Source organism: Carcharodon carcharias, chromosome 3 (assembly GCF_017639515.1).
Source record: "Carcharodon carcharias isolate sCarCar2 chromosome 3, sCarCar2.pri, whole genome shotgun sequence".
In the NCBI taxonomy this organism is placed as follows: domain Eukaryota; kingdom Metazoa; phylum Chordata; class Chondrichthyes; order Lamniformes; family Lamnidae; genus Carcharodon; species Carcharodon carcharias.
This window is the reverse complement of record NC_054469.1, coordinates 90257952-90330040: the sequence shown is the minus strand read 5'-3', so window position 1 is coordinate 90330040 and position 72089 is coordinate 90257952.

Genomic DNA, 72089 nt, shown 5'->3' with positions numbered 1-72089 from the left:
CTTTCTGTGGTAACGAATTCCGCAGGCTCAGCACTCTTTGTGTGAAGAAATTTCTCCTCATCTCAGTACTAAATGGTCTACCCCATATCCTTAGACTGTTACCCCTGGTTCTGGACTCCCTCACCATTAGGAACATCCTTCCTGCGTCTACCCTGTCTAGTCCTGTTACAGTTTGATAGGTTTCTATGAGATCCCCTCTCATTCTTCTGAAATCCAGTGAATATAATCCTAATCGACTCATCTCTCCTCAGATGTCAGTCCCACCTTCTCAGGAATCAGTCAGGTAAACCTTTGCTGCACTCCCTCTATAGCAAGTACATCCGTCCTCAGATAAGGGGACCAGAACTGCACACAATATTCCAGGTGTGGTCTCACCAAGGCCTTATACAATTGCAGCAAGACATCCCTGTTCCTGTACTCAAATCCTCTCGCTATGAAGACCAACATACCATTTGCCTTCTTTACCACCTGCTGCACCTGCATGCTTACCTTCAGCGACAGATGTACAAGGACACCCATGTCTTGTTGCACATTCCCCTCTTTCAATTTATAGCCATTCAGATAATAATCTGCCTTCCTGTTTTTGCTACCAAAATGGATAACCTCACATTTATCCACATTATACTGCATCTGCCATGCATTTGCCCACTCACTCAGCTTGTCCAAATCACACTGAAGCATCTCTGCATCTTCCTCACAGCTCCCCCTCCCACCCAGCTTTGTGTCATCTGCAAATTTGGAGATATTACATTTATTTCCCTCATCTAAATCATTAATATATATTGTGAATAGCTGGGGTCCCAGCACCGATCCCTGCGGTACCTCACTAGTCACTGCCTGCCGTTCGGAAAAAGACCCGTTTATTCCTACTCTTTGTTTCCTGTCTGCCAACCAATTTTCTATCCATCTCAATATACTACCCCCAATCCCATGCACTTTAATTTTACATGCCAATCTTTTACGTGGGACTTTGTCGAAAGCCTTCTGAAAGTCCAAATAAATCACATCCACTGGCTCCCCTCGTCAATTCTACTAGTTACATCCTCAAAAATTCCAGTGGATTTTCAAGCATGATTTCCCTTTCATAAATCCATGCTGACTCTGTCCGATTCTGCCACTGTTTTCCAAGTGCTCAGCTATTAAATCTTTTATAATAGACTCTACAATTTTCCCCCTTACCAACGTCAGGCTGACTGGTCTATAATTCCTTGTTTTCTCTCTACCTCCCTTTTTAAATAGTGGGGTACATTAGCTACCCTCCAATCTGTAGGAATTGTTCCAGAGTCTATAGAATCTTGGAAGATGACCACCAATGCATCCACTATTTCTAGGGCCACTTCCTTAAGTACTCTGGGATGTAGATTATCAGGCCCTGCGGATTTATTGGCCTTCAATCCCATCGATTTCCCCAACACCATTTCCCTACTAATACTGATTTCTTTTAGTTCCTCCCTCTCACTAAACCCCGTGTTCCCCAACATTTCTGATATGTAATTAGTGTCCTCCTTAGTGAAGACAGAAGCAAAGTATGTATTTAGTCGGTCAGCCATTTCTTTGTTCCCCATTATAAATTCCCCTGTTTCTGACCGTAAGGGACCTACATTTTTTTTCACCAATCTTTTTCTCTTCACATACCTATAGAAACTTTTACAGTCAGTTTTTATGTTCCCTGCAAGCTTACTCTTGTACTCTATTTTCCCCTTCTTAATCAATCCCTTGGTCCTCCTTTGCTGAATTCTAAACTGCTCCCAATCCTCAGGTCTGTTGTTTTTTTATCCAATTTGTATGCCTCTTCCTTGGAGCTAATACTATCTCTAATTTCCCTTGTAAGCCATGGTTTGGCCACCTTTCCTGTTTTACTTTTGCACCAGACAGGAATAAACAATTGTTGCAGTTCATTCATGCTCTCTTTGAATGTTTGCCATTGCCTATCCACCGTCACCCCTTTAAGTAACGTTTCCCAATCCATCATAGCCAACTCGCGCCTCATACCATCATAGTTTCCTTTATTAAGATTCAGGACCCAGTCTCAGAATCAACTATGTCACTTTCCATCTTGATGAAGAATTCTATCATATTATGGTCGCTTATCCCAAGGGGCCTCACACAACTAGATTGCCAATTATTCCTTTCTCATTTCACAATACCCAGTCGAGGATGGCCTGTTCTCTTGTTGGTTTCTCAATGTATTGGTCCAGAAAAACATCCCGTATACACTCCAGGAATTCCTCTTCTACGTTATTGTTTCTAATTTGATTTGCCCAATAAAGTCACCCATAATTACAGATGTTCCTTTATTACATGTGTCACTAATTTCCTGTTTAATGCCATTCCCAACATCACCACTACAGTTTGGGGGTCGAGATACAACCCCCACTAACGTTTTTTTCCCCTTAGTGTTTCTCAGCTCCACCCATAGAGATTCCACATTGTCAGAGCTAATATCTTTCCTCACCATTGTGTTAATTTCCTCTTTAACCAGCAATGCAACTCCACTACCTTTTCCTTTTTGTCTGTCCTTCCTAAATACTGAATATCCCTGGATGTCCATCCCTGCTCACCCTGCAGCCATGTCTCCATAATCCCGACTATATCATACCTGTTTACATCTATTTGCGTGGTCAATTCATCCACTTTATTGAGAATGCTCCTCGCATTAAGGCACAAAGCCTTAAGACTTGTCTTTTTAACATTACCTGTCCCATTCCCACTATTTTTTTACTGAGGGCCTCTTTGATTCTTGCCCTTGATTTCTCTGACTATCACTTTCCTATTCCGCTTTCTGTCTTTTATTCTTGTCTTTGATTCCCCTTCCTCTGACTCTTTGCATAGGTTCCCATCCCCCTGCCATTTTAGTTTAAACCCTCCCCAACCACTCTAGCAAATATTCCCCCTAGGATATCAGTCCCCGTCCTGCCCAGGTGTAACCCGTCCAGTTTGTACTGGTCCCACCTCCCCCAGAACTGGTCCCAATGTCCCAGGAATCTGAAGCCCTCCCCTTCATACCATCTCTTCAGCCATGTTTTTATCCGACATATCCTGCTATTTCTACTCTGACTGGCATGTGGCACTGGTAGTAATCCTGAGATCACTAGCTTTGAGGCCCTACTTTTCAACTTACTTCCTAAGTCCCTATATTCTGCTTTTAGGACCTCATCCCTTTTTTTATCTATGTCGTTTGTACCAGTATGTACCACAGCCACTGGCTGTTCACCCTCCCCCTTCAGAATTTCCTCTAGCCGCTCTGAGACATCCTTGACCCTAGCACCAGGGAGGCAACATACCATCCTGGAGTCTCGTTTGCGGCCACAGAAATGCCTATCTATTCTCCTGATAATTGAATCCTCTATAACTATTGCATTCCCACACTTTTTACTCCTCTCCTGTGCAGCAGAGCCAACAACGGTGAAAGGAATTTGGCTGTTACTGCTTTCTCCTGAGAGGCCATTCCTCCCAACAGTATCCAAAGCGGTATACCTGTTTTGCAGGGGAATGGCCACAGGAGATTCCTGCACTGCCTGCCTAGTCCTCTTGCTTTGCCTGGTGGTCACCCATTCCCTTCCTGCCTGTGGAATCTTAGCCTGCGGTGTGACCACTTCTCTATACGTGCTATCCATGATACTCTCCACCTCGCGGATGCTCCACAGTGTCCCCAGCCGCTGCTCCAGCTCCAAAACCCAGGCTTCCAGGAGCTATAGCTGGAGACACTTCCCACACAGGTGCTGGCCCTGGGCACTGGAAATGTGCCCAGCTTCCCACACAGAGCAGGAGGAGCACACCATGGCTTAGAGCTCTCCTGTCATGACTTATCCCCTTAAATTAAATTAAACCTTTTGGAAGATACTTAATATCAATTACTCTCGGGCCCTTCTTTCCTGCTCCTCGTTGTTACAGATTATAGCCCCTACAAACGATGAACCACAAAAGAAGACCTTAAAAACTATAAGCAATAAATGTAGTAAATGCTTATCCGGCTATACTCACGGTACTCAAAGGATCACCTCGTTCCCTCCTCACCGAACTCCCTCAGCCACCCCTGCTCACCCAGCTTCTCTTCAGCTCCTGAACCCTCTCACGCTCCTCTTCAACTCCTGACTCCTCTCACGCTCCTCTTCAACTCCCAACTCCTCTAGGTGCTGCTGACTGCCTGTCCCAGAGTCCTTCCCTCCCTCTCTCCTCTCAGTGCTGCTGACTGCCCTGTCCCAGAGTCGTCCTCTCGTGCTCTCCTCCAGGTGCTGCTGACTGCCTGTCCCAGAGTCCTCCCCTCGCTCTCTCCTCTCGGTGCTGCTGACTGCCTGTCCCAGAGTCCTCCTCTCGATCTCTCCTCTATGGCTAGTCCAGCTCAATTTCTGGCCAATGCTAATGCCAGGATAGTGATAGTGGGGGATTCAGTGATGGTAATGCCATTGAATGTCAAGGGGTGATGGTTAGATTAGATTGGGGATGGCCATTGCCTGTCACTTGTGTGCCTCAAACTTATAAGTCAAAGTCTGAATGTTGTCCTGGTCTTGCTGCATATGGCCAGGGACTGCTTCCGTATTTCAAGAGTCACAAATGGCGCTGAACATCGTGCAATCATCATTGAACATTCCAAATCCTGACCTTATAATGGAAGGAAGGTTATTGATGAAGCAGCTGAAGGTGGTTGGGCCTAGGACACTGCCCTGAGGAATCCTGCAGTGATGTCCTCGGACATAGATGATTAGCCTCTAATAACTACAGCCATCTTTCTTTGTGCAATGTATAACTCTGGCCAGTGGAGAGTTTACCCCCGATCTCCATTGACTTCAATTTTGCTTGGGTTCCTTGATGGCCCACTCAGTCAAATGCTGCCTTGAAATGAAGGGAAGCCACTTTCATATTGCCTCTGGAATTCAGTTCTTTTCTACATGTTTCTATAATGGCTATAATGAAGTCCGGAGCCGAGTTCTCCTGCTGGAACCCAAGCTGAGTGTGTGAGCAGGTTATTGCTGAGTAAGCACCGTTTGATAGCATTCTCAATGACACCTTCCATCAATTTGCTGATGATTGAGAATAGAGTGGTGGGGTGGTAATTGGCCAAGCCTGTTTTTTCCACATTATTAGGTAGATGCTAGTGTTGCAGCTGTACTGGAACATCTTGGCTGAGGGAGCAGCTAGTTGTCAGGGCCCACATCCTTTTCTGTATCCAGTGCACTCAGCTTTATCTTAAAATCACGTGGAACTTCAACCACTGGCATCACATATCAAAGATTTGTGCTTCCCATGATTTTCTGAACATAATGATTGGAAAATCATAGGCCAGAATTTCACATTCAGGTGCAGGCGCATGCCTGACATGCACAAACGTAATATGATGCACGACGATGTCAGGCACGCATCCCAATGTCATCGCGCACTTGCACAATATTTCATTCGGTGGGCATGCTCCGGAGTAGGCTGCATACCCGCCGATTATTGAAAGGCCTATTAAGGCCATTAACGAGCTCATTAACTTGAAAGTTACATGGTAAACAATTGGCGGGCAGGCAAAAAGGCCAAGCGGCCTTCACATTTTTTAGGAAACCTCATCCACGAGTGGGATGAGGTTTCCTAAAGCTAAAACAATTTAAATAAAAACATTATTTATATGAAGTTAAAACATAACCTATGTCTTGTGACACAATCACATGAGGGGAGATGTTCAATTAAATTTTTAGTTTTTGTTAATTTTTTTAAAAAGCGCTTCAATCTCCCTGAGTCAGCTCCATGCCTCAAGGAGATTGAAACGCTCCTTCACGCGCATGCGCAAACTGCGTGCCAGGTCTGCTCTCTCTCCTCCCCCCACCCACACAGGCAGCACTCAGCACTGCCGCTCATGATCCACGCAGTGCGGACGTTAATTGGCCCGCCCACGTGAAATAGCAGTGCGGAGCCAATCACGGATGGAGGTTGGCTTCCCGACCGACCCCGCCCACTCTCACCGAGACTGCCCAACGAGGGAAAAATTCTGGCCATAGGCTTTGTACAATTTCCAAGACACAACTCCCCATCAAATAGAATGCATGCTGTAGAGTGTTGGGTGAGCTCAAGTTTATGGAGGCGATCTCAGATGTGACCTAGATAGAGACTGAATTATCAGATAAAGCCAGCGAAGAAACTTGATAATTATATAACTAATTAAGGTACTTATTCCAGGACTGAAATGGCATGAAGCAGTTGCAAGTCCACAGACAGGAGAAAAATAACTTGCATAATAGAAGGCAGACAAACTTTGAGAACTAAAAAAAAATGATGATTCTTGGAGGTTGGTAATAAAGAGTATATGTAAGCTAACACTGGTGATTCATTTCCTGGGTTTAAGAAGTTTCCTGTGATAAGCCAATAACTTGGTGTGATTTAGTTAGAGGCTGCAACGTCATGCACACTATGTGGCAGCGGGAAATGGCATCGGAGCTGCAGGCACAAGTATATTGCCACATTTATCTGTGTGGAAGCAGTAAAGGAGGAATATTACAAGCACAGTACTGACATTGTAAACAACAGTATAGCAGGGATTCAATTGCTACAAGTTTTGTTTCACAGAATAGATTCAACAGATATATTTTAATATATAGCAGCCTTTCTGCACGTTAATATCAAATTACAAGGGGGTTAAGTAAAGCAATTCCACAATTGAAGGAAAAAACGTTAGATTAAAGTTTACCTTATTTAATGTAATGGACAAAGGCAGAAACAAAGCTTCTAGCTTTCCAGGTTATCATGTTGTAAAAGCATTTCTAAAATAGGGATACTACAAGGCTGATGGTAAAGAAGAAAAGGCTGCTAATGCTTATATAAAAACTTTGCTAACAGTTTCTATTTTCAAGATGTAGGTTCTACACCATTCTTTTACAGAGTCTTCAGCATTCTCTAGACGTTTGGCAAGGTTTTCACAGAAGACGCAACCAACTTTACCCATAAAGCCTGTAGTACAATCCAGTTACAGAGAGAAAGTAGTCTGGTGACATAATCACTTCACACATGTGGCATGTACAAATGACTATGAAATAACAGGGATAGGACATGTTTATAATTTCCCCTGATGTAGAAACAGAATGCAGATTATTGAGTCAGATTTTGTATTTTGTTTAGCCTTACAAATATGTGTTTCAATTCTGATTTTGATGTACAGCATAAATCAAAGGTTTGGTGTCACGCCAACATGGAGGGCATCCACTGCCAGTGGCTGTGAAAGTGACCACAGCACTCAGTTTCTATGCCAATGGCTTCTTTCAGGTCTCCACGGGTGAGCTCTGTGGGATATCGCAAACCTTCGCCTGCAAATGCATCTGTGTGCTCACAGATGGCACAGAACTTTGTGCATTTTGCTGAGCACCAAGAGCAAGGATACAAGGGCAACTGGATTTCCCCAGATCTCAGGTTTCCCACAGGTACATGATGCCATGACTGCACTCATGTAGCACTCAGATGTCCATTGCAACAAGAGGTCAGCTATGTCAACTGCAAGGGCTTCCATGCATAGAGTCATACAGCATAGAAATAGGCCCTTTGGCCCATTCTGTCTGTACCAGTCATCAAGTCCCTATCTATTCTAATCTCATTTTCCACCACTTGGCCTATAGCCTTGTATGCTATGGTTTTTCAAGTGCTCATCTAAATACTTCTTAAATGTTGTGAGGATTCCCACCTCTAATACCCTTTCAGGCAGTGAGTTCCAGATACCCCCCACCCTAGATTTCACCAGTTGCCAAGGTGGGATTTGAACCTGTGTCCCCAGAGAATGAGCCTGGGCCTCTGGGTTACTAGTCCAGTCACATTACCACTATGCCACCACCACATTCATTGAATATGTAGCTGGTATGCGACCACAACAAACGCACCTTGCAGGTCTGCACATAGTTTCCAGGGAGTGTCCACGACTCCTACATTCTAAGTCGGTCACAGGTCCCCAACACCTTCCAGGATCCACAGAGGCTGCAAGGTTGAGTCATAGGGGACAAGGGCTACCCACACAGGATGTGGCTGATGACACCCGTGCATCAGCCTCAGACTACAACAGATCAAAGGTATAACAAGGCTCATGCTGCAACTCGCAACTTGGTGGAGCAAACCATCGGGATGCTGAAAATGAGGTTCCGGTGCCTGGACCAGTCTGGTGGAGCCCTGCATTACAGTCCACAGGGGCTGGCACGCATTGTTGTTGCCTACTGCACTCTTTACAACCTGGCACTGCAATGGGGAGAGGAGCTGGCTGAGAAGGAGATGCAGCAGCAGGCGATCTCCTCCGATGAGGAGGACATCGACTGTTATGAGAGTGAGGAGGCCCTCAAAGGCAACGATGATGGTGATGAGGCTCTCGCAATGGCCAGATGAAGCAGGCTTGCTTGGGAGGCCTTTATAGCTGCTAGATTTGTGGAGGTGTTGTAGTGTACGGATCCTCATAGCACGCGTGTTGTGAGTTGTAGCCGAGTTGATACTATTGATAGAATTGATCAACAGAAACTCTTAACTTATTTACAGAGGTATTCAGCAGCAATGAAACATGTGCTTACACTTCAAACTTTGTCTCTACACTACTAACCACTAACTACTGAGGTAGCCCCTGCTACTCTGCTACTGGATACTAATATCATGTGATCTTCCTTTATAATATTCTTCTTAAAGGTACATTACACATCAGATAAATCGATAATTACCACCCCTCCCCCTTTACTCAGAAGCACATTTTATATTTGTGTTTACAATTTTCTCCATAAATATTTGCACTGATAAATAATTTACAAATTCAGTCTTTCTGGGAGTTTCCTTATGCATGTAGAGCATCTCAGCTCTACAACTTCAGATGTTTTGTCAGGAACCTTCTACCCTGAGTTGTCTGAACATCAGGTGCTTTGTTGGGCATCTGCAGATCTGTATCCTCAACTCTTACAGGAACATCAGACATGTCTGTATTGGGTTGAGTTATCTCAATAGGAAACGCTGACCCAAGTGTAAACACTGGTGGAATCATTTCTTGGTGCATTGTTCCTCTCTTGCTTAGATGATTCACATGTGTCCGTAGGACTCAGCCTTCCACTTCCATGTGGTAATATAGAGGTCCAGTCACTATTCTTATTTCTCCCGGTAACCACTTTGGTCCTTTTCAAAAGCTCTTCACGTATACCATCTCTCCCACGGTAAATTTGCTCTCATGACTATGCCAGCTGTGTCTAGTTTTCTGACTTCCCTGACTCCTTTCCTCCTTCCCCCCTAAGTTCAGCATGATTAAGCTCAATCACATCCTGAAATGGCATTTTATCAATAATTCCACACATGTGACACCTGTTGTTGTGTGAGGGATGGTCCTAAAAAGGAAAAGGAAGCATGCTAGCATGGTTGCTAAGGAATCTCCAGTTAACTTCTTCATGCCTGCCTTGAATGTTTGAACCATCCTTTCGGCCAGTCCATTTGAGGAAGGGTGGTACAGTGAAGTTTTTACATGAGTGATACCATCGAGGCTGATAAACTGTTGAAACTCAGCACTCGTAAATGTTGTACCATTATCAGAAACAGCCACTTCTGGTAGACCATTAATGGCAAAACTTTGACATAGCTTCTCAATTGTTGCAGAAGATGTTGGTGACTTCACCTCATATATGTCAATCCATTTTAAATGGGCATCAACAATAAGCAGAAACATTGTTCCCATGAAAGGTCCCACATAGTCAATGCGTATCTGCCCCTATGGTTTTCCTGGCCATTCCCAAGAGTGTACCAGAGCTGTTGAAGATAACTTTTGCAGTTTCTGACATTTACACAATCTTTCACTAAACTCTCTATTTCACCATCCATCCCAGGCTGCCATCGGTAGTTGCAAACAATGGACTTCATTCAGGGAATTCCTGGATGGGCACTGTGTAGTTCAATTAAAAGCAGCTCTCTTCCCTTTGGAGGTACTTTCACTCATGTTCCCCACAATAAGATACACATCAGATATTGAAGACCTGGACAATATCCAGGCTTGGGTTGACAAGTGGCAAGTAACACTCACACCACACAAGTGCCAAAGCAAGAGAATCTAACCATTGCCCCTTGATATTCAATGACATTACCATAGCTGAATCCCCTGCTATCAACTTCCTGGTGGTTACCATTGACCAGAAATTGAACTGAACTACCCATATAAATACAGTGGCTACAAGAGCAGGTCAGAGGCTCGGAATGGCGACACCTCCTGTGGGTTGGCATGCACTACCATGACGATGAGCGGCTACTGCAGCTTGGCAACTTACGCCAACACTAAAAATAACAACTTACAACATCACTTGGTGGCCTCATGCATAGCATTTGTGGTAGAACCTGCATCTCGAGCATTGGCCTTCACAGCCATTAGCAGAGGTAGGCCAAATAAAATAAAGTGTTTGTTATGTATCCATCATCTCTCGTCGATGCCAGGTGCCAATTTTGATAGATAAGGGAGTCAAGGGTCATAAGGTGTAGACAGGGGCCGGGATTTTACAGCACCGTCGTGGGTGGGACCCGCCGCAGGCGAGGCAGCGCCCCAGCCAGAAGTCCATTGACTTGCGGCGGGACCAGAAGATCGTGGTGGCGGGTGGGTGCGGAAATTCCCACCCAGGAAAGGTGAGCTGAGATCACAACCAGATCAGCCATGATCTTATTGAATAGCAGAACTGGCTCAAATGGCTGAATGGCCTACTCCTGCTCCTGTGTCCTGTGTTCCTTTGTACATAACTTTAATAAATGGACATATTTGCCTTGTAAAGATAGAACAATTGGATTATATTTTTGCAATGATTTCGAAGACATATTTATCATCCTTCTGTAGCTTAAATCATCACAATTGAACATATGCTTCTTCCAGGCAGAGCAGGAGACTTGGCAATGGTCAGCCAGATTACAATTCATCATTACATTTTCAGTTTCACAGATATACTCTTTCCATATGCTGGTCCAGGCTGGAAGTTAGTGGCAGGATGTGGCAGTAATTGCAGAGGCTGGCAAGGATTTACAAAAGAAGTGACATTCCACTAGTGGCATCAGCGATTGTGCCTATCATGCTTATTCAGCCACTGTGCTCATTGGAGTTTAGAAGAATGAGAGAATGATCTTATTGAAACATAAAATTCAGAGGTGACATTACAGGGTAGATAGTTTGAAAATAAGAGGTCTCCCATTTAAGACAGAGATGAGGAGGAATTTCTTCTCTCAGAGGACCATTAGAGTTCAGAATTCTCAGCCCAACAAGCAGTGGAGGCTGGGTCATTGAATCTACTCAAGGGTGAGTTAGACAGAGTTTTGACCTAAAAGGCAGTCAAGGATTATAGGGGGACGTCAGAAAAGTGAAGTTAAAGCCAAATCAGATCAGCCATGATCTTATTGAATGCTGGAGCAGGCTCGAGGGGCCAAATGGCCTACTTCTGCTCCTATTTCTTATGATCTTATGATTTCACATTGACCAACAGAAAAGAACGTTACTCGAAGCACGATGAATGTTCTGCACCAAATTATTGTACAAGTAAATAAATTGCTTCCGGGAAATACTCATGATTCCCTACCTTAAGGAAATCATGTGTTCCTATTTAATCTTGGGTGACAGTAGATCACAAGACCATCTCTCATTCTTCTAAACTCCAATGAGTATTGGCTCAACCTGCTCAACATTTCCTCATAAGACAACTGTTTATCCCAGGAGTCAGTTTAGTGAATCTTCTCTGAACTGCTTCGAATGTAATTAAATCCCTCCTTAAGTAAAGAAACCAAAACTGTACAAAGTGCTCCAGGTGTGCCCTCACCAATGTCCTGTGCAACTGTAGCAAAGCTTGCCTACTTTTATACATCAATTCCCCCTTGCAATAAAGGCCAACATCCCATTTGCCTTCCTAATTACTTGCTATTCCTGCGTATAACGTTTTGTGATTTACCTACTAGGATACCAGACCATTGCTGAAAAAAAGAGATATGCCCAAGCTTTTTATCTTGCACTCATCAGGACTCTCACAAGAATACCAATATAAGGGGGAAAACAACTATTTATACTATATGTGAAGCGCGTGCTGATTGGTTGACAAGTGGCATTGCTATGGAGAATGAACCTCCTACAATCCCAAGTCAGAGTCAGAAAGAAAGTAGAGCAAAGTGAGTCAGGGTCTTTGATTAAGACAAATCAATCAATGTCACAGTCCCAACCATTAAGTGGAATAAATAATCAAAAGTCAAAGTTCAGATTTGACACAGTCAGAGATGGTGAGGTAGCAAAGTCAAGCTAAAGGAAATGAAAGAATATACCGAGTCAGAAAGAAAAAGAAGCTTGATAGGTGAATTGAAAGTTTGTAGGAAGGAAGAAGAAACAAATTGTTCTTTTTATTATTTCTTGTTAAATTATGATATCTTTGTTAAACATATACTGGCGTTAAGGAAAAACATTCTTTTTTTAACATGAAAATTACTCTAATTTTGGTCAATAATATAATTAAAGCAAAAACAAGTTCACATTAACACCCTTGACATTCAACGGCATCATCATCACTGAATCTCCCGATCAGCATCCTGGGGCTTACCGCTGATGAGAAACTGAACTGGACTAAGCATATTAATACTATAGCTATAAGAGCAGATTAGAGGCTGGGCATTCTGTGGCAAATGACTTGCCTCCTGACTTCCCAAAGCCTGTTGACCATGTACAAGGCACAAGTCAGGAATGTGATGGAACAATCTCCACTTGCCTGGATGAGTGCAGCTCCAACAACACTCAAGAAGCTTGACACCGTCCAGGACAAAGCAGCCTGCTTGATTGGCAACCCATCTGCCACTTCCAACATTCACTCCCTCCACCACCGACGGGTAGTGGCAGCAGTGTCTACCATCTAAAAGATGCACTGTAGGAACTCACCAAGACTCCTTCGACAGCATCTTCCAAACCAATGATCTCCACCATCTAGAGGAACAAGGGTAGCAGATGCATGGGAACACCACCACCTGAAGGCTCCCTTCCAAGCTACACACCATCCTGACTTGGAACTATAAAGCCATTCCTTCACTGTCACTGGGTCAAAATCCTCCAACTCTCTCTCTCTCTAACAGCACTGTGGGTGTACCTATACCACATGAACTGCAGGAACTCAAGAGGATGGCTCAACACCACCTTCTCAAGAGCAATTAGGGATGGGCAATAAATGCTGGTCCAGCCAGAGATGCCCACATCCTGTGAGCACATAAAAAAAACAACCCAACCTTTTAAATTTTCAGGCATTGTTGATGCTGCTTTCGCCATATTACTGTCTGTGAACTTATCCATTAAGTTGTAAAATGATACATGTATATAAGTTGTTGTTTTCAAGTGACCAGGGAGTGTACTATATTGAAAGATCTGAGCATGTTGTAATATTTCCCTCTTTGCTATCTTCTTTGTTGGGGAGTTGTAAATAAAGTTAGTTCAAAAACGGCTGCCTGCTGTGAATCCACATGGTGAGTATTTTTCTCAGTGCAATACACAACAGAAGTGAAACAACAGTAAAACATGACACAAGAGGAAGCAGCAGAAGCTGATGATAGGGAGTGAGGAGAAACTGAACAATATATGCAGGAAGCCATAGAGACTCGACATTTTGTGATTGAGCAAGTATCTTAATCATTATTGCTTATTATCTATTAACTGGTTTACTGAATTTGCAAAAATGCCCTGCCACAATCTGTTAAACAACAGCTGCATGTAGACTACTGGTAAGCTCAACTCACTGCTAAAGCAGTTATAGTTCTGACCAGAAAAAAGGGTTCTATGTTAGCTAATCATTCAACATGCAAAATTCAACCTTGACCTCCTGAAGTTTGATTTATTTCTTATGCAAGGTGGGAGGAGTTTCCCAAACTTCTTAACCATAATTTTAAATTTTGTTCGCTTCCTCAGGAGTTAATCACCAGGGATTTTTTCAGAAGGTCTCCCAATTGCCTTGTCATAACTTGCGAAGACCTGGGGTTTCTGCTTATGTTCCGATACAATTACCATGGCCACCTGGGGCGATCCCCAACGAAATTAATTGCGATTAACAGGCATTACAGGCAACTTGTGAGCGCATGAATCTGCCTGCACCATCAATACAAAAATGCGAATGAACAGGATGGCATTGTTGCTTCTTCATTTCACGTGTTCACACTAAGCATTACTAACCGTGAATGTAGAGATACATAAATTGAGAATACCTTTTTAAAAAATTATCAATCTGTTCAACATCCAAAAAATGATTTTTTTTAATGCTGCAATCATTATAAATAAGTAGCCTTGATTATTATTCCTGTTTAGGCAGAAAAATAATTTAAAATAAAACAATGACTGAAAAGATATCTTGTGTTCTTTACTCAAAGTAAGAGTGAAGGCGAATTTTAAAAAAAATACTTTGATTGGTCTAGTGGTGCTCGGATTTCCATGTGTGCGCAATCAAAGGTACCCTGAATCTGTAGGGAACCTGCCAGAGCCAGACATCTGAGTGCCCACTCATGTTGGCTACAGTTGCAGAAGAAATTGACATAAGTCAATGCCCATGGAGACAATCTAACCATTCAGCCAACTGAGAGAACCCTCAGATGTCTCCGATGGTGCACTGGAAGGAGCCAGAGGCAAAGAAATTGATGACAGAGGTGATTATCACAGCTACTAATATTGCATGGTCAGGTCCAGCAGAGAACAGCTCTGTTGAAAGAGGCTGGAGAGGTCTGTAACCGCATGACACATCAATTTAAGCCTACAGTAGTAAGCACTGAGACGTTATTGATAACGGGCAAACTTAACTTCAAACATCCCTATGGCTTACCTACCACCCAATCTTGCCCATGATTCATTGGTGAGTTACCCAAGCCCCTGGAAACCAGAGGTGTTAAGCTTAAATCCCTGCTGAAATTATTGGAAAACTGCCTCATGATCATGTGCTAATAATTGAAATGATTGTGTTAATGAGCAGCCCACTTCTGGCGAGTAGGTTACTCACACACAGCCAAACACAACTCTGTCACACACGGAAGTAGGTGAAATGGAAGCTAGTTGCGGTTGCACTTGAAATTTACTTTAAGTTTCACTCCCCACTGCACCAGGGGGAGGGACGGCCGACATCACTGCCCTCACTCAATTTGAGAAGGCTGCAGCCAAGTTGGCTGAGGAGGACAGGGACATGAACATATGGACAAACTGGAGGAACAGCGCCTCATCTCCCGACTAGGCACTTTACAGCCTTCCGGACTGAATATTGAATTCAACAACTTTAGAGCTGTACCTTGAGTGCCCTGCCATCCATTCTTAATTAGCACATTCGTTTAGATAATATCACCACCTTCAACACTTCTTTGTTCCTTTGTCTGTGACATCTTTTGATTATCTGCTCCTATCACTGCTTGCTTGTCCCTACAACCACACCACCCCACCCCCCCATTTCTCTCCCCCCACCCCCCCTCCACCTTAAACCAGCTTATATTTCACCCCTCTTCTAATATTCACTCAGTTCTGTTGAAGGGTCATGAGGACTCTAAACGTCAACTCTTTTCTTCTCCGCCAATGCTGCCAGACCTGCTGAGTTTTTCCAGGTAATTATATTTTTTTAATATCATGGCTGATCTGAATGTAACCTCAACCCCACACTCCTGCCTACCTCTGATAACCTTTCACCCACTTGTAAATCAAGAACCTATCAAGTTCTGCTTTAAAAATATTCAAAGACTCCGCATCCACTGCTTTTGAGGAAGAGTTCCAAAGACTCACTGTCTGAGAGATAAAAATTCTCCTCATCTCTGTCCTAAATAAGTGACTCCTTATTTTTAAGCATTAGCCCTGATTCTCCCACAAGAGGAAGCATTCTCTCCATATCCACCCTGTCAAGACCCCTCAGGATCTGAAAGATTTCAATTAAGTCACCTATTTTCTAAATTCCAATGGATACAAGCCTAACCTGTCCAGCTTTTATGTTTTTGGCTATCAGGTTCGCTTTGTTCAGTGAACAATGGCTGCGCCCTTGATATCAACACATTAGTTGGTGCTTGAAACACTATAGGCAGAGAGAGCGATTAACTGAACAAACACAGGTTGTTTATTCAAACTAAGAACAGAGCACTAATGTCATGTGTGCTTCTTCAATCGCCTCCAGTTCTAGATTTATAGTTACCCAAGTAGCCTGTGCTGTGTAGCGATTGGTCAATACAATCACATGGTCAATTAACCACATTCTCTTAAAGGTACATAGAATTCCACTTTATCACATTCCTCCCCCTTTACTTGAAAGTACAATTGACAAGTCCCTCAGGAGGCTTCCTCAGACCTTTCAAGCATTGTGGCTCATTGGCCTCGGCTGGTTTTTCTGAGACCCCCCTTCTCAGGGGTCAACTGCCTGCCAGGCTCTTCGGTGGAAGTGGGCAAGTTTGTGCCTTCAACCCTCTCGGTTCTAACAGGCCCACCGGTACTTTCAAATCGTGTGACATTTTTTCCACGTGCAGTGCAGACTCAAACAGACTCATGAAGGATGGCATTCCTTCTTGTGGGACTGTCTCTCTTCTCCAGAGATAATCTGCGTGTCATCAAATTATTCGCTTACCAACACATTATAGGAGAGAGGTCCTGTCATGGCACTCACTTCGCCGAATAGCCAATTGGACTCATCTCCAAAGTTCTTCATGAGAACTGTGTCTCCCACTGTGAAAGTTCTTTCATGATTATGGCCATCATGTCCAGCCTTCTGGGCCTCTTGGCTTCTCCCCTTGCTCCCCCCTAAATTTGGCCTGATGAGAATTAGACGGGTGCGGAGAAGTCTCTTCATTAGTAGTTCAGCGGGGGCAATACCGATGGTCATGTGTGGCATCGTCCGTTATGCAAACAGAAACCGTGACAATCTGGTGCTGATAGAATCCCCGTCCAGCTTTTTCATCCTGGACTTAAAAGTTTGGAATGCCCGCCCAGCTAAACCATTAGAGGCAGGGTGGTAAGGCAAGGTTTTGATATGAGTTATTCTGCTGAGGTTGTAAACCTGTGGAACTTACTGCTGGTAAATGCAGTCCCATTGTCTCACACGAGTACCACTTGAAACCGCTGCACTGCAAAACTCTGTCACAAACAGTCTGTGGTGGAAGCAGATGTGGGTGACCAGACTTTGTAGACATCCATCCTCTTGGAGTGGGCATCCATTCAAGACCTGCTCCCGGACGTGAGATTAAAGTGGATCTAGGCTTGTTCACTCACGGATTTGTTTGGCCTGGACAGGGGAGGAATCCAAAAAATTTAGTACTAAGACAAGTACCTGGGGGATTGGAACCTTCACGTTGTTATCTGGCAGGGGGAGGCGGCTCAGCGTGTCAGCATGTGCGACCTGGCTTCCTGGTCAGCGAATAAAAGTGTATTCATAAGCAGCCAATATCAGTGCCCACCTCTGGGTGCGAGCAGATGCGATGGGGGTTATTGCCTTACCCTCTTCAAATAATCCCAGCATAGATTTATGGTCAGATATAATGTGAGAATGGTGACCATGGAACTATTGATGGAATTTCCAAACACCAAACACAACAGACAAGTCCTCCTTCTCAATTTGAGAATATTGTTGCTCTGCAGCACTGAGTGTGCCAGACGTATAACCAATGGGTCATTTGGAGCCATCCGCCATCTGCCATCTGATGTGAAAGTACCACCCCTACGCCATAAGGGGATGTGTCGCAAGTTAAAATCAAATCTTTCTTTGTGTCAAAGTGGACCATTAGGGCCGATGACCTTAACAATTGCTTTATCTTCTCCCACCAACGCAGTACAGATCATAGCTCCATCACTTCATCAAACTGTGACATTCACAGTCAGTCACTTGCTATCTTATATAGCTCTTGCTTATTGACTGAAACTCTATTTTCTATTTTCTAGGCACCAGCAGATTGAGGCCCCCAACCCAGTCCAGCACCAGTGCGAGCCCACAGACTTCATCCGAAGAGGAAGCTCCTGAAGAACCGTCACCGCACTCACACGCACCCTCCACCAGCTCAGGGATACACATGTCGGTGGGGTACAGATGTAGATTAGGCTCAGGCTCACTTTCTGGGGAACACCTCACTGACACGTCCCTGCAGCACTCGCTGGCAGGGGAGCTCAGGTCCCCGGCACTCAGAGGGCTGCTGGAGACCAGCCACCCGCTCAGTCTGAGTCAGATGATGAACCTTTGGAAGCGGCCGTCAAATCTATGCTGAAGATACAACGACAGGCGGTGGAACATCAGGCAGAGATTCAACAGTCATTCAGCAGTCTAGAACAAATGATGGAGGAGTCCACCCGTGTTCTGTCCGATGCCATGGCTCCAACGTGTGAGCACCTTGAGGTCACCATGGGAAGGTTGACGACCACCATGGAGAATTTGGTCCAGTCGTCTTGCCGGATTTGCACTCAGCCCTGCAATCCATGGTCACACATCCTGGTGGACACCATCAAAATGTAGGCGAGATGGGGAGGAAACACCTTGATATCATTCCAAGTGCACCATCTCCTGCAGGATTCAGGTAGGAGCCCTCAGGCAACCACAGGGAGGATGACCATCAGTCGGACGCCCGGACGCCTCCTCTCAGGACACTGCAAGGGTGTGCAGCTGCTCACAGCGCCTCTACCTGTGACCCCATCCACTCCAGCTTCTCAGGCTGCCGAGGGCACTTCTGCCCCTGAGCAAGTGACCCTTATCAGGACGGAGCCCACTAGGCCTTAGGCCACCAGAGGACATCCGCCAAGGTCATCACAGACATCAGGGTGTTGCAGTCAGCAGGCTGCCTCCACCTCTGTTGCAGATGTCGGGGCTGTATCCAAGCGTAACGCTAGAGTTCGGAAAGTTAAGAGAAACTGATGTCACTTTTGGGTCACGGGTGTGCTTGACATGTAAATAATTTGAACTTTTGTTAATACATTTGAAGGTTAGGTAAATGTTCCTGTCTTCTGAAGGCATTGTGATTGGGTATTTTAGAATCCACTTATCCCACGCAGTAGTAGTGTTCCACTGTGAAATTCATATTCCTGTGATGTGAACCTCAGTTGCAAGTGTGTGATGTGAGTGTTTCTAACCCTTGTTGCTCTAAGAACAACATTGAGTGAGGGCAGCTCATCAGCATTGATATTCTAACGGCATTTATGTCGCCTCAGCAGTAGTGAAAGAAGATAAGACATGTGCGGGAGGAAGAGATCCCGCGGCATGTCTACATTTCAGTTGCAACAGTGTTTGCATCATTAGATGGCGGCGAAGGCTTCAAGTCTTCTCTTGCATCGATCTTGTTCCTAAGTGGGTTCTTAGTTCCCAGTTTATGCTCACTCATAAGGCCCCAAGGACCAAAGCAAAGATCATGGCCTAGTGATTCATGAAGCCAAAATGTATAAGTGTGAATGTGGGTCTCATTCTTGCTGCAAGTCTATGAATCTCACAGCCAGGCTATCTCAACCCAGAGCAAAAATAAAAACAAAAAAACTGCGGATGCTGGAAATCCAAAACAAAAACAGAATTACCTGGAAAAACTCAGCAGGTCTGGTAGCATCGGTGGAGAAGAAAAGAAAAGAAAAGAAAAGGGTCATGAGGACTCGAAACGTCAACTCTTTTCTTCTCCGCCGATGCTGCCAGACCAGCTGAGTTTTTCCAGGTAATTCTGTTTTTTTTTTCCACCCAGAGCAAACCTGACACAATGATGGGCCTTCCTCTAAAGGGCATCCATGACCTCCTTTATGCATCAATGTTTTGCACACTGAGAGATACTGCAAAGGTCGCCTGTTGCTCCTGAGTTAAAAGAAATTGGCATTGAGGGCTAGGAGAGATGTGGCCATATTCCCTCGTTTAGATTTACTCTTCCTGGAACCTGTCAGCAATTAACATATCATGGGCATGTCTCCCATGTCTTCCTTCCTCCATGGCATGATCACGCTCACACTGACCCTCAGCAGCCTTGAGAGGTTCCTGGGCCTCCAGATCTTCAACCTTCGATGAGCACTTATTCTCCTCCAGGTCATCCTCTGGCAGGGGTCACCTCTTTGCATTGCCAGATTGTGAAGGGCACAGCACACTGCGATGAAGTGGGAAACCTTGTTGGGAGTGTATTGTAATGAGCCACCTGAATGGTCCAAGCATCTGAAATGCATCTTCAGGAGCCCTATGGTCTGCTCTATAAGGGAGTATGTGGAGCTGTGAGCGGTGTTGTACCTCACCTCGGAACGACCCTGAGGGCAACGCACCGGTGTCATTAACCATCACCTCAGTGGGTACCCCTTATCTCCAAGCAGCCACCCTGCAGACGTAATGGCCCCTCGAAAATCTCAGGCACCTGGAAGTGACTCAGGATCTAGGAGTCATGGCAAGCCCCAGGGTACCGTTCACAATTGTGCAGTATGTGTTTCCGGTGATCACACACCAGTTGTAGGTTGATGGAATGATAGGCCTTGTGGTTTATAAACATTAGAAGCTGCTGCCATAGAGCCCATTTAGCCACATGGCTGCAGTCTATTACAGCCTGCACACTTAGGAAGCCTGAGATGGAGACGAAGTCATTGATTTTTGCAGCCTGGCTATCTACATCCAGAGCAAACCTGACATAATGATGGGCCTTCCTATAGGGCATCTGTGACCTCCTTAATGCATTGACATGTTGTGGACTGAGAGATGCCACACAGATCCCCTCAGATTGATCCTTAGAGAGAGCCAGAGGTAAAGAATTTGAATGCTGCGGTCACCTTCAAAGCCACTGGGAGGAGATACCCTCCAACTCCATTTGGCGTCAGGTCTTCACGAAGAATGTGGCATATATGATGTACCAGAGCTCGGGACAAGCACAGACGTGCACAGCATTGCCTCTCATGCAATTTTTTTATTCATTCAAAGGATGTGGGCTTCGCTGGCTAGGCCAGTATTTACTGCCAATCCCTAATTGCCCTTGAGAAGGCGATGGTTCCTCTGCAATAAACCCTAGGTCTGGCGAGTCACCCCAATTATCTGGGTCTCTCCTCCTCACCCTTCTGTTCATGCTTTGGTTCTGCTTTACTATGTTCCTCCTGCTGGAGCTGCGTGTGGAGTCGCCTCTCCCTCCTTCATTGCATTGGGACCCTGACAAAGACAGCATTGAACCCTGGATCCATATCTGCTTTTGACTTCTCTCTGAAAGGAAACAATGAAGAAATTAAAGGTTCAAGGGGCAAGAAAGTGAAGCTCAGAAGATGACACATTTGGAAACTGTAAGAGTCCAAAGCTTTTCCTGCCCTACGTGCATGGTGGCTGATGCTGCCTTGGCCTTGAGACACTAGCACACACATCGAGGTGACCAAGATGGTGTCGCAGATATGTCACATCTTGAGCCCTGCGTGGAATGCTAAATTTTAAGTGAGATGAGTAACCCAACCTAGCTCTGTGCTCCAATCCCTGATGTGGCATATTAATGACCAATCAGTTGCTCATGGTCAATGGGTGGATGTCCTTTGGCCCATTAGGAATGTCAATTTTGGTGAACATGTGACAGGACTTCATTGATGGAATGCCATATATGATGCAGCTGTGCCTCCTTCACTATTGCCTGCATTCCCAAATTCTACATTCCTATGTGTTATTCTTGAGTTGCAGTGACCGTGATTTGAAGCCACTGAGTTCTGATTAGCCCTTTAACAGTGCAAATGAAGCCATTAGCTTTCAGTGGCTTTCATCGCAAGGAGGTCTTCCTCCTTTCTTTCTAAACGCACTCCCGCAACAACAAGGGGTTAGAGGGTGACCTCAGAAAGGCCATCTTCGTGTTCACCCTTCCCCCTCACTGCTATTCCACAGCCTTTCCTCTCTGTCGACCCCCACCTCGTATTCATCAACCCTACCCTCCCCTCACAGCCCACCTCCGGGTGAAGTGCTAGTTTCTGAAAGTGGAGGCTGCATGAGTGCCACAGCACAGTGACGTTCTTCAGGGCAACATAGACAAGGAGCAGGAGCAGACCAACACTACAGCTCCAGCAGTGTGGCGTTCATCACAACAAGGCTGGCGCGGCGCTATGACAGGTAAGCTATGTACGTTCCACTCACCTCAAAGTTACCAGTGAACTGAGGTGCAACTTATGTGCGTCACCCCTTTTCAAATGGATTTGAGGTCAACATAAATTCCTGCTGATGTGATGCAAGATTAGGAGGCCTGGCAAGATTCAGGCGAGCAGCCGTTTTAATGGGCATTCATGACTTCTTAACGAACGCAAATGGTATTTGTGCCACTTGTCGGCGAGATAACCGACCCGCCATAAACACACCACCAGGAGAACTATAAACTGTTTTTACGAGGGCAGATTTGCAACTTTTTGCCTCCTGCTCGATTCTTTGCTCCCAGCTGCCATGAAACCCATCGCGGGCGGGTTGAAAAAATTCCGCCTGCTATCTTTGGTGGCCAGGGTTAGATCCGGACACACAAAGCACAGTGAAACAGTGTAGAGCATGTCAAGCAGTAGAAAAGCAGCCTCCATCGGTGCCTTTGCAACCATGGGAAATGGCCTGCTAGCGTGTGGCAGAGGCTGCACAAAAATTCCTCAGAATTGATAGATAATCATTCAAAGTGGGTTGAGTGGGTCCCAATGAATTGAATAACAACTAGCAAAACTTTGATATTTTGTGTGGTTTGTTTGCTGATTATGGGTTCCCAGAGGTCTGACATGGGAGCTTAATTTTGTTCAGAAGAGTCTACCCAATTCACAGAATCATGGAATTTTTACAGCACATAAGGAGGCCATTCAGCCCATTGTGCCTGCACCAGCTCTCCAAATGAACAATTCAATTACTGCCATTCTCCCGCCGTCTCACAATAACTCCACACATTCTTCCATTTCAAATAATAATCTAATTCCCTTTTGAACACGTCAATTGAACCAGCCTCCACCAGGCTCTCAGGCAGTGTATTCCGGACCTTAAACACTCATTGCATTGTTGCAGACATGTGAGAAGGGGTGAAAATAATTTCCCTACTATACCACTCCAAGTCTAACCGTAACACAGGTTTTTTTTGTTAATTTAGTGAATATGTGCTTTATAATTTAAAAGCATACATAACAGATCCCTGCAGTATTGGCAAAGAAGTAGCCAGGCTGTTTCTCTGAGTTTAAACAAGAAACACGATAGGTTTACTGACCCTACTTGCTGAATTAAAACAAAGTAGGTAAATCGCAACCACCACTCATACATTACACACATCCCCTGGACCCACACACACACTAGTACAGATTGGCAGAATAAGAGGATAACTTTAAGGTTTTTTTACAGCTCTTGAAGATGATAAAACAAACAAATACATATATCCTTTGGCTGGTCTCGATGTGGTGATTCCACACTACAGCCTTTTTATTCAATTGTGTTCCTGCATATAGTTATATGGGGCAGATTTATATGTTTTACTCCCAAAAAATCTTGGTTTGCAGTAGGTTCCTCTCCTCAGGATGGTTACTTTGTAAGCCTGGGCACAATACTTTTGAGAGAGAGAGAGAGAGATAGCTTCCTTGCAGCTTTTCAGTAAGCTTTCTGTCCTCTCCTTGTGTTCTCTCTGATTTGATAAACAGTTCTTAAAAGTCATGCTGGCTGTATACTTCAGAGGAATTTGATTACCATGCCTGTTGTGGTCATAGTTTTGTAGAACAGATAATTGTATTCTATGTCTCATCTCAAAAACTTTTGAAGAGTTTCAATATAGTGTGAAAACCATCAGGAGATGGGCTTTTTCACACTCCTCAGAGGCGTTTGGGTGTCTGTTCCCTTTTCATCCCATTTGGTTTGAATGCAAGTTGTACACTGTGGCTGGCAGTCCTCCATTGCCTTAACAGGAGTACGGTTTATTTTTTAAAAATCCAATGAGCATAACGAGAATTGGAAATTGTTTTTTTTAAGCACATCTTCAAATCACTTCTGCATTATGCAGAATTAAATGAAATTCATTCTCAATTTATTACAAGACTGGGAAAAGTGCAGAAAATAATAACAAGAAAAATAAACAAACCCCATACACATACATTCATCCACAGCCTCACACCTTCCTTTTTACTCTGTTATGCCTGTTCTGTTGAGGTTCGACTTCTTATTCCTATGTGGCTTTTGGACTCTTGACAGAGCATCCACAATCACGTTATTTTGCCCTGAAATGTGGGTAATTTTTAAGTGATATTTTTGGAGGAACAATCTTCAACAAAATAGCCTCACATTTTTGATTTTGAATTTTTCCACAAAAGATTGTGGTCCGTTTAGATTGTGGCCTCTGTGTAACCATTTCATACCTATATCTCAAAGTGTTTGAGAGCCAATAATAATCCGAAGGTTTCTTTTTCCACAGTAGAATATCATTTCTAGTGTTTGTTGAATTTCTTGCAGAAATACGCAATCGGTTTCTCTAAGCCTATTCTTCCTCCTTAAGTAGGACAGCCCCTACCCTAAGGTCACCAGCATCAATGGCTACTTTAATTGCTTTGTTGAAGTCTGAAGCTGCTAGCACCAGTTCTTTGCTACAGTGGCTTTTAGTTTCTCAAAAGCTTGTCCACTCTCCCTTTGTTTTTTTTCTGTGAAAGTTCTGTTAGTGAGGCAGTGATAGAATGAAGTTAGGAACAAACTTGCGGTAGAAACCACACGTCTCTAAGAATCTCATTATTTTTCTTTTAGTTGTGGTGATGGGGAAATTCACCACGACCTTTACCTTCACCACTCTGGGCAGTATTTGTCCTCGACATATCCTAGGTCACTTGAGCATTAGCAAACTCACTGTTTGTGAGATTGACCACTAGGCCAGCTGACTGACTTTTAGAAAAGAGTTTCCCATTGCTCTAGGTGACTTTCCTAGGTGTCACTGTACACTAGTCGGTCATCTAGGTACACTACACATTTGAGTCAGCCAATTACTACCTGGTTCATCAGCCTTTGGAAGGCGGCATTTATTTTTCTGAATGGCATGACTCGACACTGGTATAACCCATTCAGAGCTACGAAGGCAGAGATTTCCTTTGCTTGGGCGGTTAAAGGAACCTGCCAATATCACTTTAATAAGTCTATCTTAACGATGTAGGCTGCATTACTTTATCTATGCAGTCTTCCAGATAGGGAATCGGCTAGGAGTCAGCTTTGGTCACTGCTTTAATCTTTTGGTAATCAATGCAGAACCTTGTGGAGCCAACCGGCTTAAGCACAAGCACAACTGCGGAACTCCGGCTGCTGTTTCTGTACTCAGTTAGTTTGTGCTACAACATATATTTGATCTACTGAACTTGTGTCAATTTCTCTGGACCTAGGTGGTAAGGATTCTGCTTAAAGGGAGGGGTCTGCCTCGCATCCACATCATGTTGAACTAAATTGATGCAGCCTGGCTTGTCTCTACATATACTGTTAAATGCAGTGAGCAGCCTTGCCAGCTGGCATCTTTGTCCGCATTTAAATGGGTGAATATGGTGTCTATTTCTCTAAAATTTCCATGTTTGCTAACTGGACAGTAGGGGGTTTGATTTGGACCTTGCCCAGGCTCTAATTCATCCACACTGTCCCTTTGCTGTCCAGTTCATTTGCCAACTGACAGACCATTACCAGCTCATCCCCTTCCCAGCTGTGGTACTGCTTTAACATGTTGACGTAACGCAGCTGCTGTTTTTTTCCCCTATGGTCTAGGGTGTCAGTTAGATAGGTTACCTCTCCATTTCTCTTTGCTACACTGTAAGGGTCACTGAACCGGAATTTCAGGGGTTCACCCTGTATTGGTAGGAGCACTAGCACATCGTCTCCTGGCTGAAGGGTTTGGGCTTTGGCATGTATATCTGTCCATTTTTTCACAGCTGTTTGGGAGGTTTTTAGGTGCTCCTAAACTATATCACAGCTTCTCATGAGCCACTCATGGAACACAGGTATATCAGCTAACATGGAGATGTCTTTCTTCTGTTCTAAAAATTTCTCCTTGATTAGTTTTAGGGAACACCCCAGTTGGTGTCTGTAAACTAATTCAAAAGGGGTAAACCCAGTGAGCATCTTGTGGCAAACAGAAGAAAACCCAGTCCTTTATCCCAGTCATGGGGATACTTAATGCAGTATGCCCTGGTCATTATTTTTAGGGTCTGGTGATACCGTTCTAGTGCCCCTGTGACTGTGGATGGTATGCTGAGGACTTTAGCTGAGTTATGCCCAGGTTACCCATGACTTCCTGGAATATTCTGGAGATGAAATTTGAACCCTAATCCGACTGGATCTCAGTGGGCAGCCCATATCGGGTAAAGAATTATGTTAACCCCTCCACCACTGTCGTGGCAGAGAGTGTTCTCAGGGGAAGGCCCCAGAGAATTGTGTAGCCACGTCCATAATAGTAAGAACATACTGGTGGCCCCCTTTTGTTTTTGGCAGGCGTCCCACACAATCCACGAGCACCTTGCTGAAGGGTCTCCAAAAGCTGGTATGGGAATCATAGGTGCCGGTTTAATTACAGGTTGACAGGTGTGGCAGGTTTTGCAGAACCTCACCATATCTTTGTGGAAGTGTAGCCAGTAAAAATGCTGCCTTATGTGGGTTTGGGTTTTTCAGTCCAGCCATCAAGAATTTGTGGACTAGCCTCAATATTTCCCCTCAGCAGCACCACTACCTGGTAGATCACAGTCCACCCCTCATCTGTAGGCCCATCAGGGGGTCTCCAATTCCTCAACAGCATCTCATTTTTAAAATAATAGCACTCCACACTTCCTCTGCTTCAAATTCAGTTTTTTAGGCTTGTTGAGACGCAACCAAGGAGGACCTACTCGTTACATCCTTCGAGTCTTCCAAGCTTCTGAAAAATGTTTCAGGTAACCTGATGGCAGGGTCATCTGTCTGCACGGCTGGGTTTGCCTCCTCTAATGGGGCTTTTTTGCCATAGACTAGGTTGGCACACAGTCAGGGAAAATGCCAGGGATTTTTTTCCTGGAGCTGCTCTGTCTCCCTGACCTTGCTCAGCTTCTCTGAAACTACTGGGGACGCAACCATCTTTGATCCCACCAGGACATTTCTGAGGACAGGTCAACCCTGTTGACAGATAAACTGGGGACAACTTCCACTGTCACCAATCCTGAAATAAGGTTGCACGCCAGGTGCACCCTCTATAAAGGTCTGGGCATATACTCTCCCTTGATACCCTTTACCAGAACTTTGGCCTTCACTGAAGTCCAAGAGGGAAAGATCATGCTTCTGCCCAGCAATACAGTGTGAAAATGTTTTATCTTATATTGCTTTTGCTTCTTTTGCAAATTACTTTAAATCTGTGCCATCTCATTCTCAATCTTTTCATGAGTTGAAATGGTGTCTCCCTATCTACTCTGTCCAGATCCCTCATGATTTTGGATACTTCAATCAAATCTCCTCCCAGCCTTCTCTTCTCCAAGGAAAGCTGTCCTAACTTCTCCAATCTAGCTTCATGAGAATGAGAATTTGAATTCTACCATATTATCCTGCTTCCAATGGAATGGCAGAGTGCACAGTGAAAATTGTTAAACATGCACTTGTTAAGAAAATGCCAGATACAAATGTGAAGAAATGTCAGTTGTCATTGGATCACAGGTTGGCAAATTTTCTGTTTATTTATCATAACTCTACTACCGGCAGAATGCCATCTGAACTGTTTCTTAGAAGACAAAGCAGGTTGAGGTTTTCAGTGATGAAGCCGCATTTAGCTGTAGAAAGGGGACAACCAAGACAGAAAGAGGGTCATGATAGTGTTAACATGAGAGAAAAAAGTCTGAAGTTCCAGAAGGTTAGAGTAAAGAATAATGATCACCAGCAGCTGAAGTGGATACCAGTAAGGGTCATGAACATATGTGTACATATTTGGTCAGGATGTTTGGTAGTGGAAGGGTTAGGTTTATTTATATAGATCATGCTTTACCTTCAGAGGTTCACAAAAATGAAGGAATTGGGAAGAATCAAATTAATCTGATGAATCAGATTGTTGGGATACGAGTAGGAAACGAGTAGGAAAGCCAGAAAACAATTCAGATCCAAGTTAGAGTCAGACAGACATGCCTGGTGAAATGTAAAATTCAATTGTAGGTCAAGGCCAAAATCAACCTTTGTTGGAGAAAATTTCTCCTCAGACTCAGTCTAAGATGAATCAAGGTCCTTCCACAAGTTCTAAAAGTTTGGGCCAGGAAAGGAGGTATCCTCTTAGGAATAGGAAACCTGTAGCTAAGTTTGATTTATGATAAAAGAAAGCAAAGAAATGTAATTAGCTTATGTGAAACTCAAAACATATTGTGGCTTTTTCATTAAGGAGGGAGGACTGTAATAGCGCCTTCTTGTGGCCACCTGCATATTTAGCACAATGAGCAGAAGAGGGACAATCAAGACTCCTGCAAGCACCTGCTCGCCGCCACCATCTTCTGGTCCAGCTGCAAGTCAATGGACTTCTGGCTGGTCTGCCGCCTCACCCGCGGCAGGTCCCTCACACAACGGGGCCGGGAAATCCTGACAAAGTGATGATGGTTAGACTGAGAGAAAGTTGCCTGAAGTTCTAGAAGGTTATGCATTTAAAACAAAACTGGATTAAACTAGTTCGCTGTTATGACGCCTATGTTGTCCACATGAGTGATTTTATCTGTAAAGATATGACACTTCATTATGTTCGGGCTCCTCTTCATTGGGATTGCCTATAGTCCTAGCATTTGCCACTGCTCCTACCTGGTACTACTGGACTACAGAGCTGCTAGCCATCCGATTAGCCAGCAGCTCTCTAACGTGGGACTTCCTCACAAAATTGCGTGCAGAGGTAAACTGCTGAAGGGCACCTGTCACTTTGGTTGTCAGGCTTGCAACCAACTTTTTAGCCAGGAAATCGGGACCATAGCGCCTTGTAAAATCCAGCCCCATATAGATTGGGATAAACAGACAAGAACATCTCAGAGAGGTAGAAAATTCCTTGAGTGTGGACAGGATAGTTAACAACATAAAACAGAATTACCTGGAAAAACTCAGCAGGTCTGGTAGCATCAGCGGAGAAGAAAAGAGTTGACCTTTCGAGTCCTCATGACCCTTCGACTGAACTAGGTGAATCCCAGGAAGGGGTGAAATATAAGCTGGTTTAAGGCTGGGGGGGGGGTGGGTTGGGTGGGGGGAGAGAAGTGGAGGGGGGTGGTGTGGTTGTAGGCAAAAGCAGTGATAGAAGCAGATCATCAAAAGATGTCACAGACAACAGAACAAAAGAACACATAGGTGTCGAAGTTGGTGATATTATCTAAACGATTGTGCTAATTAAGAATGGATGGTAGGGCACTCAAGGTATAGCTCTAGTGGGGGTGGGGGGAGCATAAAAGATTTAAAAATATTTAAAAATAATGGAAGTAGGTGGGGAAAAGAAAAATCTATATAATTTATTGGAAAAAAACAAAAGGAAGGGGGAAGAAACAGAAAGAGGTTGGGGATGGAGGAGGGAGGTCAAGACCTAAAGTTGTTGAATTCAATATTCAGTCCAGAAGGCTGTAAAGTGCCTAGTCGGAAGATGAGGTGTTGTTCCTCCAGTTGCGTTGGGCTTCACTGGAACAATGCAGCAAGCCAAGGACAGACATGTGGGCAAGAGAGCAGGGTGGAGTGTTGAAATGGCAAGCAACAGGGAGGTTTGGGTCATTCTTGCGGACAGACCGCAGGTGTTCTGCAAAGCAGTTGCCCAGTTTACGTTTGATCTCTCCAATGTAGAGGAGACCGCATTGGGAGCAACGAATGCAGTAGATTAAGTTGGGGGAAATGCAAGTAAAATGTTGCTTCACTTGAAAGGAGTGTTTGGGCCCTTGGACGGTGAGGAGAGAGGAAGTGAAGGGGCAGGTGTTACATCTTTTGCATGGGCATGGGGTGGTGCCATAGGTGGGGGTTGGGGAGTAGGGGGTGATGGAGGAGTGGACCAGGGTGTCCCAGAGGGAACGATCCCTACGGAATGCCGACAGTGGGTTTTATCTTTGTAGTTAACAACATGCCCTGGAAACAAAAAGGGGGCATACCATATTTTAATGTTTAAAATATCAGATCAGTCAGAGGTGTTAAATAAAATTTTAAGGTGATGAGAAACAGATATATTATACCCCGAAGGGCACTTGCTCCACTTGCCAAAAAAAGCCATGGGTAAAGAGACAAGGGGCAACATAAAACTGAAAGAGAAAGCACAGAAGAATAAAAAATAGCACAGACCACAGTGAATGAGAGAGAAACAAAGAACAACAAAGGGTGACAAGGCCGATAGTAGTAGGTACAAAATGGAGAATGATATGAAACTAACAAGGGATATCAAAATCAACACACAGAATCTTTTACAATTATATTAGAAAGAAAAAGTTGTTAAGAGCAATGTGGTCCCTGTAAAAAATGATAGTGGTGATACTGCAATTGAATACAAGGAAATGGCAACATGTTAAATAATTACTTTGCATCAAAGCTTGCAACAGATAAAGAGAAGATAGCATTTCAAGGAAACTGATATTGAATTAGGAACAGTGGCTTATGAAAATTAATGGGAGCAAAGTAAAGCAGAACGTGACAAATCCCCAGGACCAAATGGCTTTCATTCAAGTGTTTTAAAACAAGGAGGAATGGAAATTACTGTTGTCTTAACTATTATTTTCCAATGTTTTTACAATTAAGGAATTATTGCTCCTTTAGATTGGAAAATTGCACGCCATTCCGCTATTTAAGAAAAATGAAAAGGAAAACCATTAAAAGATAGATAAATAAGCTGAAGATCTGTTGTTCTGAAATTGCTAGCACCTATAAGATATGGTGACTTAACACCATGAAAATGTCCAGCTGATCAGATTTGTAAAGGGTAGGTCAACCTGGTGAATCTGATTGAATTTTTTGAATAGATGACAAAAGTAGTGGAAAGAGAATGCTTTTGGATGTAATTTATATGAACTTCCAGAATGCAGTTGATAAAATCCCTCATAAGAGAGCATTAGTGAAGGTTGGAGCTCATGAAATAGAAAACAAATTGTTGAGCCGATTAGGAAATTGGCTAAGTGGCAGGAGGCAGAGAATATGAATACGCAGGTACATGGATTGGCATTTTCTAGTGGTGTCCCACATAAAACGCAGAGGACCTGAACTGTTCAATATATTTATTAGTGACTTAGATAACAGGATAGGGAGCAACAAATCTATGACAGTCGATGATAAACAGAGCGGCATCATTGTTAGTGGTGTAAATGGATCAATAACATAACAAAAAGGTGTTAATCGATTAAGTGAATGGGCAAATTTACAGCAAATAGTTTCAATGAAGGCAAATGTGATGTCATCCACTTTGGACTTCAAAAGGATAAAACAGGGCACTTTTGCAATGATGAAAAGCTAGAAACAGTGGAGGTCCAAAGATTCTTGGGTGTCCAGAAACATTCCAATGTTATGGACAAGTATTGAAAATAATCAAAACTACTAGTGGAATGGTAGCCTTTATATCGAGAGGTCGAGAAAACAGGGAACAAAAGTCAGCTTCAGCTATGCAAAGGCCTGGTTAAACTATGGGCAAAATTGTTCACAGAGCAGATGGGCATGCGCCCGACCCACCCGATGACATCAGGCGAGCATCATGCCTGCTATCAATTACAAGGCCAGTTAAGGCTATTAAAAAGGCAATTAAGCTAGATTTTATGTTGCCTGTGCAATTTTGCACTTGTTGCACAGGCAAACAGGCAGGGGGGAAGCTGACAATTTACCAAAGGCGGGATAAAAAGGGACAGCAGCATTGCCAGTGTGATTAGTGAGGCGTTTTGGGGATAGTTTACTGCTGGTTGCTTATTGGTACTTGGCAGCTTCAACTCTGTTCAGGGCTTCATCCTTAGCATTTCCAGGCTTCATTTCAGGACTATTGTTGTCTCCAAGGCCCCCAGAGAATTTGGAGCATGTGGGCCTTTCCAAGTATCAGTCAGCCTTCCATTACCCTGGTCATGGGGATTGTGGTCTCCACTTGTGGCACCTCCCCTGAGGAGGAAGAGAGGAGCAAAAGGGAGAGGAAGCCACATGTCCCAATGCAGGGTAGGGACCTGTGGGAGGAGAGGCACAGGCACAAGGGCCTGCAGGAAGTCCAAGGCGGGAGGGGCCACAGAAGACACCACTCTCCTGCCGCCAGGATTTACAGGCAGTGATAGAGCTACCTCAATATGTCCAAGGTGCAATGCCGAAGGAGGCTCCACCTCCCAAGGGATTCTGTGACCTCCATCTGTCAGATGATTGGGCCTGAGATTAGCTCTGACTGTGTGGGTGGACACCCCATGCCAGTGGCTCTGAAGGTCACAGTGGCCCTCAGCTTCTCTGCCTCAGGTTATTTGAGGGGTCAGTGGAGGATCTGTGTGGAGCCTTGCAATCAGCTGTCCAAAGTTGCATCAAACTGGTGACGAAAGCTCTGTTCAGATGGGTACTGACCTTCATTCTTTACTGCATGGATGAGACCAGCCAGTCTGAGCAAGCCACAGGCTTTGCGGCAATTGCTGGCTTTCCCCGCGTCCAGGGTGCAATCGACTGCACAGTGGCCATCAAGGCACCAGTGGGTCAGCCGGGTGCCTTCATCAACAGGAGGGGATTCCACTCCATGAACGTGCAGGTAGTGTGTGACCATAGGGTGCAGATTCTGCAAGTCTGTGCAAGGTGCTCTGGCAGCTCCCATGACGCTTGCATTCTGAAACACTCCCAGATGCTGAGGCTCTTCAGTGCTCCAGCCTGATTGGATGGATGGCTGCTGGGTGACAAGGGTTATCCGTTGAAGTGATGACTCATGACACCTCTCCGCTACCCAAAAACAGATGCAGAGCAGCGGCACAATGGGAGTCATGGCTCCACAAGGGCAGTGGTAAAGGGTACGATAGGTCATCTGAAGATGCGCTTCTGATGCCTGGACCGTTCATGGGGGTGACTACAATACTCCCCAGAGCGGGAGTCACTGATAGTGGTTGTATGCTGCGCTCCCCACAATCTGGCACTGACAAGAGGAGCACGGTGAAGAGAATGCTGAAGGCATGGAGGCAGACCTCGGTAACCTCCGGGGAGGCAGGGACACCTTGATCCAATGCTCCTTCAGCTAGACTGCCAAAAGCCTGCTTCCACCTCATGCCAGGGCTGCCGCCTCCATCATGGATGTCTTTCATATGCACCCAAAATCCACTCAGCCTGTGCAATAAAATATCCAGTCACTCATATCCAGCATTACATACTGGTGCACCCTGCACCAGAAAGAAAAAAGAGTGAAGCATAATCAGGCCATTAGAACCAAAGCAAATTTAATGTAATTGCCACATTGAACACATAATGACATTACCATTATTGGTGTTGATGTCCACACCAGCAGACATATCAACCAAACATAAATGAACAGAAAATCGCCCGTGAACCATCCGTCTTGTGTTTATGGTGCCTTTAACTTATGTTTTTCAGTGTTACATCTTGGTGCTGCAATGACCACCCACCCCCCACCCCCCCACCCACTCCCCCACACCTCCCCCCCTCCTCCCCCAGCTCCCCAGCCCCCCATCCTCGCTGGCACCAGCAGTGGAGACAGCCTGCTGACACTGCTGTCTTGTTGGCTTTGATGAATTTGGTGGTCGTCCTCTGGCCAGTGGAGCCTGTGCTGGTCCCACCTGGGAGGGAGTGGCCAGTGCCACAGCTGGCATCTCCCCAGTCCTCACAACCTCATTAGATGCAACAGTTACTGGCAGAGGGGTGGAGAAACTGCTGCCGTCATCCAGACCACACTGAGAGGAACCCACAGAGACGACAAGCAGGTCGTGCGCCAACGTGATTTCCCTCTGGACGGGAGGTCACCATTGATGGACAGACACCTAGCTGGAATACCAGGTGCCTCATCCATCTCCCACACTGGCACTGATCACCTTAGGTCAGTGCCTGTGTGAAAGCTTGCAAGTCTGAGCACAACCCCAGGAACCCTTGATTCTGTTCCTGGAGCTGCCTCTCCATGAGAGTTGCTACTCTCTCAATGGAAGAGGCAGTGCGCTTGGTCAATGAGGATCAACGCAGTGCTGATGCTCCAGATGGACTCCTCCATAACGGAGACCATGGCACACATGGATCTGCGCCAGATCCTCCTGCACATCTCGCTGGACATCCAACATCTGCTGCCTAATGGATGTCTCCAGAGGCTCATCATCTGCCTTTGATACTCTCTGCCTCAGCCTGCACCTCAAGAGAGTGTGAAGTGCCCTCACCAATGTCGTCATGAAGCTATTAATGTATATAATATTATTGGAAAATATTTTTCTTTTAAATTAGAGGTGTATTCTGTGTGTGTGTGCCTTAATTGGATTAAAACCAGTTAGTCTGGGTGCTTTGATGTGTACTAGTTTTAATATGAAAGAGAGAAAGAGTACATTTGCATTTTTTGAATAGACCATTCAAGTAGTAGTGTAAAAACACCTGTCTAGCAAATACCAAGCAATGTGTTTATATTACTAATCAAATAGGTACAATAAAAGGGGTTTTATTGTTAGGGAGGTTTAGTTCAGAGGTTGGTGATACAATGAGAATATACAATCAATGGGCTGTGTTAGGTATAACTTCAGTAGTTTTCGGGTGTGCAGAGCAGAGGCAAAGTAAGATAAAAAGCAGCTTTACGCCTCCAACTGTCTCCACAGGAACCAAAGTGAAAAGAACCTAATTTCAAATTTGTAAGGTGAAAATTCTTTGCCTGGTGTCTGGTTAAGTCTATCGGTTGCTGTTGCTTTAATGGAGATTAGTTTGGGAATTTATTAAAAGTGATGATCATAGTAATTTGTAGACAGGTGTATATATTTAACTTGTGTAAATTAATAAAATATTTAATTTAGCTTAATGTAAACCTCTCAAGAACTGGTGGTATGATTCCTAAATTTAGAGTTGTGTCTCAAACATAACATTTAAAGTGATAGGTTATGACAGTTGTTTAAAGCTTCTTTCTTGGATATTTTTTTAAATAACTACGCTTTACCAACTGCTCAGTCATAAAAAATGTGCACCGACATTTTGGCTGCCGACATTATGCCCACCAAGGTGCTGGTATCTGCACTGGTGTCTGATTCAGAGCACATGTGTGATGCAGGTGCAAATAAAGCCCGGTGGTCCTCTGGCATCAGGGGTAACTCTTCGGGGTTCAGAGAGTGACTGCGTGCTGTCAAATCTAAGGGAGAACCAGGAAATGTCATGTGTTAAACTTATCACACTGTCTCTGTGCATGCCAGGCACCCTGGTGAGACAGTGGAGATCTGCATCATGGTGCCATCATCTTTCAATGATCAATGGGAACTCTAGGTTTGAGGCTCCCATCAATGAAGAGATTACAATAAAATGGTTGCACAAACCGAAACTCTCACCCTTGTGCACTGCACTTACCTTCGCCTGGCATCCCTCCCTCTCCACACCTGATTGTATGTGGAGTGTGCCAGCTCTTTAGCTCTAGGGCGTCCCGTTCGAATCTAGTGAGCAGCAGCAGGTTGGGTGGTCCTCTGCCTTTACATGCCCTCTCTGCTTGGTTATGGCTTGTCTTCTCCTGAAAAGACAGAAGAGCATTGATTAGTCTCTACCTGCATCGCCATTGCAGCATGGCCAATCTTAGCTGAGGAACACCTCGCAGGGTACATCTGAGTCGTAGCCTTTGAGCCGCAAGGCACTCAGTCCAAGCAGCCAGGTCTCACCCCCTTGGCCATCTCCAGCATCATAGACAGTTGGCGCTCAGACTCCAACATCCCTGAGCTTCATGGGGTGGATGGCCACACATTAACCCTTCTGCACACTGACCCATGCCAACACGGTATTCACCTTCCCCGAGCGCAGCAGGTCACTGAACTTCTTCTGGCACTGCACGCATGTGCGCCGCATCACCTCATTGCTGCTAACCAGCACTGCAACCTCCTCCCATGCCGTCTTTCTGAGGTGTGGTGGCCTCCTCATTCCACCTCTGGTGACAAGGATGACCCTCTTGGCAGCCATCTCCTCCAAGAGGACCGCAAGACACATATCCGAAAAGCAGGGCCCACCCGGCCTGGCGTCTCCAGCCACTCAACTCCATAACTTGGATATTGAAAATGCAGAACAGACATTCTTCCATGGCACACTTCAAGGGGCTGCCTTTGCCATTTTTAAATTGGCTGCCGGTTCGCCATTGAATCCAGTGGCCAAAAGGCACCTGTCCCCGCCTGCCCCTTCCCGACCATTGGGGAGCCATGTTTAACACTGGGCGGGCCTTAATTGGCCCATCAGCATGAAATCGCAGCCGGGGGCTGATCACAGGGGGAGGTCCATTTCCCAGGCAATCCCAGGCCCACCAATCATGCCCCCCCTGCACGCACCCGCCCCCCCCACCCCACCCACTGACCTGAAAATTCTGCCCTATGTTACACCCACCTAAAGGGGTTTGGTGGGGTGATGCAACATTTTTGTCAAAGCCAGTGTAGCCAGTATTTGAATCTGATGGGCAATAGAACCATGCAGCATTCCGTTCACTGAGGAGACAGTTTGAAGCTCAGGCTTCACCTAATCCAGCCTAAATCTTTGCCATCTGCCATGGTAATAGTTGTTGTGGTAGTGGGCTCCAGTATTAGATACTATACTGTACTCTGCACTAGAAAGGGAGTCACCTGACCTGGGGGGGTTGGAGCCTGTCTTGATAGAATTCAGTTACTGCAAAGATGTGTGTTTAATGTTAGGAAAATGTGTTATCAATAAAGTTAGCTCAGCTATAATCCTGATGGCCTGTGTGCATCACTGAAACAAAAAACAAGATATGGTGTCAGAAGTAAATTAAACACAACAGTGGAGGTTCTGAAACCACCGACAGGGCTCAGCTTGGAGGGAAATCTTGCCAAAAACTGGAGGAGGTTCGAGCAGTGATTCAAGCTGCACCACACAGCAATGGGCAGTGATAAAAAAGATGCTCAGGTACAGTCTTCCATCTTTCTTTATGGAGCAAGGGAAGCAGCCCTGGAAGTCTATAACTCATTCACATTTGAAAGTGATGAGAAACTAAATGACTTGAGAGAAATAATGGAAAAACTCAAAGTCTACTTGGAGCCATAAGAAAAACATCACATATGAAAGATATTGATTTTTTACATGCATGCAAGGCAGTGACAACATTAGGCAGCACGTAACTGAGCTGAGAAAATTATATAAACCGTGTGAATTTGGACGGCTTGAAGAATCACTCATCCAAGATAGAATAACTTGTGGAATCGTAAATGACACTCTGAGAGAATGGCTTTTGATATAAGTTGATCTCACACTGGAGAAAGCAATAAATATCTGCAGAGCAGCAAAGACAACAAAATTAAACAGATGACAGAAGATGATAAGCTCCGCACGGTCAAACAGCTAGATGCAGTTAAACAGAAACAGCCCCAGGAAAGAACAAATAGACAGTTTGAACGTAAAAATAACAAAACTGCTACTAAAACATTTTAATGCAGCTGATGTGGAACAGAGAATTTACCATGTGATTATCTAGCCTATGGAAAGCAGTGTAAGAACTGTGATAAACTAAATCACTTTGCTAAGATGTGTAAACCAAAGAAAGTGCAAAGAAGACAAATGGAAGATCGATTTAGAAATTGCCAACATGATGGTGAATTTCAAGCTTGACACAGGTGCACAAGCAAATGTCATTCCCATAAACCTGTATCGTAAGATAAGCAAAGAAAAACAGCTAACTAAAACAAAACTGAAGCTGTCGACTTAAACAAGTGAAAAAACTGCAGTAGAGGGCAAGTGCACACTTAAAGTGAACGACAAAAAAACTGTCTCAAGCACTTCCATTCACTGCGGTGAAAACTGATGCAAAACCCATTCTTGGAATCAAAGCTTGTGAAAACCTGCAGCTAATCAAGAGAATAATGACTGTCACCACTGATGACATCCTGAGCGAGCATAAAGGTGTATTTCAGGGGATTGGCTGTCTAAAAGGAGAACACATGATCAAGATTGACAAAACTGACACCCAAGCTACAACCCAACCAGGAAAATACCAATAATGCTGAGAGATCGACTGAAAGCAGAGTTAGACAGAATGGAGAAACTTCACATCATCTAGAAAATTGAAGAAAATTGGGTTAATCCAATTGTAATTATAGAAAAATCAGATGGGAATCTGCAAATCTGCCTAGATCCCAGAGACCTAAACCAGGCAGCACAAAGAGAGCATTAGCAGCTGCTCACAGTAGAAGAGATCACGTGTAAGCTAGCTGATGCTCTATATTATTCAGTCTTGGATACGAATTCAGGCTTCTGGCAGGTCAAACTGGATGAACGTAGCTTCTATCTCTGTACCTTAAACACACCATATGGGCAATACAGGTTTTTACGCTTACCTTTTGGTATTAATACAGCTCCGGAGGTGTTCCACAGAACAGCGAAGCAGCTGTTTGAAAGGTTAGAGGGCATGGAAACCTACATCAACGATGTACTGGTCTGGGCAGCCTCATGAGAAGAACTTGATCACAGACTGAGGCAGGTGCTGGCCAGAGCTGGAGAAAGGAACCTCAAGTTGAAGAAGAAAAAATGTAAAATATGTCTTCATGAAATCAAGTACTTTGGGACATGTGCTAGCATGTGAAGGACGGAAGCTCGACCCAAGTAAAATCGAAGCAGTCGTGAGCATGCTATGCCCAGAATGTAAGAAAGGCTTGGAGACGATTTTGGGAACATTGACCTATCTTGGGAAATTCATTCCGAACATGTCAGACCTGACAGCACCCCTCAGAGAACGTCTACAAAATGATATGGAATGGCACTGGGAACAAAGTCACCAGGAAGCTTTGACCAGTCTGAAGATAGCATTAACCCAGGCGCCAGTGTTAAAGTATTACGATGTCAGTCAGCCATTCAAAACCTCAGTGGATGCTTCAAAGACTGGCCTGGGAGCTGTCATCTTGCAAGATGAGGCACCAGTGGCATATGCTTCAAAGGCAAAGACTGAAAGACAGCAGCGGAATGCCCAAATAGAGAAAGAAATGCTAGCAATTGCATTTGGTCTAGGATGCTTCCGCCAGTGTGTCTATGGCAAAGACATGGAGGTAGATTCTGATCAGGATAAAAGAACATGAGGAGAGCGGCGGAGACACAGGATAAAAGAGCGTGAGGAGAGCGGTGCAGACACAGGGTAAAAGAGTGCGAGGAGAGCGGCGGAGACACAGGGTAAAAGAGCGCGAGGAGAGCGGTGGAGACACAGGGTAAAACTGAAAAAGTGATGTCACAGGAAAGCTGTGACCTGATTGGTTAGTAGGAAATCTGCACCAAATTTGAAAAAAAAAACACTGCAAAACTAACTTACAAATTAATTAACTAAGTCGAGATGGCAGGGCATGCGTGATGCGCTGTAGCTGTATGATGTGGGAGCTGGCAGATCCCATTGCGAGCCGCAATGATCACATCTGCAGCAAGTGTTGGTTGCTAGAGGAACTCTGGCTCAGAATTGATGAGCTGGAGTCCGAGCTCTGGACGCTGTGGCACATTCGGGAGGGGAAGTGTTAGCTGGATGCTTTGTTTCAGGAGGTGGCCACACCCGGTAGATTAAGTGCCTCAAATTTGGTCAGTGGTCAGGGTCAGCAGGGTGTGACTGCAATTGAGGCAGGTAGAGGGATCCTGTGTTCGGAAACAGAAGAGCCTCAGTTCTTGACCTTGTCCAACAGGTAAGAGGTACTTGCTCCCTGTGTGGATGAGGAACAGGGCTGAAGGGAGGATGAGCCAGCTGACCACGGCACCGTTGTTCAGGAGGCAATTCAAGACGGGGGAGCAAAAAGACAAGTGATAGTTGTAGGGGATTCTATAATTAGGGGAATTGATAGCATCGTTTGTAGCAGGGTCGAGAGTCCCGCATGGTATGTTGTCTGCCCGGTGCCAGGGTGAGGGACATCCCTCACCAGCTTGAAAAGATTTTGGAGAGGGAGGGGGAAGATCCAGTTGTTGTGGTCCATGCAAGGACAAATAACATAGGTAAGACAAGGAAAGAGGACCTGTTTGGGGATTGTCAGGAACTAGGAACTAAATTAAAGAACAGGTCCTCAAGGGTTATAATCTCCGGATTACTACCCAAGCCACGTGCAAATTGGTATAGGGACGTGAGAATAAGAGAAGTAAACACATGGCTAAAGGAGTAGTGCAGGAGAGAGGGGTTCCATTTCATGGGGCACTGGCATCAGTATTGGAACAGGAGGGATCTGTACTGTTGGGACGGTCTCCACCTAAACCGATCTGGGACCAATGTTCTAGTGAAAAGGGTAAATAGGGTGGTCAGCAGGACTTTAAACTAGAAAGTGGTGAGGAAAGGAACGGTAAAACTCCAAGAAGTATGACTAAGGGGAAACAAAGCAGCAGGTTAGCATGTGGGGGGGTGGATTCAACTTCATGGAAAATTATGCAAAAACTGAAAAGAAAGGAGAGCCCAGGAGAGGCTATTAAAGTCTCCAGAACACAAAATAGGACAGAGTGTTTGGAAAGGTCTAGGAATCTAACTTCATGCACATCAGATAAAGGGACGACAATGAGAAGGTGGGTGGGAAATACAGGACTGAAGGTGTTATATCTGAATGCACACAGTATACAAAATAAGGTAAATGAGCTTGTGGTGCAGATTGAAATTGGCAGGTATGATGTGGTGGGCATCATGGAGACATGGCTGCAAGGGGATCAGGACTGGGAGCTAAATATCCAAGGATATACATTCTATCGAAAAGATAGGCAGGTTAGCAGAGGGGATGGCGTTGCTTTGTTAGTAAGAAATGAAATTAAATCGATAGCAAGAAATGTCGTAGGGTCAGATGATGTAGAATCTGTGTGGGTAGAGTTGAGGAACTGCAAAGGTAAAAAAACCATAATGGGATTTATGTACAGGCCTCCGAACAGTAAACAGAATGTGGGGCACAAGATACACCAGGAGATGGAAAAGGCATGTAAGAAAGGCAAGGTTACAGTGATCATGGGGGATTTCAATATGCAGGTAGACTGGGAAAATCAGGTTGGTAGTGGATCCCAAGAAAAGGAATTTGTGGAACGCCTACAAGATGGCTTTTTGGAGCAGCTTGTGGTGGAGCCCACTAGGGAACAGGCTATTATAGATTTAGTGATGTGTAATGAGGCAGATTTGATAAGGGAGCTTAAGGTGAAGGGACCCTTAGGAGGAAGTGACCATAATATGATAGAATTTACCCTGCAATCTGAGAGGAAAAAGCTGGAATCAGATGTAACGGTATTATAGTTGAATAAAGTTAACTACAGAGGCATGAGGGAGGAGCTGGCCAGAATTGACTGGGAGATGAGCCTAGCAGGAAAGACAGTGGAACAGCAATGGCAGGAGTTTCTGGGAGTAATTTGGGAGACACAGCAAAAATTCATCCCTCGGAAGAAGAAGCATACTAAAGGGAGGATGAGGCAACCATGGCTGACAAGGGAAGTCAGGGAGAGCATAAAAGCTAAAGAGAAAGCATACAATGTGGCGAAGAGCAGTGGGAAGCCAGGGGATTGGGAAGCCTACAAAGACCAACAGAGGACAACTAAAAAATAAATAAGGAGGGAGAAGATTAAATATGAGGGTAAACTAGCCAGTAATATAAAAGAAGATTGCAAGAGTTTTTTTTTTATATATGAAGAGTAAGAGAGAGGCAAAAGTGGTCTTTGGGCGACGGGAAATTGCCGCTGGGGAAATAGTGATGGGGAACAAAGAAATGGCGGAGGAACTGAATAGGTACTTTGCGTCAGTCTTCAGGGAGGAAGACACGAATAACATCTCCAAAATTCAAGAGAGTCGGGGGACAGAGGTGAGTATGGTGGCCATTACCAAGGAGAAGGTGCTAGGAAAACTGAAAGGTCTGAAGGTGGATAAATCACCTGGACCAGATGGATCACACCCCAGAGTTCTGTAGGAGATAGCTGAAGAGATAGTGGAGACATTAGTGGTGATCTTTCAGGAATCACTGGAGTCAGGGAGGTCTCAGAGGACTGGAAAATCACTAATGTAACACCCCTGTTTAAGAAGGGAGTGAGGCAAAACACGGGAAATTACAGGCCGATTAGCTTGACCTTGATCGTTGGTAAGATTTTAGAGTCCATTATTAAGGATGAGATTTCAGAATACTTGGAAGTGCATGGCAAAATTGGGCAAAGTCAGCATGGTTTCATCAAGGGGAGGTCACACCTGACAAATCTGTTAGAATTCTTAAAGGAGGTAGTGATTAGGTTAGACAAAGGAGAGCCAATGGACGTTATCTACTTGGACTTCCAGAAGGCCTTTGACAAGGTGCCGATCAGGAGGCTGCTTAGTAAAATAAGAGCCCAAGGTGTTAGAGGCAAGGTACTAGCATGGATAGAAGATTGGCTGTCTGGCAGGAGGCAGAGAGTGGGGATGAGGAGGTTTTCTCAGGATGGCAGCCATTGACTAGTGAAGTTCCGCAGGGGTCAGTGTTGGGACCACAACTTTTCATTCTATACATTAATGATCTAGATGAAGGAACTGAGGGCATCCTGGCTAAGTTTGCAGATGATACAAAGATAGGTGGAGGGACAGATAGTATTGAGGAGGCAGGGAGGCTGCAGAAGGATTTGGACAGGTTGGGAAAATGGGCAAAGAAGTGGCAGATGGAATACAACGTGGGGAAGTGTGAGGTCATGCACCTTGTTAGGAAGAATAGAGGCATAGACTATTTTCTAAATGAGGAGAGAATTCAGAAATCTGGAGTGCAAAGGGACTTGGGAGTCCTAGTTGATGATTCTCTTAAGGTTAACTTGCAGGTTGAGTCAGTAGTTAGGAAGGCAAATGCAATGTTGGCCTTTATTTTGAGAGGACTAGAATATAAAAGCAAGGATGTGCTGCTGAGGCTTTATAAGGCTCTGGTCAGACCACATTTAGAATATTGTGAGCAATTTTGAGCCCCGTACCTCAGGAAGGATGTTCTAGCCCTGGAAAGGTTCCAGAGCAGGTTGACGATAATGATCCCAGGAATGAAAGGTTTAATATATGAGGAATGTTTGAGGACTCTGGGTCTATACTCGATGGAGTTTAGAAGGATGAGGGGGGATCTGATTGAAATTTACAGAATACTGAAAGGCCTGGATAGAGTGGACGTGGGGAAGATGTTTCCATTAGTAGGAGAGATTAGGACCTGAGGGCACAGCCTCAGAGTAAAGGGAAGATCTTTTAGAACAGAGATGAGGAGAAACTTCTTTAGCCAGAGAATGGTGAATCTATGGAATTCATTGCCACAGAAAGCTGTGAAGGCCAGGTCATTGAGTGTATTTAAAATCGAGATAGATAGGTTCTTGATTGGTAAGGGGATCAAAGGTTACAGGGAGAAGGTGGGAGAATGGGGTTGAGAAACTTATTAGCCATGATTGAATGACGGAGCAGACTCGATGGGTCGAATGGCCTAATTTCTGCTCCTCTGTCTTATGGTCTTATGGTCTTATGAGCCTTTGGAAGCTACACTTAAAAAGCCCCTGAACTGTTCACCACCAAGAATCTAAAGATTATTACTGCGTCTGCAGAAGTACCACGTCAGAGTTAAATACCAAACGGACATGGAAATATACATTGCAGAGACTCTGTCACGTGTGTGTCTACCCATCACAGAGGAAAAGGGTAAAAAAATGGAAGCACAGGTTCACATGCTGACAAAGAAATTACCTGTGGTTGTAACCAAACTGGATGAGATCAGGGAAGTGACCAAGAACGACACCATTCTGAGAAAACTGCAGCAGATTGTGCAAACTGGCTGGCCCACACATCGGAGCGGAGCCCCTTCTGCTGTATTGGAACACACATGAGGAACTTCCTGTCGCAGCAGGAATACTTTTCAAAGGAGAAAGGATCATAATTCCTAAAACACTGAAGAAAGAGATGCTGCAGTGCACACATGAAAGTCACCTCTGTATAGAAACATGCAGGAGAAGAGCTCTAGATGTAATATATTGGCCTGGAATGGGAGCATAAATCTGGGAAATGGTGAATGTGTGTGAAGTGTGCCAAAAGTAAATCGCAACAAAAAGAACCACTTCAGCCACACAGTGTTCCAGAGAGGCCCTGGCAGAAGATTGGAGTGGACTTGTTCACCTTTGACAGCAGTGATTATTCAAAGTTTTATTACTCAAAAGTTTTTTGAGTCTGTGTTGCTGAGAAATGATAGTAAGAACAGCACCATAATAAATCATTTAAAATTAATTTTTGCTCACCATAGCATACCTGAAGTGGTTGTGGGTTTGGAAGGTGCTATCTAAAGAGCCTTGGTGAATTCCAGCAATGCACTTTGTGGGAATACCACCACTTGGAAGTTCCCCTCCAAGTCACTCACCATCCTGATTTGGAAATATATCACTGTTCCTTCACTGTCGCTGGGTCAAAATCCTGCAACTCCCTTCCTAACAGCACTGTGGATGTACCTACACCACACAGACTGCAGCGGTTCATGAAGACAGCTCACCACCACCTTCTCAAGGGCAACTAGGGATGGGCAATAAATGCTGGCCCAGCCAGTGAAGCTCACATCCTGCAAAGGAATAAAAAAAAACCTGAAGTGCTCATCTCAGATAACAGTCCACAATTCTCAGGCACTGTGTTTCGCACATTTGCACACGGCTGGGAGTTTTGTCACACTACATCAAGTCCTAAATATCCACAATCCAACAGAGTGGTGGAACATACTGTGCAGAACTTAAAACACCTGTTGAAGAAGGCAAAGGTAGTTGGATGAGACCCCTACTTGGCTCTACTAGATTTCTGGAATACTCCATTAGAGGGCATTGGGTCATCTCCAGCACAGCTCCTCATGGAGTGAAGACTAGGAACTAAGCTTCTAATGCATTCCGACTGTAATTTCCACAGCCAGTGAGCTACAGTGTGCAGAAACAGCTCAAACTGAGACAGCAGAAGCAGAAACAGCAGTTTGATCGAGGCGCCTGACCTCTGCCTGATCTGAACATGGGAGACACGGTGACGATTCAGCATGAAGGGATCTGGAATACTGCTGTTGTCACAGGAGAACCAAGGTCTTACATAATACAGACTCCAAACAGACAACAATACAGGAAACCGGAAATTCTTATGGAAAACAAATGAAATGCAACCCTGTTCTGAACCAGGAAGTGTAGCTGAACATCAGAATGCACCAGTGAAGCAACAGATTATCAGACAAAGCCTGAGAGTCCTGAAAACTATCCAAGGGTTGATAGTGACACAGAGTCGGAAAAGGCCCCTTGTACTTCAAAATCACCTCTGTCACCATTCAGGACATCCAGTGGAAGAATTGTGAAAATAACAGAGATACAAAGATGAGAAAAATACATAAAAGACTGATCAAAACAGAGTGATAAAGAATAGATAACAGACTTTGTGTATTTAAGTTGTATAAAAGTTTGTTTTTTTTTAAAAAGAGAAATGTCATGATAATAGTTGATTGTTATAGTGAACTCCAGTGTTAGATACCATATGGTATTCTGTACTAGGAAGGGAGTCAATTGATCTCTGAGTTGAAGGTCAGATAGAATTCAGTTACTGCAGATGTGTGTTTATGTTAGGAAAATGTGTTATCAATATAGTTAGCTCAGCTACAATGTCCACGGCCTATGCGCATTGTTAAAACAAAAAAACAAGACATCATTCAGCTAACTCTTGGGAACTAGAGTATTTTGTTCATCACGACCTCTACTGTTTTTGATACAAATATTTTTGCACATTAATCCCACCCTCATCATCAAAATCTGTTACCTATTGGGCGGAATTGGGAAGAGAGGCCAACACCAAGATGGCCAGATCACAAGTTTGATGATATCATCATGTACGGCACACTCATGACATGAACGCATTTTTAAAAATTAAAAAGGAAACAAGTGTAATGAACCATTTAAAGGTACACATCTAAACAACATCAAATACAAATGAACAAATCTCTGTGAATATTCACACTTAACAAATAACAACTGACTCTTTGTTTAAAACTATACTTACAAATCATGACTAACAACTGGTTAATATCTTCTGTGTCCGATCTGCTGGGAGTTTTGTGGTGAAATGAAGGGGTTGGGGCAGTGGGGGGGAAGTGTGATTTCTTGGGGGGATCTCACAACTACACCTGGAGTACTGTGAGCAATTCTGAGCATCGCTGGCAAGGCCAGCATTTATTACCAACCCTAATTGCCCTTGAGAAGATGATGGTGAGCTGCCTTCTTGAACTGTTGCAGTCCATGCAGTTTAGGAACACCCACAGGGCTGTTAGGGAAGGAGTTCCGAGGTGGGGGCTTTTGCTAGTTCTGTTGGGGAGTATTTAAACTAGTGTGACAGGGGGATGGGATCCCAGGAGTAGGATCAGATAGGTCAGCTTCAGATCAGAAAAGTGGAGGTAGAACATTAGCTAGGGACATTGTGATAGACATGGAGTTACAGGAGAAGCAAAGTTTAAAAAGTGTTCAGCAAAGGAAATTGACGGGGTTAAACTGTTTATACTTCAATGCAAGGAGTTTTACAAACAAGGTAGATGAGTTAAGAGCACAGGTAGACACATGGCAGCAGGATGTCATTGCTATAATGGAGACCTGGCTAAAGGAGGGACAAAGCTGGCAGCTTAATATCCCTGGTTATAGAGTCTTCAGACACGATAGAGTAGGAGATAAAAAAGGAGGGGGTTAGCACTGATGGTTAAAGAATCAATTCCAGTTGTGAGAAGGGATGATATACTAAATGGGTCAACAAACGAGGCTTTATGGATTGAGCTTAGAAATAAAAAAGGGCCAATCACACAACCGGGAATATATTACAGACCCCCAAATAGTGAAAGGGAGATAGAAGAACAAATATGTAGGCAAATTTCTGCTTGTAAGAACAAGAGGGCAACAGTAGTAGGAGACTTCAACTATCCTAATATCAACTGGGATTCAAACAATATAAGGGGCATTGAGGGAGAAAAGTTCATGCAGTGTGTCCAGGAAAATTTTTCAACCTATTAGTGATAAACCCAATGAGAGGAGATACAATTCTAGACTTAGTCTTGGGGAACGAAGAAGGACAAGTGGGTGAAGTGACAGTTGGCGACCATATTGGGGACAGTGATCACAATTCAGTTAGATTTAGCATTACCATGGAAAAGGACAGAGATAACGCAGGAGTAAAAGTCTTGAACTGGGGGAAGTCAAATTTTGCAGAAATGAGAAGGGACTTGGCTGAGGTGGACTAGACAGCACTGCTGGAGGATAGAACAGTGGAAACCAGTGGGAAGCACTAAAAAGCAAGATCCTAATTATACAAAGTAGACATGTCCCCAACAAAAATAAGAGTGGTACTGCCAAATCTAGACTCCACCCCCCCCCCCCCAACCCCCATGCTTGTCTTGAGGAATACAGGGGATGATCAAACAGAAAAGAAAGCGTATGATAGGCACAAAGGACTAAGCACTGCAGATAGCCTAGACGAATATAGGAAGTACAGGGACGAAGTAAAAAAGGAAATAAGGAAATCAAAGAGAGGGCATGAGAAAAGATTAGCAAGTAAAGTTAAAGATAACCTAAAGATGTTTTACCAATACATTAATGCTAAAAGTTTAGTTAAGGAAAAGTGGGACCTATCAGAGATGAAGTTGGAAACTTGTGTGCAGGGGCTGTGGGAAGGGTTTTGAATGAATATTTTGTCTCTGTGTTTACAAAGGAAAGAGACAATGTAGATATAGTAGTCCAAGAGGAAAACTGTGAGATATTGGATGGGTTGTCAAAAAGAGAAAGGAAGTACTTGAAGGGTTGAAATCCTTGGAAGTTGATAAGTCACCAGGGCCAGATGGATTGTTTCCGAGGCTGCTGAAGGAAGTCAGGGAGGAGATAGCACATGCTCTGAGGATGATTTTCCAATCTTCATTAGATACAAGGGAGGTACTGGAGGACTGGAGAAATGCAAATGTAGTTCCATTGTTTAAAAAGGGATCAAAGGAAATGCCAAACAATTATAGGCCAGTTAGTCTTACATCGGTGGTGAGCAAATTAAAAGAATCAATCCTGAGGGACAGGATTAATTGTCATGTGGAAAGGCATGGACTAGTCAGGGATGGTCAGCATGGATTTGTTAAAGGAAGGTCTTGCCTCCCAAATTTGATTGAATTCTTTGAGGAAGTGGCAAGAATGGTTGATGAAGATAGTGCAGTGGTTGTTGTTTACATGGATTTTAGCAAGGCATTTGACAAGGTCACACATGGCAGATTGGCCAGGAAAGTAAAAGCCCATGGGATTCAGGGTAATGTGGCAAACTGGATAAAAGGTTGGCTTTGTAACAGGAAACAAAGGGTAATGGTCGATGGATGCCCTTGCAAATGGAAACTTGTCTCAAGTGGTTTTCCACAGGGCTTGGTGCTGGGACCCTTGCTGTTGTGTTATATATTAGTGATTTGGATGTGAATGTGACTGGGAAACTTGCAGATGACACTAAGATTGGCCGAGTAGTGGATAGTGTAGAGAATAGCCATAATCTCCAAAACGATATAGATGGGTTGGTGGAGTGGGTGGTAAAGTGGCAGATGGATTTTAAAATAGAGAAGTGTGAGGTCATACATTTAGGGAGGTCAAACAGTTAAAGGGATTATACAATAAATGGGAATATACTAAGAGGGGTAGATGAAGTGAGAGATCTTGGCGTACAAGTACACAGGTCCCTGAAGGCAGCAGTTCAAATAGACAAGGTTGTAAAGAAGGCATATGGAATGCTCTCTTTCATTGGCAGAAGTATAGAATATAAAAGTAAGGATATAATGTTGGAATTGTATAAAATACTGGTGAGTCCACGACTAGAGTATTGTGTGCAGTTCTGGTCACCACATTACAGGATGGATGTAATAGCTCTGGAGAGAGTGCAGAGGAGGTTTACAAGAATGTTGCCAGGGTTAGAAAAGCATAGCTACGAGGAGAGATTGGATAGTTTGGAGTTATTTTCCTTAGAACAAAGAAGGCTGAGAGGTGACTTGATTGAGGTTTACAAAATTATGAGTGGGATAGATACAGTGGACCGGATAAAATTGTTTCCCTTGGTGGAGAATTCTAGAAACAGGGGACATAGATTCAAGATAAGTGGCAGAATGTGTAGGGGGGACATGAGGAAGAACTTTTTATGCAGAGGATAGTGGGTGTCTGGAATTTGCTGCCCAAGTTGGTGGTAGAGGCAGAAACTCTAAACTATTTTAAAAAGTACCTGGATCTGCACCTTAAGTGCTGTAAGCTGCAGGGCTATGGACTGGGTGCTGGAAGGTGGTATTAGAAAGGGCATCTGGGTGTCCTCGGGCTGGCATGGACAAGATGGGCCAAATGAAGCACCGCTTCTGTGCTGTAACTTTTCTATGGCTCTATGGTTTTTACCTGTGCTGGTGTAGGAGGGGAACTTGCAGGTGGCGGTGTTCCCATGCATCTGTTGCCCTCATCCTTCTAAATGGTAGAGGCCACAGATTTGGAAGGTCCTGTTGAAAGTGGCTTGTCCAGTTGCTCCAGTGCATCTTATAGATGGTACACACTGCCGTCACTGTGCACTGGTGATGGAAGGACTGGATGTTGAAGGTGGTGAGTGGGGTGCCAATCAAGTGGGCTGCTTTGTCCTGGATGGTATTGAGCTTCTTGAATGTTATTGGACCTGTACTCATCCAGGCAAGTGCAGAATACTCCATCACACTCCTGCCTTCTAGGTGGTGGACAGGCTATGGGGTGTCAGGGGGTGAGTTATTTGCTACAGAATTCCCAACCTCTGACCTGTTCTTGTAGCCACAGTACTTATATGGTTCATCCAGTTACTTATATGGTTGATCCAGTTAAGTTTCTGGTCAATGGTAACCCCCGCTGGCTGTTGATGGGGTGGGGTGGGTGTGGAGTGGGGTGCGGTGCTTCACTGATGGTAATGCCATTGAACATCAAGAGATGATGATTAAATTCTTTCTTGTTGGAGATGGTCATGGCCTGGCACTTGTGTGGTACAAATGTTACTTGCCACTTATTAGACCAAGCCTGCATGTTGTTCCAGTCTTGTTGCATGTGAGCACAGGGTGTTTCAGTATCTGAGGAGTCATGAATAGTACTGAACATTGTGAAACCATCAACAAACACCCCCACTTCCAGCCTTATGATGGAGGAAAGATCATTGATGAAGCAGCTGAAGATGGTTGGGCCCAGGAAACTATCCCGAGGAACTCCTGCAATGATGTCCTGGGGTGAGGTGATTGGCTTTCAACAACATCAAAAAACCTTTCTTTGTGCAAAGTATGACTCCAGCCAATGGAGAGTGTTCCCCCTGATTCCCCGTATTTCAATTTGCTCGGGTACCTTGATGCCACGCTCAGTCAAATGCTGTTTTGATGTCAAGGTTATCACTCTCATTTTGTCCATGTTTACAGCAACGTCTAATGAGGTCTAGTGGATTGTGGCCCCGGAGGAAGCCTAACTGAACGTCATTGAGCAGGTTTTTGCTGATTAAATGCTGCTTGATAACACTGTTAATAACACTGCCATCACTTTGATGATGATTGAGAATGGGCTAAAGGAGCAGTAATTGGCAGTTTGGATTCTTCCGGCTCTTTGTGGACAGGACGTACCAGGGCAATTTTCCACCTTGTCAGGTAGGTGCCAGTGTTGTAGCTGTACACCAACAGCATGGCCAGGGGCACGCCTAATTTTAGAGCACTAGCCTTCAGTACCGTTGCCAGGATGTTGTGAGGCTCCATAGCCTCAGCCATTTCATGATATCATGGGAAATAAATCGAATTGGCTGAGGACTGGCATCTGTAATTCTGGGAGCCTCAGGAGGACATCAAGCTGGATCATCCATTTGGCACTCCTGGCTGAAGGTGGTTGCAAGTATTTCAGTCTTGTCTTTTGCACTCACTTGCTAGGTTCCTGCATCATTGAGGATGGGGATATTTATGGAGCCTCTTTCTCTGGTTAGTTGTTTAATTGTCCACTAACATTCATGACTGGATGTGGCAGGGCTGCCATACTATGTGCTGATTTATTGTTTGTGGGATCATCTTGCTTTGTCTCTCACATGCTGCTTCTGCTGTTTAGCATGCATGTACTTCTGTGTTGCAGCTGCACCAGGTTGGTATCTTGTTTTTAGGTAAGTCTGGTGCTGCTCCTCACATCATTGCCTGCACTTCTCATTAAAACTGAATGATACCAGAACTCCAGGGGTCAAATTATGAGGAGAGATTGTAAAAACAAGGGTTCTATTCCCTAGAATTAAAAAAATTATGGGGTAATTTGATTGAAGTTTTTGAAAATATTAAAGGGAACATTTAAGGTAGATAGAGATAAATTATTTCCATTGATTTAGGAATCTATTAGGGGACATCGCCTAAAAATTAGAATCAGGCCTTTCAGAAATGAAGTTATGAAGCACTTCTATATGCAAAGGATCATAAAAGTTTGGAACTCTCTTCTGTAAATGGCAATTGATTCTGAGTCAGTTGTTAATTTTAAATCTGAGATTGATAGATTTCAATTAAGGGATATGTGGTAAAAATGGGTATATGCAGTTAGATCATAGATAAGCCATAATCTCATTGCATGGAAGAATAGGCTCAAGGTGCTAAATGGCCTACTCCTGTTCTTACATTCCTATTTTCTGTCAACTGGGGGTACTGCATAGGATCCGCTATAGTTATGATAGTTGTATCAAACTGACAATGCTTTATATCAACATAACCAAGGGTAGAAAGGGCAGAGTATTGCTGGGATTAGGTGGGGGCTCAAGGACCAGAGAGCTCACCTGTAATCTTCTGCTCTTTCTATCCTTGGCTATTTTAATTAAAAGCATTGCCTATTTTATACAGCTATCAAAATCAACGTGGAGCCGACCTGTACCACAACAGCCCAGCCCACAGCCATAATGCGCTTCCGGCAGGCTAAACTGGGGCAGTGCAGGACTTCTGCATCTCACTTGGGAGGAAGTCCCACCCTCGGGAACTACTGGTCAATCTGATTAGTCGGCAGCTCCATCAGTCCAAGAAAGAGCAATAGATCCTGGAGTCAGTAAGAACGGGGTCTTAGACAGGGAGAGTTTGGGCAGTTTAGGGTGGGGGTGGCGGGGGGGATGGTGTTTGGGGTGGTGTGTTTAATGGACAGGTGGGTAGAACTTTGGCTTCCCCCCAAAGGGCCCCTCCCCGAAGATAATGCCCTGCTTCCCTAATGCCTTTTGAAAAAGATTTTTAAAATAGCAGCCTGCTCACTCCCACCTGACTGACCATGCCTAGCATGCCAGAGCTCTGAAGAAGAGTCATAAGGACTCAAAACGTTAACTCTGTCTTTCTCTCCACTGATTCTGTCAGACCTGCTGAGTTTTTCCAGCATTTTTTGTTTTTGTTTCAGATTTCCAGCATCCACAGCATTTTGCCATTATCATATTATCAAAGTCAATTGTTCTGTTAACAAGCCTAATTGACCCTTGATTATTTATTTAAATATGGCAGGCAGGCTGCCCATTTCAGCACCAGCCCACCCCTTTGTATGTGGCTAAAGGAGTGATGGGGGAAAGAGGGGTTCCATTTCATGGGGCACTGGCATCAGTATTGGAACAGGAGGGATCTGTACCGTTGGGATGGTCTCCACCTGAACCGATCTGGGACCAATGTTCTAGCGAAAAGGGTAAATAGGGTGGTCAATAGGACTTTAAACTAAAAAATGGGGGGGTGGGGAGGGTAAAACTCCAAGAAGTATGACTAATGGGAAACAAAGCAGCAGGTTAGCAAGTGGGGAGGTGGATTCAACTTCTTAGGAAATTATGCAAAAACTGAAAAGAAAGGAGAGCCCAGGAGAGGCTACTAAAGTCTCCAGAACACAAAATAGCACAGAGTGTTTGGAAAGGGATAGGAATCTAACTTCAAGCACATCAGATAAAGGGACGACAATGAGAAAGGGGACGGGAAATACAGGACTGAAGGTGTTGTATCTGAATGCACGCAGTATACGAAATAAGGTAAATGAACTTGTGGCGCAGATTGGCAGGTATGATGTGGTGGGCATCACGGAGACATGGCTGCAAGGGGATCAGGACTGGGAGCTAAATATCCAAGGATATACATCCTATTGAAAAGATAGACAGGTTGGCAGAGGGGGTGGGGTTGCTTTGTTAGTAAGAAATGAAATTAAATCGAAAGCGAGAAATGACATAAGGTCAGGTGATGTAGAATCTGTGTGGTTAGAGTTGAGGAACCGCAAAGGTAAATAAACCATAATGGGAGTTATGTACAAACCTCCGAACAGTAATCAGGATGTGGGGCACAAGATACACCAGGAGATGGAAAAGGCATGTAAGAAAGGCAAGGTTTCGGTGATCATGGGGGATTTCAATATGCAGGTAGACTGGGAAAATCAGGTTGGTAGTGGATCCCAAGAAAAGGAATTTGTGGAATGTCTATGAGATGGCTTTTTGGAGCAGCTTGTGGTGGAGCCCACTAGGGAACAGGCAATTCTAGATTTAGTGATGTGAAATGAGGCTGATTTGATAAGGGAGCTTAAGGTGAAGGGACCCTTAGGAGGAAGTGACCATAATATGATAGAATTCACCCTGCAATTTGAGAGGAAAAAGCTGGAATCAGATGTAATGGTATTACAGTTGAATAAAGGCAACTACAGAGGCATGTGGGAGGAGCTGGCCAGAATTGACTGGGAGATGAGCCTAGCAGGAAAGACAGTGGAACAGCAATGGCAGGAGTTTCTGGGAGTAATTTGGGAGACACAGCAAAAATTCATCCCTAGGAAGAAGAAGCATACTAAAGGGAGGATGAGGCAACCATGGCTGACAAGGGAAGTCAGGGACAGCATAAAAGCTAAAGAGAAAGCATACAATGTGGTGAAGAGCAGTGGGAAGCCAGGGAAATGGGAAGCCTACAAAAACCAACAGAGGACAACTAAAAAATAAATAAGGAGGGAGAAGATTAAATATGAGGGTAAACTAGCCAGTAACATAAAAGATTGCAAGAGCTTTTTTTATTTATATAAAGGGTAAAAGAGAGGCAAAAGTAAACATTGGGCCGCTGGAAAATGACGCTGAAGAAGTAGTAGTGGGGAACAAAGAAATGCGGAGGAACTTTGTGTCAGTCTTCACGGTGGAAGGCACGAGTAATACCCCCAAAGCTCAAGAGAATCGGTGGCCATTACCAAGGAGAAAGTGCTAGGAAAACTGAAAGGTCTGAAGGTGGATAAATTACCTGGACCAGATGGATCACACCCCAGAGTTCTGAAGGACATAGCTGAAGAGATAGTGGAGGCATTAGTGGTGATCTTTCTGGAATCACTTGAGTCAGGGAGGGTCCCAGAGGACTGGAAAATTGCTAATGTAACCCCCTGTTTAAGAAGGGAGTGAGGCAAAACACGGGAAATTACAGGCCGATTAGCCTGACCTCGGTTGTTGGTAAGATTTTAGAGTCCATTATTAAGGATGAGATTTCAGAATACTTGGAAGTGCATAGTAAAATAGAGCAAGGTCAGCATGGTTTCATCAAGGGGAGGTCATGCCTGACAAATCTGTTAGAATTCTTAAAGGAGGTAATGAGTAGGTTAGACAAAGGAGAGCCAATGGATGTTATTTGGACTTCCAGAAGGCCTTTGACAAGGTGCTGCACAGGAGGCTTCTCAGTAAGATATGAGCCCATGGTGTTAGAGGCAAGGTACTAGCATGGATAGAAGATTGGCTGTCTGGCAGGAGGCAGAGAGTGGGGATAAGAGGGTCTTTCTCAGGATGGCGGCCGGTGACTAGTGGAGTTCCGCAGGGGTCAGTGTTGGGACCACAACTTTTCACTTTATACATTAATGATCTAGATGAAGGAACTGAGGGCCTTCTGGCTAGGTTTGCAGATGGTACAAAGATAGGTGGAGGGACGGGTAGTATTGAGGAGGCGGGGAGGCTGCAGAAGGATTTGGACAGGTTAGGAGAAGGGCAAAGAAGTGTCAGATGGAATACAATGTGGGGAAGTGTGAGGTCATGCACTTTGTTAGGAAGAATAGAGGCATAGAATATTTTCTAAATGGGGAGAGAATTCAGAAATCTGGAGTGCAAAGGGACTTGGGAGTCCCCGTCGATGATTCTCTTAAGGTTAACTTGCAGGTTGAGTCAGTAGTTAGGAAGGCAAATGCAATGTTGGCCTTTATTTTGAGAGGACTAGAATATAAAAGCAGGGATGTGCTGCTGAGGCTTTATAAGGCTCTGGTCAGACCACATTTAGAATATTGTGAGCAATTTTGAGCCCCGTACCTCAGGAAGGATGTTCTAGCCCTGGAAAGGTTCCAGAGGAGGTTCACGAGAATGATCCCAGGAATGAAAGGCTTAACATATGAGGAACGTTTGAGGACCCTGGGTCTATACTCTATGGAGTTTAGAAGAATGAGGGGGGATCTGATTGAAACTTACAGAATACTGAAAGGCCTGGATACAGTGGACGTGGGAAAGATGTTTCCATTAGTAGGAGAGATTAGGACCTGAGGGCACAGCCTCAGAGTAAAGGGAAGACCTTTTAGAACAGAGATGAGGAGAAACTTCTTTAGCCAGAGAGTGGTGAATCTATGGAATCCATTGCCACAGAAGGCTGTGGAGGCCAGGTCATTGAGTGTATTTAAGACCGAGATAGATAGGTTCTTGATTGGTAAGGGAATCAAAGGTTACGGGGTGAAGACAGGAGATTGGGCTTGAGAATCTTATTAGCCATGATTGAATGGTGGAGCAGACTCAATGGGCCAAATGGCCTAATTTCTGCTCCTATGTCTTATGGTCTTATGGTCTGTATTTTGCGGGTGAGCTCGGAGGTTGACAGAAAGGTGGTGTAGTGGGCACCCAACCTAATTACATACTCCACCCTACCAAAAACATACCCAGTGCGGGCACATAAAATGCAGCCAAAGTGTGATCAACTAAGTTCAAGTTAAATGCAAGTTGAGCTGGGGAGGGAGTAGTGAAACCACAGGAATCAATAGGTTAGGTGTTTCCAAATAATGTATTGCTCATTCAACCTCCATGGCAACACAGGAAAATTATTTCAGCTGGGTATAGTTAAGATAAAACCTTCTCTTTTAATTCACCACATTGATAATTTATATACTACTGCTGACAATTTTAGAATTCATATTCAAGCTGCTTATATTTTTGGTGGAAATTTGGAACAATGAAATGCTTTTTCAGCACCATTTCAGCTATGTGTAAATTAGGTTATGAATATTTCATTGGTGCTGATCCCCCTACTGAGTCGTATACAAATTGAAATGGTTAAATTAGATTTGATGCTTTTTAACAAAACTATTGAAACCAATACAGTTTCAAATACCCCAATTTTAATATTCAAGATCAATGTATTGAACAAAAAATAAGTTTATACAAGAAAATATGAACGGAGGTTGTCGGAGGAGAAGTAAGTGCAATTACCTGTAACATCTTAACAAACAAAACAAAATGCGCCAGACAAGTATTCACGAACATCGAGTCTTCCAATATCAGCTCTGAAAGCCAATAAATGGAGTGCCATCAGCTTCTGTACATTAATGTTCCCTGAATGGGCCATTTTTGTAAAGGTATCGTTGTAACTGCACTAAACCACCTGTTGTAGTACAGATTGTACATTTTAGAAGGGTTTATTGTAATGTTGTATATTTGTATTGCGATATGCCTCTGTATTAAGATGTCTGTCAATATTGAGGTGTATTATATATCTATAATGAGGTGTGTCATATATCTATATTAATATCTGTTTTATATCTATAATGAGGTGCATTTTCCACTTCTCATTTCTAGACAATTAGTAAGATCCACGTTTGCCATCCATTGTCCTCTCAAGCTAACAATCAGCGTTTTGAATCTTTGAGCTGTATTTTCTGACCTTGTGGTTTTTTTATTTCATTCATAAGATATGGGCTTCACTGGCTGGGCCAGCATTTGTTGCCAATCCCTAGTTGCCTTTGAGAAGGTGGTGGTGAACTGCCTTCTTGAACCGCTAAAGTCCATATGGTGTAGGTATACCCACAGTGCTTTTAGGAAGGGAGTTCCAGGATTTTGACCCAGCGACAATGATGGTGGGCAGGCTTTGGGGAGTCAGGAATTGAGTTACTCATAGCCTCTGACCAGCTCTTGTAGCCACAGTATTTATATGGCTAGACCAGTTCAGTTTCTGGACAATGGTAACACCCCAGGATGTTGATAATGGGGGATTCAGTGATGGTAACACCATTGAATGTCAAGGGACTATGGTTGGATTCTCTTTTGTTGGAGATGGTCATTGCCTGACACTTGTTGGCATGATTGTCACTTGCCACTTGTCAGCCCAAGCCTAGATATTGTCCAGGCCTTGCTGCATTTGCACATGGACTGCTTCAGTATCTGAGGAGTCACGAATGGTACTGAACATCATGCAATCATCAGCGAATATCCCCACTTCTGACCTTATGATGGAAGGAAGTTTGTTGATGAAGCAGCTGAATATGGTTGGGCTGAGGACATTACCCTGAGGAACTCCTGTGGTGATGTCCTGGAGCTGAGATGACTGACCTCCAACAGCCACAACCATCTTCCTTTGTGCTAGGTGTGACTCCAACCAAAGGAGAGTTTTCCACTTCATTCACATTGACTCCAATTCTGCGAGGGCTCCTTGATGCCACACTCCATCAAATGCTGCCTTGATGTCAAGGGCAGTCACTCTCAACTCACCTTGGGAGTTCAGCTCTTTTGTCCATGTTTGAACCAAGACTGTAATGAAGCCAGGAGCTGATTGGACCTGGCGGAACCCAAACTTGGCGTCAGCGGGCAGGTTATTGGTAAGCAAGTGCAGCTTGATAGCACTCTTGATGACTCCTTCCATTACTTTACTGATGATAGTTGACTGATAGAGCGGTAATTGGCCGGGTTGGATATATCCTGCTTTTTGTGTACACGACATACCTGGGCAATTTTTCAAATAGCCGGGTAGATGCCAGTGTTATAGCTGCACTGGAACTGCTTGGCTGGGGGCATGGCAAGTTCTGGAGCACAAGTCTTCAGTGCTATTGACAGAATATTGTCAGGGCCCATAGAATTTGCAGTATCTAGTGTCTTCAGCCATTTCTTGATATCACTTGGAGTGAATCGAATTGGCTGAAGACTGGCATCTGTGATGCTGGGGAGCTCCGGAGGAGGCCAAGATGGATCATCCACTCGGCACTTCTGGCTAAAAATTGTAGCAAATATTTCAGCCTTATCTTTTGCACTGATGTGCTGGGCTCCTCCATCATTGAGGATGGGGGTATTTGTGGTGCCCACTCCTCCAATGAGTTGTTTAATTGTCCACTGCCATTCACATTTGGATGTGGCTGGACTGCAGAGCTTAGACCTGATCCGTTGGTTGTGGGCGGATGTCTGTTGGACCGGCTCCCCAATGTTTTCCTATTACAGCAGAAATTTCCCAGGGTCGGCCGGATTGGTTGTTTGCTGCAAGGCAGTGAGCAGCCAATCTGCATATTTAAGGACCCAATTATTGGTCATGTGAAGCATTCACTGGACTTCTGCCCCACTGTGTTCAGAGGACCTCAGCTTTACCTTAGAGATAGACTGTGGCAGTCGGAGGACTATTGGAGTTGAAGAGTCTATCCATCAGAGAGGGGGCCTTCCTGCTTGGCCCTGATGGAAAAGGTTCACCCTCTGAGGGCGCCTCCATTTTGAGGCACCCTCACATTTTTTGACCTGCCCCAGCAGCACCCGCCTCTCTCAGTGGGGCTGCTGAGTTTCCAGAGCAGCCAGGCCTGCGATTTGTCTAGCAGCAATGGGAGGCTCCATCCTTAATAAAATGGCAATCATGGATGTGACCGGAAGGAAATAGGATCCCTGGTCAAACTCCTGGCATTTGATCCTGATCCTGGATTCCTGAAGCCCATGGGAAAATTTGCTACATTGTCAGATTAGCAGTATTTTATGAGAAAAAGTCAGCTTTTTTTATTGGTCCGGCTAGAAGACATAACTGAAGACTATTAGGTAGAATCAAAAAAATAACTCTCACTGGGTGAATTTCTTTAAAATGAGCTGATGCTTTCTAAGAGTTGCAATTATGGGCGGAATTTTCCATTCTGGAGACTAAGTGCGGTGCTGAGTGCGAAAGGCAGTGGGTTTCCCAAAAAGACGGCGTGGCGCGTTACCACGGCAGATCGTCTGCTTTTCAGCTCATTATATATGCACGAACATGAAGCACGGTGTATCTCATGGTGGTTTGGGCTGTGATTCGTCCGCCCTGTCACCAACTCATCAGACCATCTTTCAAGGTGCCATATCTAAACTGCACCCGTACTCATCTTTCACTGTTTACAGCTCAGGACTAGCCATGCTGAGTTATGGCACCGAAAGATAAGAAGCCTACTGTCCTTAAGTTCAGTGGCAATGCAGTTGAGGAATGCCAGGATACCCTTTACCCCTGTGATAGCAGAAGGAGCTCCACCAACCTCACCCTGCCAGCTTGGGAGCAGGTTGCCAGGGTGGTCAGTGCCAATGCTCTTCAGAGGAGGTCCGCCATCTGATATAGCAAGAGGATAAATGATCTTGTTCACACCATCAGGATATGTCAACCTTCTCCTCGCTTTCAGATCACTCTCACAAGCCCAGAAGGCACTCACAGGGTTGCAACGACAGGGATCGCCCACAAGGGACATCACCACTGATTCTCACACACACTTTGACATCTTCATCTCTTCTGTACAGGTCATGTTCTCAGCCCTTACATATGTCCACTCATCACACACAGGAATCAGACATTCTTATCATCTGCCTTAGCATCCATCCTGCTCACAGTCTGTCCATTTGTCTTTATGCAGGACAAGATCACCCACAACAAAAGAGAGAGATCCCAGACTGGGGGAGGGATGCCTGAGCTCAGGGCCCTCACACATTTAATGAGCATGCAGCAGAGCTGGCCGGCGAGGACCAGGATCGTGCCTGGGCTGAGAGAGAGACTGGCATCTCCCAAGTCAGTGAGGACCCATCAACAGCTCATTGGTCACCCGAAAAAATTGTGAGTGTTTTGTAATGTTGTTGACCATGCAGCCAATCACTAATTATCTCTTCCCTCTTTGACAGACACCAGCAGTAAAAGGAAGAAGCCCACTGGCTGCCAGCCCATTAGCCCCAGCCCCCACACCACCTAAGATGAGGATCCCAAGGACCCACTAGACCTATAGCTGTCACTACATTCAGCCACACCCTCCACCAGTGCAGAGACACATACTGGTTGTAGAGGAGGTGCAGGATTACAATCTGGTGAACACTGCACAGATTCGGGTCCACAGCAGGCAGAAGCAGGGACATCCAAGGTCACCGGCACAGACTGGCTGGAGGCCAGTCTGCTGCTGAATCCAAGTCAGAGGATGAACCTCTGGACTCGGGCCTCACACAGATGTTGGAGCTGTAAAAACAGACACAGGAGCATCAGGGAGGGTTCTCAGATGCTGTCACCAGATTGCAACGGATGATAGAGGACTCCATCCATGTTCAGTCTGATGTTGTTGCACTGACATGCCAGCACACCAAGTTGAACACTGGTAGATGGCAATCGCCAGGGAGACCTTTGTCCAGAATATTGCACCTGATGTGTGCCAGGACTTGCACTCCATCACTCTGGCCATTGGTGGAATCCATTAATGGCTAAGTGAGAGGTGGATGAAACTACTCCACTTCACTCCAGCTGCCCATTCTTCCCAGAGAATCAAGCAGGGATATTCAGGCACCCATAGGGAGGAGAAGCGTCAGCTGGACACCCTGGAGCCATCCACCCAGGTGACTCCAAGAGTGTCCAGCTGATCCCAATTCCCTCTGCCTGCGACCCCATCAGCTGCAGCTCCACAGGCCAAGGAGGGTGCACTGCCCCACAGCAGGGTACCCAAAACAGGCCGGGGGCCTGAAAGCCTTGGCCCTCCAGATGATGCCCACTAGTCATCACAGACAATAGGGCAGAGCAGCCAGCAGGCTGCCTCCACCTCTGCTGTGGATATCAGGGAAGCAGCTAGATGTGGCAAGAATGTAAGAAAAATTAAGAAATACTAAGGATACAAAGGTAACATGGGTGTCCAGGATCTGTACAGAATTTGTACAAATGTAAATGAATTTTGAAATGTTCCACTTCTTGTGTTGTGTATGCCTCTTCTGTTGGTATGTCAATTGTCTGTCAATTGTCACAGATTCCCCCATCACCCCACCTTGCAGATGTCCAATCACCTACCTCCGCTCTAAGACATCTAGAACCATCTCATTACAGTGCCTGACTGTCCTCTGTGCAGAGTGAAGTGTCTGCCTCTAAGAAAGTTATGGTTGGCCAAGGCATCTCTGAGACCTGCTTCAGAGCTTCTTATAATGTCGCTTCATGAGTTTAGAACCTGGGGGCTGCTTTAGGTCCTGATGCTCCTGCATTGTAGAGTGCTCAATGTGGACATAACAGGATTGAATAGTGATGCACATGGAGTCAGTGCATCTTTCATTGGCCTCCATGTATTTTCCATAAGCCTTGAGTGGGCTTCACATACAAACCCAAACTTGGAACTCTTATGCATTCTTGTCTGCCTGCAGTATTATCTCATGTTTGCATGAAACTCTGAACATCACCACAATATTAGTCCCCACAATCCCACCTCCATGGTTTAGAACTATGAGCCTCACTGACAGGTGTCAAGCTTTGCAATTCCTGCTATATGGCTAAAACTGTGTGACCTAGGAGTTGTCTGTAAAGGCCCCAGATGCCTGACTTTGACATGGGAGAATGCAGTGCTGGGCCAGAAGGTTTGGCTAGCATCTTGTCACATTAATCCTCTGTCAACTCTGAGATGGTCAATTGACATGGTCATGTGCAACTTACCATCGCTTCGGTGTATCTGGGTTCTGTGGGCTTACATTTTACTGGTGGAATGAAAACATGGAGGTCTCAAATGGGATCAGAGCAAGTCTCTGAGACATCTGATGTGTGCTCTTTATTATCAATGGCTGGGGTCCTTAAGGCACAGTTGGAGTGTAATTTTCTTTTGGGCCTACAAATGCCACAGCTAGGCAGCACAGGACACTGGCAGACTCCAAACAGAGGCATGGTCATGAGTGCATGACAGATATCAGACTTTGCTGCTCCTGAAGGTTTCTCAGTCCACTGAAAGGTGAACTGAAGTGCAGCCTCACATCCATCACTGAGAGGTACAGGTGAATGCATCCTGAAGATATATCTAATGCATCTGGTTGGGCACCACCTCCAGGAATACAACATTCATTTCTGGGAACTGCACATCAAGAACTTTGGAGGGAATGCAGTGCAGATTCACTCGTATTATAACGGGGCTAAAATGATGAAATTACTGGGAAAATATGCTGAGATTAGGCTTGTGGCCCCTTAATTAGAGAAGATTAAGTTGTTATCTGATGAGTTGTTTAAGATAATTAAATGATTTGATGGAGTGGATAGAGAGAAATTATTTCCTCTAGGAGAGCCAGGACCAGGGGATGTAACTTTTAAATTTAGAGCTAGGCCATTCGAGGGTGATGTCAGGAAACATTTCTTCCCAGAAAGTTTTGTGGAAATCTGGAAATCTTTCCTCTTAAGGCTTGAGACTAGATCATGTGGAAATCTCAAAAGTGAGATTGATAGATCTTTGTTAGGTCAGGGACCAGAACTACGGTGGGTAAATGGTGTTGCAATACAGATCAGCCATGTTCTAATCGAATGGTGGAACAGACACAAGGGGCTAAAATGGCCTACTCCCATTCCTGTGTTCTTATGTTTCTATGACTGCAATCCTTTCCCCCATTTACCTGAGGGCCGGGGTTCATTCCTTCGGGTGCCCATTGGCAGTTTCCTGCTGACAACCAGTTCTGCCTCCAGTCAGCACTCAGCAGGGGACTGATGGGAAATATGCAGTTAAAATTTCCCCTGTTTTACTCTATCAAGGTCACCCACTTTGGCCCCTGCCCACACAACTCCTGCCCAGAGTTAAAATCAGGGCAATCATATTATGGAAATAAAATCCATGAACTACATCAAAGGAATTTGATCCTGACTGGAAAATTAAAATTTGGCTAATTGTTTGATTACCTGAAGCCTTCAACTGAGAGCTCCAGATAAGCTGAAATGATTGTGAGCAAAGCCACTTTGATTCTATCTTCTTTTTTACTGTGTAAATAGAAGTCGTCATTAAGGCAGTGGAATAATTTAAGAGCCGCAGTGGTAAATGGATATAGGGCAGCAAATCTAAAGTAACTTATTTAAGAAGATGTTCTCACTGAGCAGTTAATCCCTGTTTCATAAGTGAAATGCAGATGGAAAAATAAAGATGGCTTACAATGTAGGACAAACATGATTTGCCAAAATGAACCATTAAAAATAGAGAATACAACCATTTAACTGCAAGGTACCTGAAATGACGGAAGAATACACTGCAACCCAGCATACTCATGGCCCTTCATAACCTCATTATTATCTTCATATATCTTTGTCCTAGTATTGACTAGGATGCTGCCAAAAATGGTTGTCAATGCTTAGGTGGTTAATTTGGGTTAATCCCATTGTAAGTACAGCTACTGGTTTTCAGCAGAAAGAACAAATGGTCTCTTTCATGATTGAAAAAAGGATCAACTGCAGCATGAAATAGGGCACAGGTATGGAACATTACTCACTTGTTTCCAGTTACAGTTTTATATCTGGTCTCCTAGGAGATTGCATGGCTTTATGAGGGAATGGGGGTGCAGAGAATGGGGATTAAGTATAGGTCTGACATGTTAGATTGTGCTACGTGGCATGAGAAGACCCTCAATGTTTTGGTCAGAATGTAACTAAATCACAGTGTTGGAAAGTGTTGCAAATGCAATGTGTTGACTGTGAACAAAACCTATGGTGGCACATCACTGAGCTCGTGCTCAGGAGCACTAAGATTCAGGTTATCCGTCCTAAGAATGTTGACAACTATTTGTTCTTGGCCAAGATTGACATAGGGGAAAGTGCCAACATACTACCTCTGCAAATTCTAAAAGACATGCATGCACAGACGTGGAAGGCCATGACAAAACCTACTACTGTAAATCCTTCAGTGTACAACGGTTCACTAATTCCACATGCGGGATCCTTTATCCTGGAGTGCAAGTACAATCAATCCTCCTGGGTGTCATAGATGGTCTACATTGTGGAAACTAAAGGCCCAGTGATTGCAAGTCTACCTGCATGTCCTGACTTTGCCTTAATAACAATCAATTGAATTAGTCAGACATCACAAAGTGGATCAGCCTCAGAAACTACTCCAATCACCCCAGTTCATGACCTAACATCGAAATATCTAGAATGTGTCGACAAAATTTGCGGTTTCAAAGGAGGAGGAGAATGCAAGTCTATCAATTGATCAACCATCTAACTGCAGCATCCACATACAAGATAATTTGAAGGTCGAACTAAACAAAATGGAAAAAGATTAAATCATTCAAAGAGTACAAGAGCATACAGATTGGTGCTGCTTAAAAAAAGTACGGGTAATTGAGAGTATGCCTTGATCCATGACATTTGGGGAGGTGGTGGCATAGTGGTATTGTCACTGGACTGGTAATCTAGAGACCTAGGGTAACGCTTTGGGGACGTGGTTTTGAATCCCACCACAGCAGATGATGGGATTTGAATTCAATAAAAATCTGAAATTAAAAGGCTAATGATGACCATAAAACTATTGTTAGTTGTCATAAAAACCCATCTGGTTCACTAATGTCCTTTAGGGAAGGAAATCTGCCGTCCTTACCCGGTCTGGCCTACATGTGACTCCAGACCCACAGCAATGTGGTTGACTCTAAAAATGCTCTCTGAACAAGAACAATTAGTGATAGACAATAAATACTAGCTTATCCAATGAAGCCCACATCCATGAATGAATTTAGAAAATTTAAACAGAGCTTTGAAACATTATCCTTACAAAATACCCACATTAGAAGAGCTAAATCTGATATGTGCAGGTGCAAGAATCTTTTTGAAGCTTGGTGCAAGCATGGTTGCTGATCAGTACATCTCACAGAGAAGTCCCAGGAGCTTACCACCTTTTGTACCAGTATGGACAAAATTGTTATCAATGACTTGTCATAGAGTCACATAGTTATACAGCACAGAAACAGGCCCTTTGGCCCACTGTGTCTGTGATGGCCATCAAGCACCGATTTATTCTAATCCCATTTTCCAGCACTTGGCCCATAGCCCTCGATGCTATGGCATTTCAAGCGCTCATCTAAATACTTCTTAAATTTTATGAGGGTTTCTGCCTCTACTACCCCCTCGGGCAGTGTGTTCCAAATTCCAACCACCCTCTGCGTGAAAACATTTTTCCTCAAATCCTCTCTAAACCTCCTGCCTCTTACCTTAAATCTATACCCCCTGGTTATTGACACCTCCGCTAAGGGGAAAAGTTTCTTCCTATCTACCCTATCTATGCCCTCATAATTTTGCATTCCTCTATCAGGTCCCCCATCAGCCTTCTCTGCTCTAAGAAAAACAACCCTAGCCTATCCAGCCTCTCTTCATAGCTAGAATGCTCCAGCCCAGGCAACATCCTGATGAATTTCCTCTGCATCCTCGCCAGTGCAATCACATCTTTCCTATAGTGTGGCGACCAGAACTGCACACACTGCTCCAGCTGTGGCCTAATTAGTGTTCTATATAGCTCCAACATAACCTCCCTGCTCTTATATTCTATGCCTCAGCAAATAACGTCAAACATCCCATATGCCTTCTTAGCCACCTTATTTACCCATGCTGCTGCCTTCAGGGATCTATGGACATGTACACCAAGGTCCCTCTGATCCTTTATACTTCCTAGGGTCCTACCATTCATTGTGTATTCCTTTGCTATGTTAGTCCTCCCAAAATGCATCACCTCACACTTCTCAGGATTAAATACCATTTGCCACTGCTCTGCCCATCTTCCCAGCCCATCTATATTGTTCTGTAATCTAAGGCTTTTCTCTTCACTATTTACAACACCACCAATTTTCATGTCATATGCGAGCTTACTGATCATGCTTTCTATGTTCATGTCTAAATCATTAATGTACACCACAAACAGCAAGGGTCCCAGCACTCATCCCTGTGGTACACCATTCATCACAGGTTTCCAATCGCAAAAACAACCTTCAACCATCAACCTCTGCCTCCTGCCACTTAAGCCAATTTTGGATCCAATTTGCCAAGTTGCCCTGGATCCCACAGGCTCTTACCTTATTGACCATTCTCCCATGCAGGACCTTGTCAAAAGCCTTACTGAAGTCCATGTAGACTACATCAACTGTATTACTCTCATTTACACAACTAGTCACCTCCTCGAAAAATTCAATCAAATTTGTTAGACGTGATCTCCCCCTGACAAAGCCATGCTGACTATCCCTGATTAATCCCTGCCTCTCCGAATGGAGATTAATCCTGTCCCTCAGAATTTTTTCCAATAGTTTCCCTACCACTGAAGTTAGACTCACTGGCCTGTAATTACTTGATTTATCCTTACTAGCCTTCTTGAACAATGATGCCACATTTGCTGTCCTCCAGACTTCTGGCACCTCTGCTATGGCCAGAGATGATTTGATAATTAGTGTCAGAGCCCCTGTAATCTCCTCTTTTGCCTCACATAGCAGCCTGGAATACATCTCTTCTGGCCCTCGGGATTTATTCAATTTTAAGCCCGCTTAAACCGTTAATACCTCCTCTCTTTGAATGCTAATTTGTTCAAGTATATCACAGACCCCCCTCCCTGATTTCTACACCTACATCGTCCTTTCCCATAGTAAACATAGATGAAAAGTAATCATTTAAAACCTCACCTACTTCCTTCCGCTCCATGCACAGATTACCACTTTAGTCCCTAATGGGCCCTACTCTTTCCCTGGTTATCCTCTTGCCTTTAATATATTTATGAAATGCCTTGGGATTTTCCATTATCTTGCCCGCCACTGTTTTTTCATGCCCCCTCTTTGCTCTCCTAATTATGCTTTTAAGTACCCCTCTATACTTTCTATACTCCTCTAGGGCTTCTGTAGTTTTCAGCTCTCTGTATCTGCCATTAGCATCCTTTTTTTCCTTATCCAATCCTCTGTATCCCTTGACATCCAAGGTTCCCTGAACTTGTTGGTCCTCCCTTCACCTTTGCGGGTCATATTGGCCCTGAACAATCATTATTTCCTTTTTGAATGATTCCCACTGGTCTGATGTAGACTTTTCTACAAGTAGATGCTCCCAGCCCACTTCGGCCAGATCCTATCTTATCATATTGAAATTGGCCTTCCCCCAATTCAGGACCTTTATTTCTGGTCCATCTTTGTCCTTTTCCATAACTACCTTAAATCTTACAGAGTTATGGTCACTATCCCTGAAATGTTCACCCATTGGCAATGCTATTACTTGCCCGGCTTCATTCCCTAAGATTAGGTCCAGTACCACCCCTTCTCTTGTAGGACTTTCTGAAAAAGCTCTCCTGGATAAACTTTAGTAACTCCACCCCCTCTAAGCCTTTCACACTAAGACTATCCCATTTAATATTGGGGAAGTTGAAATCCCCTACTATTATTACCCTATTATTTTTACACTTCCCTGAGATTTGCCTACATATGTGCTCCTCTACCTCTCCCTGACTGTTTGGAGGCATATAGTAAACTCCCAGCAAAACGATTGCCCCCTTTTTATTTTTATGTTCTACCCATATAGCCTCATTTGAGTAATCTTCTAAGATACCATCTCTCCTTACTGCAGCAATTGACTCCTTGAGCAATAGTGCAATGCCACCTACTCTTTTACATTCCAACCTCCCCCACTCTGGCTCCATGCCTGAAGATTCTATCCCCTGGAATATTGAGCTGCCAGTCCTGCTCCTCCCTCAGCAATGTCTCTGTGATAGCAACAATATCATATTCCAATGAGTTTATCAATACCCTCAATTCATCTGCCTTACTTGTAAGACATGTTGCGTTAACATTGATGCAATCCAGCATTGCATTATTCCTTTGTGCCTTAACAGGTTTGTATTTGCTCTGCCTTCCAGACTGACTTAGTTTCTCTTCTATTTTTGGCTGTGCATCACCCCCTTCTGTATCTCCACTCTGTATCCCATCCCCCTGCCAAATTAGTTTAACCACCTCCCCCAACAGCACCAGCAAACCTCCCTGCAAGGATGTTGGTCCTGTTCCGGTTCAGGTGCAACCCGTCCAACTTGTAAAGGCCCCATCTTCACCAGAGACAGACCAAGTGTTCAAGGAAACTAAAGCCCTCCCTCCTGCCTCATCTCTTCAGCCACACAGTCATTATCTCTCTCCTCCTATTCCTATACCCACAAGCACATGGCACAGGGAGTTATCCAGAGATTACAACATTTGAGGTCCTGTTTTTTAATCTGCTACCTAGCTCCCTAAATTCTTGTTGCAGGATCTCATCCCTCTTTCTATCTATGTCGTTGGCATCAATGTGAACCATGACCTCTGACTGTTCGCCATCCCCCTTCAGCCTTCAGCCATTCTGTGACATTCTTGACCCTGGCATCAGGGAGGCAACACACCATCCTGGAGTCAAGCCTATGGCTGCAGGAGCATCTGTTTGCACCCCTCATTATTGAGATTCCTATCACTATTGCTCTTGCACTCTTACTTCTCCCACCTAGTGCAGCTGCGCCACCTGGAGTGCTGTGAACTTAGCTCTGGCTGCACTCTCCAGAGGGACCTTCACCCTCACAGTTTTCCGACACAGAAAAACGGTTCTTGAGTGAGATGCACTTTGGAGCTTTCCTGGCTACCTGCCTGCATCCCTTCTTCTGACTGGTGGTCACCCATTCCCTCTCTGACTGCACTTCCTTAAGCTGCACATCTAAAAACGTGCTATCCATGTAACCCTCAGCCTCGTGAATGCACTGCTGTGTCTGCAGCAGACGCTCAAGCTCCAAAACCCACTGCTCAAGCTGGCCAAGCCAGGGGCACTTCCTGTACATGTGGTTATCCAACCTGCAGGAGTGTCTAAGAATTCCCACATGCTACAGGCCATACAACACACGGGACTGATCTCCCTTGCCATACTTTTGTTCATTTTTAATTAAAAGACTATTTCCTTAAATTTCGGCTAAGTAGAAAACTACTAAGTTTCTCTTAAAAAAAACAAATGCTGAGACTCTTATCACCTGTAATGTTGCTTTAAAGTGGGGAAAAAGAAACAACTTACCCACTACCTACCAACCAACTCTCTCCTTTGTCTCGACGTCACTTCTTTCGAATTCCAGCACCGCCGAGTGTCTGGTTGAGAACTGGCTCCCTCACAGGTAAACTCTCACTCTTTATACAGCAACTCCGCTCTCGCTCTTTATACAGCCACTCTGCTCCCTCACAGGTAAACTCTCACTCTTTATACAGCAACTCCGCTCTCGCTCTTTATACAGCCACTCTGCTCCCTCACAGGTAAACTCTCACTCTTTATACAGCAACTCCGCTCTCGCTCTTTATACAGCCACTCTGCTCCCTCACAGGTAAACTCCCACTCTTTATACAGCAACTCCGCTCTCGCTCTTTATACAGCCACTCTGCTCCCTCACAGGTAAACTCCCACTCTTTATACAGCCACTCTGCTCCCGCTCTTTATACTGCCACTCTGCTCCCTCACAGGTAAACTCCCACTCTTTATACAGCCACTCTGCTCCCGCTCTTTATACTGCCACTCTGCTCCCTCACAGGTAAACTCTCACTCTTTATACAGCAACTCCGCTCTCGCTCTTTATACAGCCACTCTGCTCCCTCACAGGTAAACTCCCACTCTTTATACAGCCACTCTGCTCCCGCTCTTTATACTGCCACTCTGCTCCCTCACAGGTAAACTCCCACTCTTTATACAGCCACTCCGCTCCGGCTCTTTATACAGCCACTCTACTCTCTCACAGGTAAACTCCCATTCTTTATACAGCCATTCCACTCCCACTCTTTATACAGCCATTCTGATCCCTCACAGGTAAACTCTGCTCCGCTGTTTATGCAGCCGTTCTGCTCTTGCTCCATTTTGTTGTTTTACCTTTATTATTTATCTACTTTCCCCCAATTCTTAAATTACTAATTTAATAATAATCAACAAGTGATAGTTACTCAGCAGCTAATTTAAATCTAAAACAAAGCTAAAAGCTGAAATACTCAACAGCCAATCACCTGCCTGCTTTCCTGTGACATCACACTTTGTTTCTTCAGCGTTGGTTTGAATCATTGTTTGGGGCCTCAGCCTCTTTCACCTGCTCTTCATTCACTCTTTCTCCATGCTGTTTTCACACAGGGCCGCTCTCACTACTGCCGCTGATACTGGGGCCCCTGTCTCTCTCCCCCTCTCTATTCATGCTCTCTCTCTGTGCTGTTTTTACCCAGGGCCACTCGCGCACCTGCCGCTGATGGTGGGGCCTCTGTCTCTGGTGCAAAAGTAAAACAGGAAAGGTGGCCAAACCATGGCTTACAAGGGAAATTAGAGATAGTATTAGATCCAAGGAAGAGGCGTACAAATTGGCTAAAAAAAAATTGGGAGCAGTTTCGAATTCAGCAAAGGAGGACCAAGGGATTGATTGAGAAGGGGAAAATAAAGTACGAGAGTAAGCTTGCGTGGAACAGAAAAACTGACTGTAAAGGTTTCTATAGGTACGTGAAGAGAAAAAGATTGGTGAAGACAAATATAAGTCCCTTACCGTCAGAAACAGGGGAATTTATAATGGGGAACAAAGAAATGGCTGACTAACTAAATACATACTTGGTTCTGTCTTCGTAAAGGAGGACACAAATGACATACCAGAAATGTTGATGAACACAGGGTTTAGTGAGAGGGAGGAATTGAAAGAAATCAGTATTAGTAGGGAAATGGTGTTGGGAAAATTGATGGATTCGAAGGCTGATACATCCCAGAGTACTTAAGGAAGTGACCCTAGAAATAGTGGATGCATTGGTGGTCATTTTCCAAGACTCTAGAGACCCTGGAACAATTCCTACAGACTGGAGGGTAGCTAATGTAACCCGACTATTTAAAAAGGGAGGTAGAGAGAAAGCGGCGAATTATGGACCAGTCAGCCTGACGTCGGTGGTAGGGAAAATTCTAGAGTCCATTATAAAAGATTTAATAGCTGAGCACGTGGAAAACAGTGGCAGAATCGGACAGAGTAAGCATGGATTTATGAAAGGGAAATCATGCTTGACAAATCTACAGGAATTTTTCAAGGATGTAACTCGTAGAGTTGATGAGGGGTAGCCAGTGGATGTGGTTTATTTGGACTTTCAGAAGGCTTTCGACAAAGTCCTACATAAGAGATTAGTGTGTAAAATTAAAGTGCATGAGATTGGAAGTAGCATATTGAGATGGATAGAGAACTGGTTAGCAGACAGGAAACAAGGAGTAGGAATAAATGGGTCTTTTTCCAAATGGCAGGTAGTGACTAGTGGGTAATGCAAGGATCGGTGCTGGGACCCCAGCTATTCACAATATATATTAATGATTTAGGTGAGGGAACTTAATGTAATATCTCCAAATTTGCAGATAACACAAAGGTGGGTGGGAGGGTGAGCTGTGAGGAGGATGCAGAGATGCTTCAGTGTGATTTGGACAAGCTGAGTGCATGGGCAAATGCATGGCAGATGCAGTATAATGTGGATAAATGTGAGGTTATCCATTTTGGTAGCAAAAACAGAATGATATTGTCCTTATCTTGAGGACTTTGCATGGTCTTAATATCTGCTATTTAACTTGGATTGGGACATATGCCAGCACTAGAATAAATAGAACCGAAGAAATTGAACTGCTGCACGTTGGCGCCTCATTTCAGTCTATTAAACAACAATCCTTCGTTATGTGATGTTTGCATCAATGAAAGCAGATTGTGGTCATGTTCTAACTAGAAGCATAGAAAATTGTCTGAATTATTATTATTATCTGAATGGCTATAAATTGAGAGAGGGGAATGTGCAACAAGACATGGGTGTCCTTGTACACCAGTCGCTGAAGGTAAGCATGCAGGTGCAGCAGGCAGTAAAGAAGGCAAATGGTATGTTGGCCTTCATAGCAAGAGGATTCAAGTACAGGAGCAGGGATGTCTTGCTGCAATGATACAGAGCCTTGGTGAGACCACACCTGGAGTATTGTGTGCAGTTTTGGTCTCCTTATCTGAGGAAGGATGCAGGAAGGATGCTCCCAATGGTGGGGGAGTCCAGAACCAGGGGTCACAGTTTGAGGATATGGGGTAGACCATTTAGGACTG